Source organism: Magnolia sinica, chromosome 5, assembly GCF_029962835.1.
Source record: "Magnolia sinica isolate HGM2019 chromosome 5, MsV1, whole genome shotgun sequence".
Taxonomy (NCBI): Eukaryota; Viridiplantae; Streptophyta; class Magnoliopsida; order Magnoliales; family Magnoliaceae; genus Magnolia; species Magnolia sinica.
In genome coordinates this window covers 20,809,130-20,881,218 of record NC_080577.1, presented here as the reverse complement: position 1 = coordinate 20,881,218, position 72,089 = coordinate 20,809,130, and the positions used below count along the sequence as shown (strand labels likewise).

Sequence of the window (72,089 nt, the reverse complement as noted above, 5' to 3'; positions counted from 1 at the left end):
ATGATTGAAAATGCATTTCTCTTCTCTAAATCCCTGCCTGACCCTGTATGATTATTGCATTCTGTAACTAGCCATGCTTCTCTTTCCTTTAATGGTGGTAACTCTATGGAGAGTTTAGTGTTTCTCTCTACTTTATGCGAGCTCAAACTTGTTGTGGAGGCAATGGGAAAACTTTTCGAGCAAGTCCAAACCTTCCCATGGCGCCAAGTTCACTGCAGGCCTTGTTGCTAACCTCTAGCACCCCTTTTGTCCGTAATATGTGCCGAGATGCATAAACAAGGATTCTGTTACTGAGCTATTTTTTCCACCAGTTAGTAACAAATTATTGAATTACTGACGAAAGAATCACTTCAGTGATATGTGACTTGGGCACAGACACATGCTGCTGGCTTTGGCAGGCATGAACCATGACACGTGAGGCATAGACATGGGGACTCTAGAACACTTGGGGCATTGACACAACCATACACTCGTTCAAATTCGACCTTGTTCAGCACCCCACACTGTGTGCTGCCTCATATCCAAGCACAACAATGCCCCAATCTACACCGTTAGCTGCAAGGGTGTCAAAGAGTGCTCCGCAGAATCATGATGGCCTGCAATTACTATCTAGTGTATTCAGTAGCGCTCGTAGAGTAGTGTGGCTAAAACGCTAGGTAGCATATACAGGTAGCATACCTCCCTGGTAGCGTAAGCTACAGGGCATGTAGCGTACGCTAAATGCAGCATAGCATGTACCACAGGTAGTGTGTGCTACCTGCAATCTCCTTTTTTTAAGTGTTTCTTATGGTGGCAACTCATCCCCATCACATGTGGCACTACATTAGATCAAACCGGACCATTCAAATTGTGGTCCATATCATGGATAGAGAGCACTTAGAAGTTATATCTATCCGGACCATCCAAATTGTGGTCCATATCATGAATGTGTGATGTTTCAATATAAGCAAAGACGTCACACTTAGAGATGTCTGAAGGCAAAGAGACGGAGAGATTTTGCATGGAAATATGTGGTTGACGATCCAAATTCGCAGTCAAGAACTCATAAGAATTATGGATTTTGTAAAATTTATCGTATTTTTCTATTATTTTAATTAAAAAAAATATTAAGTATCTTGTCATCTCTCAAAAAAAAAAAAAGTATCATGAGAGGAACAAATGCTGCACTATGCACTACACGCTATTTAAAACACTGTTTGTACCCTACAACACCTGGACTGTCTCGAATCCAAGTTGGCCAACCCTGGTTATATACTTGAACCCATTTGCACAACTTTGGCAAGATGCACCCACCAACGCTAGAAGATTGTACTCATTGTAACCCTTGTGTGAATTACCACTTTTGCCCTTAAGCCAACAACATGCCCCAAAAGGCCTTGTCACGGCCATGCCATGTACAAAATGGCCACAATATACGTCTGAATGGTGCATGGAAACCTCTTAGGAAATAGTGTGTCCTCCTTACAGAGAATCAGTGAATGATAAGATACCAATCTGAAGATAGTCATCTGAAAAACCTGTGGAAACCTCTTCTTACCAACAGGTGTTAACAACATAATCTAAGAAGAGGGAGAATCTGTTATTGATTACATGATCCTAGAACCTAGAAGGCTAGAACAATAAGTACACAAGGTCATGCAGTTCATCATAATCCATGCTATGCACTCTTGCATAGGTATGGGACCTTTTCTTTTGTTGCTTTTTCACTGTCTTTTCTTCTGGTCTTGCCATATAAGCATACTGAAATCATCAATTTCTCACCTGGCTCTGAAAGCCTTGCAGTTATACCTATCAACCACCATCAACTGCAAATTAACATAGTATGTTACATGCCAGACTAGTAGCAATCAGGTCAACAGCCATGAACTCACATTAGATACAACATTACAACTTTGCCAATGAAACCAATACCTTCGCTTCCAGCATAATTGAAATAGATGGATTGCAGTCATGAGTAAGGATAAGCCAACATTGTGGCCCTTTGATTTTTAGGTCATTTGAGCCTTGCACATACTTACCTCCTCTCAGGGACTTTTTAATTCTTCACAGTTGCTGATCTTGAGCTTTCCTAAGTAGTAATGTAGTAGCAAGCTTCGTCACTCGACCAATAGGTTGAGGGATCGAGGTCGGCACCTACGAGTCGGTTGGTTAAATCAATTTTCTCTTCTTTACTCTTCTCAGTTCTTGTGGTATGCTTTTGAGAAATGATCAGTGAGTTAAAAACTTTCCATTTTCCTCTCCTCATTATTCTAAGGTCCTGTTGGAATTTGAATGGTGAAAAACGTGGAAAGGTCATTGAAAAGATAATGATTATTTTCATTGGCATTATTGAAATTGGATTCCATTTTTAAGTGGTCATGTTTGTTTAGCAAGGGAAATCCCAAATTCATTAGACAACGGTCACTTGGTATCTTGTGCCAAAGTGATGACAATGTGGATGAGGCTATGGTTACTTTGAGGAATCCTTGGAATTTTGGCTATCCAATCAGCGGAAAGCATCCCATCAGGGGAACGTCTTTGCTTTTCCTCGTGGATTCTAGCAATTCAAATAGGCCTTAACATCTTCATTCTCTTGCAGTGTGACAAATATCACTGAGGTTTTGAAAATCTCGTGATAATACCGTGAGAAATACACCAAACAATAATAAACCTCGGAAGATTTTTAATTAACACGTTTTAATCACGATAAGATAGTGATATTAACTTCACAAATAGTAAAAATTCAAGGAATTTGTTATCTAATATATATTTAAATTTTAAATTTATTTAAATTTAAAATAAATATTTTTATTTTTGGTGAGATTTTTTTGAGTGATGTTTTGGCAAGATTTTCCCAAGAATAACTTCAAAATTTGAAAATCTCCTGAGAAAGTTTTGTGTCAAGAAATAGACAAGAACCAGATTTGTTAGTGTTCACTAGTGATAGTTGTAGGAATCTCCTCAACCTCATCTTTTAATCTCTTCCGCATATATATATATGTATATATATATATATATATATATATATATATATATATATATATATATATATATATATATTTGAAAAGTCTTCTCTATAATCCTTCATCTATGAATCGAATGGTTCTAAATCTTCATTGCACTTTTTGGAACTTCCAGTCCCTTAGAATCAAAATCCTTAATGTAAAAGAGGTTGATCCATCAGAATTGGGTCTCATAGATAAAGACCATACTCCATTCATTAATTGTAATCAACCTATGTGATAGACTATTAGTGCTTGATTGTAATCAACCTATGTACTGGTCTATTACATTGCGATTGTGGGAGTTTTATGCTCTCATTGCCGGTCCCCAGCCCAAATGAAAGAGGGTTGCGTCAAGTTGGCAGCCGGTGTCAAACTTATGCCAAAACTTCCAACATGAATCTGAATAATATGACGTTGGATTTATAGAGAGGTGCTTTAGAATCTAAAGGATTTAAAATTAGTCGAGCTAAAACAGAGTATATGGAGTGCAATTTTAGTAAAAATAGGAGTAGGAACAAAGAATTAGTAAAAGTTGCCGACAAAGAAGTTTCCTAGAATAACCACTTTTGATATCTTGGGTCGATAATTCATGGGAGTGGAGAGATTGAGGAGGATGTTGCCCATAGAATCCAAGCGGAGTGGAAGAAATGGAGATGGAGTTTTATGTGATCGTTTTCTACCGCTCAAACTGAAAGGGAAATTTTATAGGATGGCTATAAGACCACTTTGACCAGCCATGCTTTATAGGACAAAATATGTTGGGTGGTCATGTCCATAGGATGAGTGTAGCTGAAATGAGGATGTTGAGATGGATAAGTGGCAAGACAAGGATAGAATGAGAAATGAATGCATTAGAAGGAATTTAGGAGTAACACCAATAGGTAACAAGATGAGGGAAAGTAGACTTTGATGGTTTGGTCAAGTGCAATGGAGACCAAGGACTGCGCCAGTTAGAATGAGTGAGTTCACATAAGTTTATGGCTCTAAATGGACAAGAGGATGGCCCAAAAGGACATGGGTGAGGTACTAAGAAAAGACTTGATGACCTATGGTCTAAGTCTAACAGAAGTTATCGCCCTTGATAGAGTGGAATGGCAGAAAAGGAATCATGTGGCCGACCCCAATTAGTTGATATAAAGCTTAGATGATGATGAGATAAAGAGCATCTGCAAGAACTTGACCAGCTAGTAACCACTCCAACCAACCATACTGAGATGCATTTCGCTCCTTCGTAGCATTTGCTGCATGTTCCACCAATAAGAAACAGGGGAAGTGTAAATCATATAGTAATATAAAAATCATCATTATCTAAGCCTTATCCCAATTCCCAACTATTTGGTGTCAGCAAACGGTAATACAAAAAATATGCCAGCGTAAGAGGGTCTATGAATATCTCCTCTCTCAGCAGGAGACAATCAAGAACACATGGCAATAATCATAACCACTGGTAGAGTGACTTTAGGATATCCATGATACTACTGTGTCAGTTTTTTCATACTGACGGAGACATATTCCAACACCAAGATCGCTATATACAGTTAGCCCATTGTGATACATAGAATACACAGAACAAGTGTCTATGGTAACACCGTGCAGCTATTTGTACTATGCTGCTCGCTAGCTTTGCATTTGATGAGCCCCCATATGGTAAGTTATTGATGGAAAGAAGATTGATCGTTTAGGTTGATGTTAACCATTATAAGAAAAAAAAATAAGGAGGTTCTACATGGTTAGTGTATGAAGTGTAGGTTTGTGGGCTGGAAAATGGTATCATCTATGGACTGGGCAGTGAGTCTTTGAACCGTGACATCGATATGGATATATGCATTTTTGCATTTAGCACAAAACATGGAACACTGCTTAATGAATTCCGATTTCCTAATCTTGATATATTTTTTTTGAAAGATCACTGAATATATTAAAAAGAGAAAAGAAGAAAGGGGAAACAAAGCTGGGGAGAAGAGAGAGATCGCCGAGGAGGCAATCAACAGCTAGACTCCAAGAAAAATAAAATCAACATCCTTTAGGCCCACTGCATAGACCGCCCATTCAATAAGAAGCCGCTTAGCCTTGCTGGCAACACCCGCTTCTGAATTTGAAACGTCCCTGAAGCATCTATCGTTTCTTTCTTCCCACACCGACCACCAAATGGCAATGATTGCCATACGCCACAGGCGCGTCCTTATCTTGCCCAATCTAACCCCATGCCAAGCTTTTAGAAGGAGATTAACGGAGCCAGGAAAGCACCACTTTATATTGAAACTGATGAGAAAATCTGACCAGATCCGAGATATGAAGGGGCAGAAAAGCAGCAGATGGTCTATGGTTTCTTCGTTCTTCATACAGCAGAGGCATATGTTGACGATGGGCATACCTCTCTTTCTCAGATTATCCACCTTGAGAATCCTTTTGATTCCTACCAACCAGGCGAACGCTGCGAGTTTGGGAGGAACCGTATATTTCCAGAACTTGTAGGGAGGAAGGTCCTCGGGAGGAGACGTCACGTGACTCAAACGGGAATAGAAAGATTTAACAGTGAAGGTACTGGATTTGTCAGCCTTCCATGATAATTAGTCTGAGCTGTGGAGAACTGGCATGGCCCTGTAAATGCGCTCAAGAAGGCCCACGAACTCCTCGACTTCCCAGTCCTGAAGGTTCCTCCTACAGACCACATTCCATTCTAGCTTATCGGCTGCGAACAAGAAGCAATCAGCAACGAGGACAGCAGGGTTGGGAGCAAGGTGGAAAATATTTGGGAAGTCGACTTTGAGAGGAGCATCGCCCACCCATCGGTCTTCCTAGAACTGGATCTTTGTGCCATTGCCGAGAGTGAAATCAATGCCAGAGAGCACCTCCTTCTTCAGAGATGTAATCCCCTTCCAAAGGGGCGAGGCCTTATATCGAGAGGAGTCCTTGGACCACCAGCCGCTGATAGATTTGCCATATTTGCCTTCGATAATTTTATTCCACAAACTATCATCCTCGGTCCCAGGTCTCCAAATCCATTTCCCTAGGAGGGCTTTATTCATTCTCTTGAGATCTTTAATACCTGCTCTTCCATCTAACAGAGAACATAATGTATGTGCGTTTGTCATAGTTGGACTTGTTTGATATTTAAGTTTTGTTGTTTTTTTTTCAACTTGTTCTTAAGTGTTTTGTTTTTCATTGGGATTCAGGTCCCTGATAGATGGCATTTTTTATTTTTTTTCCAAAATAGTTTTTGTATGGCAGGGCATCGGGTTATAATTGTCTCTAATTTTTCTAGTATTTGTTTTTACAAAATCTAATGCAGGCCAACTGAGGTATGTCATGGAGGCTGAAGAATTGCGCCGTGCGATGGAGCCATTGGAACTGATCAAAAGAGTATGTATTGGTTGTGGGTCAATTAAGAGAAGTAGCAAACATTTGTAAGACCTTTCTTTGAATCGGTCCACTGCCTAAATACTTAAAGATGTTCTCATTGATTTAAGTTTTTGGTTTTCTAGTTTCATATTCATATTAAACTTAAAAGTCAAAACCTATTTATTTAGGTAAAGGAAATTCAGCAAGAAGCATACACAGAACCAGAGACAATAGTGCAACAAAAATCTTCGAAACAGACCGCTGCAGTTGATCTTTCAAAGAGGCTGCAGGATTTTCGTGCTATGAATGATGCTAACAGCAAAAAAGGTGATCATTTCATTCTCTCCTTTATCATTTATTTTTTATTTTTTTATTTTATTATAGTCAGGACAGCTCTTTGCTTCCGCTTTAACAGATTATTTTAGAAGATGCTAGAACAGGCCTCTAGAATGTCACTGGTTGATCTATGTCAAGTTGTCAACCATTCTGTTGGATACATCTCATATTAAGTGAAATGGAGTTTCCATGTGGCATATTTTGGTTTCAGCTACTGCTTCATGCTATTTGAGCATAGTAGAGCTGGTTTAATTATATCAGCTCTTGTAAAATTTGTGAAAATTTTCATGCACTGGACCTTTATTTATGGACAATGGAGGCAATCATGTATTCAATTGTTAGGACCCAATGATCATCAATGCGGAAGTTAGAAAATGCTTCCACACTGAGAAGCATGTTCATCTCAGGTTAATGAAGAAACAGGTGATGCTGTGACTAATTAACTCGTATATATGTTCCAGGGTATTCAGACCGCATTATAAGCATGCTAGAAAGAAAAAACTCTTTATTGGTCTTCCACTAGATACATAAAGAACCTACTGGACGTTCATCTACAAATCACTCGTGTTCCAGAGATCCAAGTATGACGGAGAGATGAAGATGTGGCTGAAGTGCATTGAAGACGTTTTTGCATAGCTTGAAAATCAAATAACATCTTCATTAGGTTTTAAATCCACAGAGCTATGTAGGTTTATAGGGTTGTAAGTGGTTCTCCATTATCGTCATAATAATCATACTGATAATAATCAGAACATAGTCCCAGCTATTTGGGGTTGGCTTTCTTGGATTGCTCGATGACAGTTTGACGACCACTCTTTCCACCTGACATCAGCCCTCATCCTTTACCCATACTTGAGACTAGCGGTCCATTGCTCATTATCCTCACCCTGTCTCACCTATTTGACTTGGCTTTACGAATCCTTTTTTTACCAACCAATTCTGTCAATGGCCCTATCTTTAGCATGTGAACAAACCTTTATCCCTTTTCATCACCTCAATACAAGTACTTCAATGACTTCCTCTCATTCTTTTCAGGCCTCTCAATCCTAATCAATGTTCCCTTACAGGAGTTGTCTCCAATCGTTGTAGTACATGACTGCAGGTGGTGGTTAGTGGGCTCTTTTAGTGTAAGTGCATGTGCACACTTCCCTATTCTCCTGCAGTGTACTTTATGCTTTATCATAATAAAATATTATGTGTTAGGGCAAGCAAGCCTAACACATCATCTCTCCCAAACTCTCCTCCTCCTTCTTCTCTCTCAATATTCTCATCTCTTCTTCACTTTATCCTCATCAAATCATTCTCTACTTGTCTCCAATCGTTGTAGTACATGACTGCAGGTGGTGCATGGCTACCAGGTGAAATTTGAAGCGAGCATCTCGACAATTCTTCAGTGTCATTTATTGTTCTACACTAACAATTCAAATTGAGCCCTCAATAGTGGGATATAGATACAGATGTGTAGTACGGAAAGGATTGAGTATGGAGATCCTGCAAATTTCGGATTCTTAGGATACAGGATCTGTAAGGATCTGATCCATGGTGTTTAATATGAGTTAAAAGGATAATACATAGAGGGTCTAATATAGGCAAAATTATATTACATTAATAATAGGTTAAAAGAGTTGTAAAGTTTCACAATAAGGTTGGAAATAGTGGTCGTGTTTGGCTACACCAAATTTCGTGAAATTTTTCACCAAATTAAACTCATTAATCATGAAAATTTGGTGCAACCAAACACACCCTAAAAGAATAATACAATAACAATTAAGCATAACTGTGCTTGGTGCCCAATAGGTGAGAGGATTCCATGAAGTCCTCAAGGTCAAGTTTCTAATCCTAGCCTAAGAATATGGCTGACCAATATCCCATACCTGTAGCCGAATGGTATCATGTTAGGCCAGTTGGGTACACCTAGAGTATTTTGGAGGACCTGGGTCTCAGAGGTGAGCATGTTAAATGAGCTTGTTCCCCAGGACACATCCAAGCTAACTAGGTCCTCACTATAACATTAATTCGCCTGAAAGAACAATATTTACTTGGAGTTTGACACACCGTAACTTCAAATTTCCCCCCACCATATATAATTTACATTTCATGTTTTGCTGATGGATTTCATTTTAAGTCTTGCTAACACATTTTCTGCTCTCTCGGTGTGTTGCTCATGCATTATGTATAGTTGTCATTATCATTATCAAGGCCCTGTCCCAATTAATTGGGGTCTCTCTCTCATGCCTTTGCATATCTGCCGGCGTGTTATTCATGCATAACTATCATCATAATCATCAAAGCCCTATCCCATTTAATTGGGTGCAGCTACACAATTTCTGTTCTGCCTTTCTATTCTATCACAGACCATATCCTCAGTTAAACAGCAATTCATATGTTTAGTCACTTGAATAGTATGTTTCTGATTTTCAGCTCTTGAAGAATGGCGTAAACGGAAGATGGATCGAGCAAGGCAACGTGAAATTGAGAAAAATGGAACAGTCAGCACCGCCCAAACCTGATATCCGTTGCCTGTTTCAAGTTTGACCCAGTGGGTGCTTGTTATTCATCTCATTTATTATTGTATATTTCCATCCATTGTCGAACTGCGAAGACTGAAATATCTATTTAGGGCCTGTTTGGTAGAGATGCCTAAAAGTAAGTTCATCTCGTTTTAGTTAATCGCAAATACAACTTTTTTTTTCTTCTTGCAAGGATTAAAAAATAATCATGACAACCAAAATCGTGATTTTTAATGCATAATTATGATTAATTAAAATGAGATGAACTCATTTTTAAGTGTGCAAGTGTGTCTGTAAAAAAAAAAAGAAAAAAGAAGTCAGTTTTAAGTGGCACCTGAACTGGCTCTTAGAACCTTGATCCTTTTTAGGGGTTTGATGACCACCCTTTGCGCTTAGACACTGTAGTTTGAGTCCTCTATGCATTATATTAGTCTGTTGTTAATTTTGTAATTTCAACTTATAAAGAGTTTATGCATTTCAGCCTACACTGTTATTTGTTAGATAATTGTTTATTATCATTTGCTTGTGTTGCATTATGGGACTCTGATTCTGGACACAAATAGACCATCCATCTGCATATGGTTTTGGTCTAATTCAGCCAAGTCGGGCAGAGTAGCCCCTTATTTTCAATCCTAACTCAGTGGTGTCGAACCGGATCAGATCTGACAGAGTCTGAGTTAGTCAGATGAGTTGACCGGGACTCATCCCAGTCTTAAAACATTCTGTATCGTTTCCACTTCTGTATGTATTCATCCGCAAGTTTTCCGTAGGAGGGTTGTAAAAGAGGTAATATATGATATGCAGTCCATGTCAGGTTTTGAGTTTGTACAAGTGGGCCCCAGTTAGTTGTCTTCTGTCTTCCACTGTGGAAGCTCTATTTGCCAAAATTCTTTTTTTTTTTTTTTTTTTTTGGGGGGGGGGGGCGGGCTGGCTTTTTAAGCCATTTCATAATCTTAGCCCTTTGATTTGTGGCCCACACAGATGGCAAAGAAAAGAAATACAAGAGCGCACACTCAACTGAGAAAAGCTGGGATCTTACGCACGATGAGATGCCCCACTGTTCTGAATTGAGATGCACAGGCGAACCTCCCAAATTGTACATGGCTTACATGATCTTCTTCGATCTAAACCGTCCAAATTGTCGACCCCATTGTATTTGGTGCATGGCCTGAATGATGGATTTGGATGATTCTAACTGCTGAGAAAGATCCTAGTGGCGCCTCTATGACGAGGAGGGTCAATAGCATGGACCATGCCATGCTATTCACCCACGTGGCCGGCACGTGAGCTTTATAAATCCGAGGCGGCATTTTCGAAGTCAATCCGGAATAATCGCTTTGACCTTGCGATTATCACTTGTACAAGTGACGAGCACGCACTTTAATCCTGGACCGTCCAAGTCGTGAGACCCATTAGGGATCGATCCAGCATAGCTTGAAAATCGCTTGGACTGGACAACCTTAACCGTTTGATTTTTTTGCAAATTAAATTCAACCGCTGATCATATTCTTTCTGATTGCCATCCATTTGGCAGCATTGATTGGATGGCAAGGATCGTCCGACCAGTGTGATTTGCGGCTCATGTCCAGCCCCTTAGGAACCTCTCTCTTCTTTTTTTTTTAAAAAAAATTAATTTTATTTTTACACACGCACACACGCCCCCACACACTCACGCCGTAGTGGGCTTTCACCACCAATGGATACTCGAACCCCTTGACCGGGTGTGGAAACTCCCGAGAGTCTACCACCCGAGCAAGAGCAAGGATCGAGGCCCTTAGGAACCTATTTTGGAGGATCCCGAAGATAATGAATGCATTTATGCGGCGGGTATATAGTTGATGAGTTGCCGAACGTGCTGGTACAAAAGACAGAGTAAATCTCGCCCAACGTGTGAGGTCCATCGTTTAGTGATCCAGACCATTGATTTGGTGGGCCTAATCATGGATGGGATATAGCCAAGAAATATCTCCTGGATTTGCAGATCCTAGCCGTTGAAGTCACATGCAAATAGGTTGTTCCCATTTAGTGGAACAAAGAGAAACAATAGGGGTTAGGATCGTCCAGTCTGTGATATACAGAGCATCCCAGTCTACGGTGGGCCTGTCATATCAATGGTCTGGATTACCATACATTAGGCTCCACGTATGGAATTGGGGTGGCCCCACCATAATGTATGTGTTTTATCCACACCGTCCATCCATTTTTCCAAATCATTATAGGGCTTTATCCAATATAAAAAATAAAAAAATGAGGCAGATCTAAATCTCTGGCTGACCATACCAAGCAGTAGTGATTGAATGTCTACCATTAAAAACCTCGTAAGTCCCACTGTAAAATTTATTTGCCATCCAACCTGCTGACTAGGTCATACAGACCGGATGAAAGGAAAAAACAAATATCAGCTTATTCAAAACTTTTGTTGCCTTAAGAAGTTTTTAATGGGGGCCGTTCAATCAAACAATAGTTCGTATGATGTTGTCCACATGAGATTTGGATCTATTTCATTTTTAGGCTCATGCCATAAAATGTTCTGAATAAATGGATGGACGATGCGGTTGAAACACATACATCATGATGGGCCCGTAAGTAGCAAATCCGCGTCCGTGGAACTAGGCACCTATCCATACTGTAGATTTGGCCGGCCCTGGCACTTGGCAGTTAGTCGATAGCATCGTACTGTGTTGACGTTTCCAAGCTCTGTGGACTCTACCATGATTTATTTGTTATATCCACACCGTTCATCCATTTTACCAGTTCATTTTAGTCCATGAACCGAAAAATGAGACAGATCCAAAATTCACATGGACCACACCACAGGAAAAGGTGGGGATTGAAAACTTCTTGGGGGCCACTGCAATGGTTATTTTCCATCCAATCTATTCATAAAGTGACATAAACCTGATGAAGGGAAACCATAAATATCAGCTTGATCCAAAACTTCTGAGGCCCCCATGAAGTTCTTAACGGTAGGTGTTCAATCCCCATTGTTTCCTGTGGTGCGGTCCACTTGAGTTTTGTATCTAACTTTTTTATGATCATTCCCAAAAATGATCTGGAAAAATGGATGGACAGTGCGGATATACCACATACATCATCATGCAGCCTACGTACCTTTGCCACGTCAACACAGTACCTTTTGTAGTCTTTTCCACTTGGGGACTGTGGGCCTTTTTTTAAAAAAAAATTTAAAAAAAATAAAAAATAAAATAAAAAATAAAAAACAAAAAACACGCACACACTCGTGCCTTAGTGGGATTTTACCACCTATGGATACTCGAACCCTTGACCGGGTGTTGAAACTCCTGAGAGTCTACCACCGGAGCAGGAGTAAGGATCCCTTGTGGGCCTTCTCTTGTTTTCTGATTTAGGGGATCGACAGTGGATTGCAACTTGCAAATTGGGCTGCAAGTGGGCCTTACATTGGTTCTTTTGGTCCCACATCTTAAAATAATAGACTGAGATTATGATCTTGTCCGTCCCATGGCCGGCCATTTGACACCCTGATTGTGAGGGTCCCATTACCTACTACTCATCATTATGTTCATATCGTCTTGCATGATGTCCGTTGAATCTTTTTAGTGATGTCAGATTGGAAATTTTTGTTGTTACTATCATCTTAGAGAGATATGGTCCAGTGCTCTCAAGCAGTATAAGTTATAGTGCTCCTAGTTGTCTCTATTCAATTGGACAGTCCAATTGATCAATCTGAACTGTCCATTCAGTTCAGAACATCTTTCATGATCTACCATACAAATCATTCTCATCTTGATGATCCAATCTATCCTTGATTTGGCCTTATTTTCTATAGCCATCCATTTTCAATCCATTGTGGATTGCTTAGAATCATAAGCAATCCACAATGCACCTAACAAATAGATGGTTCAAATTGTTGATTGGGTCTTTTTTTTGTAAACAATCTCGACCATTCACATTAAAGGCCATTAATCAAATGGTTTACATTTTCCAAAATAGTGTGATGATTTCATATTAGCACATGAATTGTCCGTTGGACATAACGAACGGTATAGATCAATGGATTCAACTATCAAAGTGTCCCAGTGCAACTAGGAGCACACAAGTTACAGTGCTCTGAGAGCACGGGATCATTTCTGATCATTATAAAAATTAAAAAGGCAATTATCAACATAAATTGCATGTGTGGGCCACGGTTCAGTGATCAAAACCATTGATCTTGTTGGACCCATCCTAGACCGGAATGCCCCAGAAATATCCCAGATTGGAAGATCTAAACCAATGCTATATTAAATACATTTAGCATAAGTTTTTTTAAACCATTTATTTATTTTTATAAATTGTGGCCACCTAATCAATGGACCGTCTTTGGCCTTACATGTAATAAATATAAAGTAGAATAGTAGAGCTAAAAGGACTCCATACTTGGAAATTGATCTTTTGTTGGACACGGTTTGGCTAGTGACCCCAACACCATCCAACTAGTTGGTGTCAATGCTGCGTGGGCCACACCATGATGTATGTATTATCCATTTTCCCAGCTCATTTAATGGTATGAACCCAAAAATGAGGCAGATCCAAATCTCGTATGGACCACACCATAGGAAATAGTGAGGATTGAATGCTTACTGTTGAAAACTTTTTGAGGGCCATAGAAGCTTTGGATCAAGCTGATATTTGTTATCCCTTCGTCCATTTCTGTGTGACCTTATCAATGGGTTGGATGGCATATAAACATTACAGTGGGCCCTAGGAAAATTTTAATGGTGGACGTTCAATCAACATTATTTTCCTGTGGTGTGGTCCATACGTGATTTGGATGTGCCTATATTTAGGCTCATGCTCTAAAATAAGCCGGAAAAATAGATAGATGGTGTGAATGAAACACCATACATCATGGTGTAGCCCGTGAGCTTTGACACCAGCTATGTGACCGATTCATATGCCAAAGTGTATATGTTTAGATCCAAGAAGTGATAATGCTAAGCATTACTCAACTCCTTCAATGGGAAGCTAGGTGGGGGCCACCGCGATGGTTGTGAGAAATTCAATCCGTCCATCACGTGAGAACCATTATTGGAAGTGTACATAAAAAAGAAGAGCCAGTGAAGAGGAGTCTGATAGCCCACATCAATGGGAGCAGTTAAAAATGCTCATTTATAATAATAATTATTATTTTTTACACAAACACACACACACACACAACATGGGTTCAGTAGAAATTATCCCACATCACTTAAAAATGTGAAATTTTTAGGGTCTATAAACTATCCGGTAGAAATTATTGGAACACATGCTTCATGCACGCTCGCTAGTGAGGGTGTGGTTAGTATGGCTGTAGAAGTGATAGTAACGTGCTTTGCACTTTGCGTGATGGTACGAGAGATACGAAGTGTGAGAAGGCAAGCTTATATAAGTTTTTGGAAACGATCTAATTCGTTCGTTGCAGAAAACGGCGAATTCAACATTTAGATTAATAAGCCAACGTGGTATGCACATCTGAGCTACATAAGTTTTTTTTTATTTAAATATATGTGAGCATTGTATATGTGGTAAACATTTAAGGTTATTTTTTAAAATTGGAAAACATATATGTAAGGGTGTCTTGATTATTTGCATTCTAATGTATGGGGAGCCAGCACCCGTGGTTTCCGTCGAAGGGTCGCCATGCTTTATCACATTCATTAATGACTATTCCAAGAAAGTGTTAATTTATTTTAAGAAAAATAAATCCGATATTTTCATCAATTTCAACAATGGAAAACGATGTTAGAAAAACAGTCAGGGATAAATGCGAAGGTTTTAAGGACAGCTAACAACGGTGAATTTACTTCAATAGAATTTAATCAATATTGTAAATATGAATGGATCGTGAGGCACAACACAGTGCGCTACACACCAGAGCAAAACGATGTAACTGAGCGGATGAATCAGGCTCTCTTGAAGAGGGCCTGATGCATAATTACTAATGTTAGGTTAAATAAGGAATTATGAACAGAGGTCATTAACACGGTTTGTTACTTGGTGAATCAGTCTCCTTATACGATCATTGATTGTAAAATTTCAAAAGAAGTATGGAGTGGTCAGTAGGTAAACTACTCCGAATTGTATGTGTTTGGTTGTGAAGCTTACTCTTATGTACTGTCAGTTGAGAGAGATAAGCTAGACCAAAGAACCAAGAAATACATATTTATCGGTTATGATGGTGGTGTGAAGGGATACGAGCTATATGATCAGGTCACATGAAAAATCATCATTAGTTGTGATGTCAAATTCGATGAATGATCCTTATTTGATAAGGATGAGCAAGAGGAAGCAGAAAAGTTGGTGGTGAACATTCAGTTGGACAGAGATGAAACTCAAGCCGAGATAGAGACACGGACAGAGGTACAGGAGCAAGTGGAGCAATCACCTGTGAAAAGTAATCCGCCACGGGATTGCAGGTTATCAGCGAAATACATGGATAACTTAAATATTGTATATGCCCTCATTATAAATGAGGGGATTAGTCTATTCTTCAGGAGGCTCATGATGAGCCAGATGCAGAAAAGTGAAAAGTAGTGATGAACGATGAGAAGGACTCCTCATATAAGAACGAGACATGGGAGTTGATGGAGCTTCCCGTCGGTCGAAAAGCGATCTAGTGTAAGTAGATATTCAAGAATAAACATGATAGGTACAAGGCAATGCTAGTAGCAAAATGCTACACTAAGAGAGAATATGTGGATTTCACTGAAATATTCGCGCTGGTAGTAAAGGAAGTATTTATCAGATTTATGTTAGCACTGGTTGCCCAACATGATCTCGAGCTAGAGCAAATGTTTGTGAAGACTGCATTCATGCATAGAGAATTGGAAGAACAAATCTACATGAAGCAATTAGAAGACTACGAAACACAAGGGCAGAGACACAATATTTACAAGTTAAAGAGGTCGTTGTATGGCCTAAAACAGTCGCATAGGCAGTGATATAAAAAATTTGATTCTTTCATGTTAAGTCAAAAGTTTACCAATAGTGAGTACAATTACTATGTTTATTATAAAACACTTAGGGCCTGTTTGGGCAAATGGATTTGTGTGTATTAAAGGGTATTAGGTGGGATAGGATTCTCAAATCCCACCTACTCTACTCTCCTGCGTGTTTGGGCAGCGTCGTCTGCAGGAACTCGGACGTCCTTCGCTGTATTCGCTAGAGATATGGAGGGATTGCGAAATCCCTCCTTGGATTCGACGCCGGCTCTCTCACACATGTTGGTGACTGTATCCTGCGGACAACATCGATCTGCATTGTCATGCTCGACAATGGCCATCTTCTCAGGACAGTAGATCCGTCAACAGGCAGTCCCTGAGCTCGGACAACCCACTGGAAGTAGGATCCTGGATTTCATATAGTATAAAGAGATGGGGCCCAATGCCCACCTCCATATCGTTGGGTCCATCAACATCATGGACCTCCAAAGCTCCATATACTTTGGGAATTGGCGTCCCAGGTAGAATAGAACAAGTGCACCAACACAAACACCAACTACAATGAGGATGAGACCCCAAAAGGCACTCACACCGAAACTATGTATATCATCTGCGGTGGACGGTGATATCGAGCACTTGGAAGAGAATAGCAGTCCTTTCTCTAACTCCTGCATTTCTCCACTCTCTGTTACTTGTAGTATCACCTCCGATACATTGGATGCCAATGCCGACCCCTTTGGAAACACTTGTGCCATTGTATTGAAAGGAGAAATTGGTTACACAAATACAGACACTTGTGAAATGGCATTTGATTACCTCGAAGATGGGCCATTGCCCAAAAGTCACCTCCATCGAAGGATCCTGGCTGTCAATTATTAGAGTCCATCAAAGAAGGCCGTGACAATCTCACCGTTGGATAGCGCCTCAGGATAGTCATCAATGGACTCGATTCTCTTAATGTTATATGGACTGAAGCCCAGCACCTCCAAATACTTGACTATGAAGGAGTTTCCATTGCACCCAACCGCTGCTTGAGTCCTCTTGAGGAAAGCGACATCGACGACGCCCAGTCCAAGATCTGATACTGTGAGCATCGATGAGAGATTGGCGGTGTAGCTTGATATTTGGATGAGAACTACGAAGAGCCATGTCGCTGCCACCAGCCGCGATATGTTGCTTCGAAGCGGCTCCTCATGGCCTTGGAAGCAATTCCTCGTTTTCCAAACAACATTAGTTGGTGGGATTTCTCAATACCACAACACCCAAATGGAACCGTAGCTGGTCTTGGGATTGTTGTCTACACCCAAACCACCCGACCGTCCACTGACAGCATTAAATGCGTCATATTAGCTAATTCTATACACCTCAATACACCGAAATCCATTTGACCGAAATCGTCAAGCTTCGACAAACACGCAGAAGAGTAGGGTAGGTGGGATTTGAGAATCCTATCCCACCTAATACCCTTTAATACACCCAAATCCATTTGCCCAAACAGGCCCTTAGTGATGGTAAATTCATCATCCTAGTGTGTTATGTTGATGATATACTGATCATCAGTCATAGCATATCTGTGATCGATTTACTGAAGACTCGGTTATTAGGGACATTCGAGATGAAAAGATCTGGGGGCTAAAAAGAGGCTTCTTGGCATTGATATACATAGAGACAGGAAGAAGAGTAGGCTTTGGTTATCTCAGGCATAATACCTATAGAAGGTATTGATCAAGTATGAGATGAACAAGGTAAAATCAGTCAGCATTCCTCACGTGGCTCACTTCAAGTTATTTTCAGAACAATGCCCTAAAATAAATAAATAAAAAACAGGGTATATCTCATATGTCTTATTCGAATGCGGTTAGCAGTTTGATGTATATTATGGTCTGTACTAGACTAGATATTTCATAGGCGATTGGTGTTGTTAGCGGATATATGTCTAACCCCATAAAGTAATATTGGGAAGCGGTGAAATGACTACTTCAATACATTCGAGGTACACATGACTACGTCTTATCTTTTGAGAAAACAAGTGTCAAGTTAGTTGAATATGTGGATTCAGATTATGCAGGCAGTGTGGAGTCTAGAAAGTCGACTTTCGGTTACTCGTTTGTTCTAGCGAGTGGAGTAATCAATTGGTTGTCGAAGCTTCAGTCAGTGGTAACTCTTTCCACGACTGAAGTTGAGTATATGACAATGACGGAGGCATTCAAGGAAGGTGTTTGGTTAAAGGAATGATAAATCAGTTATGACTTCAGTAGGAGTCCACGCCAATTAATTGTGACAGTGAAAGTGTAATTAATTTGGTTAAAAATTATGTTTATCATTCACGTACTAAAACACATTGATATTCGTCACCATTTTATTCGACAGATGCTTGAGGAAAAATGCGTGACTCTAGAGAAGATTCACACGAGTGTGAATCCAACAGACATACTCACTAAGGTGGTTCGCACATAGAAGTTCAAGTTCTGTGCAACTTCTTTAAGCTTGGCGAAGGTATAAAGGAAGACAGGGGGTGCACGAGAAGCGATAATAGAGTTATGATGTAAAATAGAATAAGAAAAGAGAAAAAATGAGCAATGAAGATTGACGATTACATAGTGGAGATTGTTGATCGATATCTTAAATCTGTAAATCAACATGTCTATTGATGATAGTTCGATGCCATCAAGAAAATTCAAACTTTATATGTTTAGTCGTTGGACACTTTTAGTGTCATGTTTGATGTCATCGAAGGCTGCTCGATGGTATCGAAGGTCTGTTCAATGCTATCACTAAAATTCAGGATTTTCATGTTTAGTCACTGGAATGTTTTGATATTTGTTCAATGCCATCGAAGTCCCATCAAATGCACGATCGAAAGATTGCGCATATTTACGTAGAGTTTCGTATTTGCGGGATCTGTTTCTTATTTCGATTGTGATTCTCATAGATGCTATATATATGTGTGTGTGTTTTTTTTGTGTATGTGTGTGTGTAATCGGGATTATGGTGTATCAAGAGTTTTCTAATTTATTTCAAAGAGTTCAAGGGCTTGTTAGGGGAGATTCGAGGCTTGTTCGAATCAAGTATTCTCTCTATCTCTTGTAATTTCTGTTTTCATAATGATTACTGTTGCTTTGTATTGTGGTTTTTTCTCGAAATGATTTTTCCACATTAAATTCGGTTTGTTTGTGATTGGACTTAGTTCTTGCGATTAGAGTACTTTGCTTGATTAATCTCTATGTGCTTTTTTAGTCCCCCAATAAATCACGCCCGAGACCTCTAATAGAAATGTAATTACTCTCAAACTATAATCGCGCGTGATACCTCTAATAGAACTGTAATCACTCTCGGGATCTCTAATGGGACCGTAATCGCTCTTGGAACCTCTAAGCTTTAAATTGGAAAATAATTATTTTGCCTTATATATATATATATATATATAGAGAGAGAGAGAGAGAGAGAGAGAGAGAGAGAGAGAGAGAGAGAGAGAGAGAGAGAGAGAGAGATTTATTATAGCCACACATATGGACCCCGTACACATCTATTTTGTAGGCCATTTGTTGAAGCGTGGTTGGGACATCAGGCAGACGCCCATCAGATGAATGGTTCAGATCACGAAAACATGAGCCCACATGTCAACAAATACTCCCTTTCGATGATGAGGAGGATGCTGCAATAAATCCTCCAACAAAGCAGCACTGCTTCATCACTGCAGTTGATTTTTTAAGTAAATTGCAGATAGAGTTTGCTTTACTTAGCTTTCATCTGCATTTTTTACCATTCAGGCAAAACCATGGTCATCAATGTCCACATTTATGTTATTTAGGTCCAAGGAGTGCGAAGCACAAGAAATTCGGTTTTACCATTTTGGGCTGTGTTTGTCTCGGCCTCCCACCTATATTAAAAAAAATACAAAAATAAAATAAAAAGTAGAGGTCTTTTTACATATAGCACCTTTTCTTTTAGCTCAAAGACAAATAACACCCTCCTTTATCATTTTATTAAATAGCACCTTCTAATTTTATAAATATGATAAATATCATGGTACCATTGTTGTTTTAGAGAATACACGGTTAGGTTGGAAAATCTTTTTTAATGACAATATTAACCTTCTCCCAAATCTCAAAACCCCAACCCTAACTTAACCTCTCCTCCCAGACTCTAAGCCTATGTATGGATAAGGGATAGAAATGTCTTTTTCCACAGTCCAGAGTCAAATATAACGGCCATGACATTTTTAAAAATCTGGAAGGGTGTTATTAGTCCTTGGTTCAAAAGGGAGGGTGCTTTCGCAAAACCCCTAAAAAATAAATTGTGATTTTTGGGAGTTGTACTCTCTCAAAATTAAACAAAATAAAAATCATAAAGGGATAGTAATGTACATATCCAAAAAAGCACAAATGGGCCCACCTGGAAATACTACCCTATTCAGAAATTTTAAAATCACAAACAATTACAATAGTTTATGTGATCATTTCTCGAAAATGCTAAAGGTCAATCCTACAAGGAGAGGATGAATTAGTCATTGGTGGCACACGTTCTGCATGTCACACGTGAGTGAGAGCTGGGCGATTCATCAGCTGGGGCTCACCCGTCCCAATACAACAAACAAAACCGATATCCAAACCATGGGCAAACCCGTAATTTGTGGCCCATGTACAGCGTACTACTATAAGTTGAATATATCTCGTAGCGTGGTTCACCTGCCAAGTGAACGGCTTTGATCCAGGACATGTTCATGGTGGGCCCCACGTTACTGAGTGACTGGGATCTCGCACGCGTGTCGTCAAATCACGGGTTCATACGAGTCATCTCTTCTTGTGCGAATCGCCCTAGTCGGGCTGCCACACGTGTGTCTAATCACCTCTTCACTTGAATCTTTTCTCCTCGCGCGAGTCGCCAAAACCTTTCTCAGCGCAGTTTCTCCGAGGGAAATCGAATTTCATGCAAGAAGTACATGCAGCAAAATATCCGTGGGGTCCGCAGATGTGGGTGTGATATCCACTCTGTCCATCATTCGTGATAGCTCATGTTAAGATGTGAAAACAAAAATCAGGCGGATTCAATATTCGAGTGGGCCACACCATGGTGGGGATGGGGACGGTCACAAATGGAACTTTCCTCGGTAAGTTTATATGCTATCCAATCCGTTCATAAGTTGAGTTTTACGAGGATGAAGGTAAAAATAAAATATCAAACTGACCCAAAACTTCCGTTGACCGCAAGAAGGTTTAAATGGTAGGCGTCCCCTTCCCCGCGGTGTGGGACTGTATGTATGTCTAACACACATCACTGTGGCCGTACAGAGTTCCTGCTATTATATTCACACCGGTCACCCATTTTTATTAGTCATTTTAGGTTATGATGTAAAAAATAAGGCAAATCAAGCCGGCCGACTACGCTGGGGGACAATGACGCCTACTGTTGAAACCGCCCTTCTTTTTTTATTTTTTATTTTTATTTTTATTTTTAACACGCACACACCCCCACACACACTTGAAACCTTTGAAAAGCCCTTAAACAAGCGGGTCCTTACTCTTGCTCGGGTGGCAGACTCTCATAGTTTCAACATCCGGTCAAAGGTTCGAGTACTCATAGGTGGTGAAATTCCACTAGCGTGTGTGTGGGGGTGTGTGTGCGTGTCTAAAAATAAGGAAAAAAAGAGAAGCCATACAGGTTTAGATGAAGAAAATAAATAAATATCAGCCTCAAGAGGCATTCAATTCCAAGTAAATAAATAAATATCAACTATAAGAAGTTTTCAATAATAAGTGTCCAATATTATTACTTTTGTAGTGTGGTCCACTTAAGATTTGAATTTGCTTCATCTTTCGCATTCAATCCTTACTTATTTCTATGATGTGGTCCACTTGAGATTTGAATCTGCGTCATTTTTTGCCTTCAAATCTTACTGGCTTTAGTGATGTGGTCCACTTGAGATTTGAATCTGCTACATTTTTTGCCTTCAAATCTTACTGGCTTCAGTGATGTGGTCCACTTGAGATTTCATTTTTGGCGTTCAATCCTAGCTATTTTATGTAGTGTGCGGCCTACTCGAGATTTGGATCATATGCTGAAATGATACGAAGCGATGGAAAACGTCATGGATATGACACATTTGCCGCCTCAACAAAGTTAGAACCTGTGCCGTGTTCTACACCACGCAATCCGAATCTCAGTGAGTGTACCAGGAAATTCGCGTTCCGTAAAAGGTGCTAGCGACATGTGGAGCATTTATCATGTCCATATGGTTTAGGTGGATCCCCTGCCTCTAGAGGCACGAAATCTCGGTGCTCCCTATTTCGTACCACACACGTGTCACATGCTCATGATGATCTGGACCAATAATCTACCGAATCCTCCATTGATTGGCCAAAAATATAAATTACTCTGATTATAATTCTTAACCGTCCAATAAATGCATCATTCGCACTGATTGGGAGGGATTTCTCTTTATGTTTATTTTTGTATTTTATTTTCCATTTGTGTGATACCAGTGCTAGAGTCGTCCAAAAATTCGAAAATTTGGACCAAGGCACACCCACTATTGGAAATAAAAAATGAACGGTTCTGGTATCTTACATGTGTCCCACGTGGGCATAAATGGCACGGAGGCACGAAAATGCACTGCATCTGCCCCATTTTCGTATTTATTGGCAAATTCATGCCGTTTTGAGTCTCAGTCCCACTACAACTACCGAATGTATATCTCGGTGAAGGACGGAACTTTTTCGAGAGCGGATTAGCTGTTTTCAGCCCCTTAACGTGGGGGCCATCTTGATTATATGCTATATATCCACGCTGTCCATCCGTTTCTGCATCTAGTTTTATGTCAGAAAAATTAAAAGAAGATACAAATCCCAGGTGGACTACACCTCAAGAAACAGTACAGTGGTGATTGAACAGCCACCGTTAAAAAATTCCCAGGCCCACTGTAAGAAGTTCCGTAATATTTATTTTCCATCAAACCTGTTGATAAGATCTAAAAAACCTGGAAGAAGTGAAATTTTAAATATCAACTTGATCCAAAACTTTTGTGGCCTGGAAAAATTTTAATGGTCATTCTCTACTTTTTCTACTGGTGTGGTCCAAAAACTATTTGGATATTCTTAATTTTTGGAATTTAGTACTAAAATGATCTGAAATAACTGATGGACAGCGTGGATTTACAAAAAATTCATCAAGGTGGGACTTGTACGGTAAGTGTAACAACCACCAAGGTATTACCCGAGTAACACCTAATCGGCTCCCAACCTTTTCATGTGGTTACCGCGTGATACTGCAACGGTGGATCATTCACATCCGTATATCTACCGTGCACGTGGCAATCACGTAGCTCAACCCTGATAGCCATTTCTTGGGACCCACTTTAAAGGTCAGCACCAAACGATCACACGGACTGCCCAAATGTGGTCCACTTGAACCTTTGATCTGCCTCATTTTTGGGCTTATCCCCTAAAACGATATGGGAAAATGAATGGACGGCGTGGATAAAACAATACGTCATGGTGGGTCTCACATAACCCCTGCCGGGATCCATCCAAGTGCAGGACGCAAATTTACGAGTAGGAGCCATTTGTTGGGCGGGTGGTTATAAGGTACGCGGATTTCCTGCAAAGCCTTTTGCAGCAAGTTATGCACTGGAACCTAGGTGGGCCCACTGTGGTGTTTGTGAAAAATCAAATCCGTCCATTCGTTTTGTAAGTTCATTTTAGGACATCAGGCTAAAAATAAGCAGGATGAGATACTCAGGTGAGCTGAAAACGTGAGGATTGAACGTCCGCAATTGAATTATTCGTGGGGTTACCGAAGTATTGAATCATGATAATATGTGTTTTCAGTTCATCCTAGTAGGAATGACGTTATGAACGGTATGGATGGCATGTAAACATCATTTTCGACTCAGGGAGGTTTCAACGGCAGTAATTTCACTAACAACGTTTTCCTTTAAGTACGGACAACTTGAGTCTTAGATCCTGCTCAATTTCGTTCTTTAAGCTAAAATGAACTCAAAAAACGGATGGACGGTATGGATTTCTTACAAACATCATGGTGGACCCCACCTTTGTTTCGAGCAATGGAACTTTATACGAAGGCTTTGGCAGGAAATCCGCGTTGGGTCACAGTCAACATTTCAACTACCGAGGCTGGATACTCCGCACAGCTTCGTAGGCTAAACTTAACCAACAACACGTATGTGTGGGTCCAGAGTGCTGTGTGCGTAATATCCGATCCGTGGTCGGTAGTCTGTGGTCCTCACCATGATGTATGTATTTCATCCATGCCGTCCATCTATTTCTCCAGATTATTTTATGATATAAGACCAAAAGTTAGGTATATCCAAATCTCAAGTGGACTACATTGCAGGAAACAGTGTTGAATGAGCTTTGACCATTAAAAACCTTTTGGGGGCCATAAAAGTTTTGGATCAAGCTGATTTTTGTTTTTTCCATTCATCTGGGACTGTATGACCTAATCAACGGATTGGATGTCAAATAAACAGTACCAGTGGGCCTTAGGAGGATTTTAATGATGGATATCCAATCACTATTGTTTTCCTGTGGTGTGGTCCACCTGAGATTTATATCCCTCTCAATTTTGGGATCAATCCCAAAAATGACCTGTAAAAATGGACGAACGGAAACAAATACATCACGTGGGGCCCACAGAGCACCGACCACCAGCCACCGGCCACCGGCCCGGGGGCAGGGGTATAGCCAATCCGTTTCCTTATTCCACCTACAACAAAAGAATGCTCATTGATTGGATGGTCTAACCATCACTTCATGTATCTGGAATTGGATGGTCACACACGGCACCTGTGCAGTTATAGGGCATAGTTTGGTCAGAGGTAATGGATGTTGGTGGTGAGTGGTTAGGTGTTAGGGGTCAGGAGCTTTACACACGTGTGTATGTATCATATCTGAGCGATCGATGCCGTTCATCAGCTGCGTACAGTTGTAATCAAACATCATGCCACAAATTAGACTGCTTCGCTTAGAGAGTGGGCCACACTTGTACAAGAAAATAGTTGGTTAGAAAAGGCTACAAATGGTACACATTCAGTGTACTTTTGTAGCTCACCCAATAAGTACACCACCGTAATATTCATCCCAAGGCATGCTTAATAGAAGTCTCACCTGATGAATGGGCAAGATCTCACACGTGTTCTGCATTGGTATGTGTTTGGCTATGCTGATATTCATTATTTAACTCGTGCATGTGAGAGGTTTTGCTTTTGTACATCTGTATTGAAATGTGATACGTTGAATTTTTTCTCATTGGAATTGTTTTCATAGTGAATGAAACGACTACATGATAAGCATTATGTTGGAGAGTGATGTGCAAAAATTTGATAGGGTTGAAATAATGCAGGATTTTATTTGTGTTCACGTAGCATACAATTAAGTTGATATTTATCTTATAAATAATTTAGATTATTCAAAAATAATTCAAATTTAAAAGGATAAATTCTCAACATATCACATTGCAATATATAAAAAATGTATTAGAACGGTTGTGGTTATTATTATAATAATAATAATAATTATTATTATTATTATTATTATTCTATTTTATACGCTGTGGGGCCAACATGATTTATGTGTTTTATATCTACTCCGTCTATGGCATTAGGCCAAGAACTTGGCAGATCCAAAACTTAAGTATGCCATACCACATAAAACAATGGGGATTGAACGGTCACAATTAATATTTGTGTTTTTACTTCAATTAAGTCCGGTTGGACTTAAATAAACATTAAGGTAGGCTGTGGTGTGGTCCACTTGAGCATTTGATTTGCTTATTTTTGGATGAGCTGGAAAAACGGGTAGACAGCATGGATATTAAAGATATGGATGACGTTGGCAAACGGATTGGATACTCCCCTGCCATCAGCCCGTGGCTGGTTCTTGATGCTCTATGGGCCACAATATGATGTATGTGTTTCATTCATTCCGTTCATCCATTTTTACGGATTATTGTAGGGCATTATTCCAAAAATGAGACGAATATAAATCTCAGTTGTACCACATCACAGGAAAACAATAGCGATTAGGTATCCACCATTAAAATCCTCCTAGGGCCTGTGTAACTGTTTATTTGACATCCAATCTATTGATTAGGTTATATGGACCCAAATGAAGGGAAAAAACAAAGATCAACTTAATCCAAAACTTTTATTGCCACCAAAAAGTTTTTAATGGTCGATGTCCATTCAACATTATTTCTTGTAATGTGGTATACTTGAGATTGTGATATACCTCATTTTTGGTCTCATACCATAAAATGATCTAAAAAAATAGATGGACGGCATAGATGAAATACACACATCAGGGTGGGTCCATAAAGCACCGACCACCGGCCATTGGCGGATGCTAGTCCAGCCCGGTTGGTGGTCGGTGATCTGTGGGCCCACCATAATGTATGTGCTTCATCCATTCCGTTCATCCATTTTTTAAGATCATTTTAGTTTATGATAAAAAATTGATAGAGATATAATTATCAGGTGGACCACACCATAGGAAAATAATAATGATTGAATATCCACCATTAATATCATCCTAAGGCCCACTGTATTCTTTATTTGACATCCAATCTGTTGATTAGGTCATACAAATCCAGATGAAGAGAAAAAACAAAAATCAGCTTGATCCAAAACTTTTATGGCCCCCAAAAAGGTTTTAACGGCCGCCATTAATTCATTCAATATCGCTTCCTGTAATGTTTTCCACTTGAGATTGGGATATACCTCGTTTTTTTGTCTCATACTATAAAATAATTTTGAAAAATAGATGGATGTCAAGGATGAAACACATACATCATGGTGGGGCCCACAGACCACCAGCCATTGGCTGGTGGGTGGTGGCAGGGGGAGTAGCCGATCCGTTTCTATATGACGTTGGGCCCCACGGTGCCAAACACGTCGACACACATTGGCAACACCGCCTGATCCGCAGCCAGAGTATCATGCCATAAAAGTTCTTCTAATATATAATTCCTCTCCCTCTTTTTATTATTTTTTTTTTCTCCCTCCTTTTCCGTACTATAATATCGACTCGTTTTCCCTCTGTCGCGAAACAGGACCCAATATGTATCTCCGGCCACTGGGCCCCACATGCTGGGGTGATCCGAAGATGGGAACCGTGGACTGCAATGCACGGGACACTGCACGAAACTTACACCGAAAGGAGATGAATTTAGAACAACGAAGATAAAATTTTCAATGCTGTTCAACTCTAAAAGTCACCACTAATGCGTAGTTTTGAAATAATCCCTTTTTCTACTAAAGAAAGAGAATATGGACGGTTCAAATCGTCAGTCCATCTCATCACGTGTCCCCGTTGGAAAGCGACGCACGCTCGATTCTGAGTCGCGACAGAAGCAAAACGAACTCTTTAATATATATCCGAATCACCGTTAATGCCCGGAACTCGACGAATCTTCCGGTAGAGGTATAACTACAAAATATATATAACATAAAAACCTTTGAAAAGCACGACCACTCTCACTCTCTCCTCTTTTTCCTACTCCATCGACCCTCCAAAGGCAAGATAGGTACTTTTTCTAAGTATTCTCTTTTACTTTCTCATCCCAAAAACTGCAAATTCGACTACTTTTTTTTTATTTTTTTATTTTAAATTTTTTTATTTGTAAATTTCATGAATTACTTGATAAATGATTACGGTTGAAAATCACTGTTTCCGTTGAATTCTTGTAATCCTCATAAAGAAATTTCTTGTTTCAGTATGTTCTTATTCTTCTTCCTATTCTGATTGTTTGTCAGTTTGCTTTTGGAAATTTCGAGGTTGAGATGTTCTGAAATCCTCTTGAATTGTATTTCTCAGCGTCCATGGAACTCATGTGAATCTTAAAGACCCTGTATGTTGGTAACGGTCTGAAATCCTTTCGTGAAGTTAGGGTAATCTGGTAATTCGAAAGATTGCCTCAAAACTGTAATCGGTTCTCCCTGCTGTTATCCATTGCTCTCGCACGGTTTTGCAGTATTTAGTATTTTTCGTTTGTTGGGGTGTTTAGAAATGAGTTGAATTTTGGTGTGGCGGTGGGAAGGATGGAAGCTGTTGATGGTAATGGCGATCCAGCCACGTCTCCGTCTTCGGTCTTGCATCAAACTCCTGATGAGGTGGTTGGAACGCACAACCAAACAGCACCGAGCACTTTCCCGTGGGCTTCAAAGGTTGTGTCAGCAGGCCACCGGCGTAGAGGCAGTAGTTTTCAGAGATGGAAGAACCAGTTGCAGAGGGCTTGGAAGTGGGGACCCAGCACGAGAGAACAGGGTTTGAAGTCGGCTTTTAATCCTGAGGTCTTGGCGAATCAGAAGCGGCAGTGGTACCAGCTTCACTCACAAGTGGTACGTTGCGGTAGCTTCTTTAATTTTGGTTCTTTCCCTTTCTTTAGTTGACTCATATTGCTTTGTATTGTTGGTGAATTTGATGCTTGACTAGGAAGTCGAATCTAGATTACCAGTGTATTCTTTTGCTGATTTGCTGACTTCTTATGGATATTGATTTGGGATGGAAAGGCAGAAGAGTATTCAAGCGGCCGATTCCATTTCGTTGGGATAAGATTAGATGATTGTTTGATTGACTTGGAATGGAAAGGCTGAAAATGAGGTCTGCCATAATGCCAGTCCTGAATTCTGTGGCACTCTAAACACATAGAGGAACAATTGCGTCCATTTTGATGAATATCTTCCTTGTGTGTAATTTAGGGTTCATCCAAACATAGCCATAGAGAATGGTTTTATTTATCTAATCATCTTGCAATTTTGCGAGAGAACAGAACTCAGTTCTTCACTCCATCACTAGTCATTGACTTACTTGACAGCTTTTAGCTTCTCAAATAAAAGGCAGGCTCTGGAATCCTAGGAGCTAAACTCATGTAAAAATTGGCAAATACACACAGGCCTGGGTTATTGTTGTACACAGGGCCGGATTTGGAGGATTTGGTCAAGGGATTTGGGTTTATGAATTTACGTAGACACTAGAGAGGCTTTCAAATTTGGTAAGAATTTGGGAAAGAGGATGTCTCTCCCTAGAATTATAGATGATACACAAACTTATATCTAAAAAAACCTGGGTTCCGTAGATGTTTCTTGGGAGTTTGGGAAAATAATGAAAAACTGAACTACTTAATCTGATATCTCCTGGGGTTTTTCCACGTTACCCCTACTAAGAAATACAATTCACTTACATACAACTCTGTAACCTATTTATGCAAAACGTAAATTAAAAAATAAAGAATTCATACAATTTATCTGTTTAAGAGCTGTATGGTGGCATAGAGAGTGGTATAATAGATTCTTCTCATCTTTGCTTAATTGTCACATTCATGACAGGGTTGAGCAAGGCATTATCACATCATGAATTCATACTAAAGCAAGGTCACTGACTAAGTAAACCATGTTGAGTTTGCGTTCTCAAATCATGATTCTCCAGCTGATCTTGTTTCTTAATCTTATGTTGACATAAGAAATTGTTGTACTTCATATGATGATACATGAGTCGAATTTAATTTCTAAAATTGATTTTCTTTTGCAAGAAGTTGCATTAATGATCATTATGTTTTGTTTAATGATATATTCTGCTTTAGTATCACCAATTTCTTTTAAACATATTGAGGCATTTCTTAATGTTGTATAGGTCTTAATTATCCAAACTTTGCTATCACGGTAGGGGTGCAAATGGGTCGGGTCAACATGATGTGTCATTGGACCTGACCTGACAATAAGTGGATTTAGGTCCCAAATTTGGACCCATGAAGCAGGTCTGGTTCAAAAGTTTTTCCTGAAGCATTAAATGGGTTGGGTCCGGGACCTCTCAAAATCAATCCGACATGAGCTGACCTGAAACAAACCCAGTCCAATTTAGGCCGTCCTAAAATGGTGTCTTTAAGTACCTGAACTTTGTTTTTTTTTTTTTTTTTAAAGGTCATAATTTATTAGGCAAGAAGCTAAAACAAAAACAAAGGGAAAGGAGAAAACAACAAGAAACAACACCTAAAAGAAAGAACCCTCAAAGGAGCCCTAAAAAACAAACCAAAACTAGAAAACTAATCAGTACAACAACACCAGCCCCACGGCCGAGAGAAACCCAACAAACCACCCATACATCAAAAGAACTAAGGGGCCCAATCCCCGAAAAGAAGAACTCTGCTGAAGACTCTCTAGCCACTAAGATGCCCTTGCTACAGAAACATCGATTGTTCCTCTCGCCCCAAATAGCCCACAGAGCTGCAACCATGATAAGTCTCCAACGCTTTCCATCCAGATTTCCTCCTTGTTATGCATGCCAAGCGAGATGGAAGTCACCAATCGAAGATGGCATCACCTAGGAGACATTTGCTAGAGAGAAAACTCCGAACCATATAACCATTGGGAAGGAACAATGCAAAAACAGATGATCGATCATTTCTGCCTCTCACATGCACAAAAGACTTGTTCAGAAGGATCATACACCGCTTTTGTAGATTATCAATAGTGAGCACATGGCTTCTACCAACAAGCCAGGCGAAAGCCACCACTTTGGGAGGGGCCCCGTAGGACTAGACAATGCTCGAAGGACTAGAACTGTGAGAAATATTTGACTTGGAGAGAGAGCCATAGAAGGAGCGCACTGTGAACAAGCCCGATGCACTTTGCTTCCATGATAGGGAGTCATCCTCTTTTGGAGATAAGGAGATGCCATGCAAATGGGACAACAACTTTATTCTCATAGTAGGGGTGCAAATGAGTTGGGTTGACATGATGGGTCATTGGACCCGATTTGACAATAATTGGATTTGGGTCCAAAATTTGGAACCGTGGAGCATGCTTGGTTCAAAAGTTTTTCTCGAAGCACTAAATGGGTTAGATTTGGGATCTCTCAAAATCCACCCGACGTGACCCGACCTGAAACATACTCGGTCCAATTTAGGCCATCTTAAAATGGTGTGTATCTTAACTACCTAAAGTTTGCTCCCAAAATAGGGGTGCAAATGGTTTAGGTTGAGATGACTGGTCATTGGACCTGATTGGACAATAAGTGGATTTGGACTAATGGAGCAAGTTTGGTTCAAAAGTTTCACCCGAAGCACTAAATGGATCAGTATGGGACCTCTCAAAATCAACACGCCATGACCCCACTTGAAATAGACCCGGTTTTAAAAGGGTTCGATTTAGGCCATCCTAAAATGGACCCGAACCAGACCTAGACCTAGTTTAAACCTTGGAAAAGTAGTTAATTAGTATAAGTAATGCAGAGGCATTTTCACACCAGTCTCGAGTGGGGTGGCCTGTGGGATGCAAGGGCACACTTGGGGTGGGCGGCTCGTGTGAGGTAGGCCGCACCCGTGTGAGGTGGTGCCCACGAGAGGGGTTAGGCCGAAGTCTTAACCCATGTGACGTGGGGCCTGAGCTATAAGATAAAGGGGTTAATTCGCCATGCTCTATCAGTTCGAGCTTTTAGAGCAGGTGGTTAATTGTCCTGCATCAAAGTGGTATCGAAGCGGGATGTCTCGTGTTCGAGACTCATCACCGGGGGTGATTAATGCGGAGGCATTTTCACACCGGGCTCGAGTGGGGTGGCCCCTGAGATGCATGGGCACACTCGGGGTGGGCGGCCCGTGTGAGGCGGGCCCCACCTGTGTGAGGCGGTATCCATGTGATTTGGGGCCTACGAGGGGGGTTTGGCCGAGGTACTAACCCATGGGATGTGGGGCCTGGGCTATGAGATAAAGGGATTAATTCGCCATGCTTTATCAGTTCGAGCTTTTAGAGCAAGTGGTTAATTGTGCTACATCAATAAGTATAGGGAAGTCTAAATGTTTGGTTAGTTAATTAATACTACCTAGGAAAGTGGAAGATTAGGTACCCCAGCAGTCATAAATAAACCTATGCTAAGTTGGAAATTTGAATAGGCATTTTGAGTTTTGGAGGAAGTTACATTGCAAACTTCCTTTTGGAGGACCATGCCCACTTGAATCTCATTTGATTTAAACCTTGATGCAACTTGGAACATTATTTGTGTGAAAACCCACTTTTAAATTTTATGCCCAGCCCAAATCCAATCCATGAGATCAAAGGGTCAAGTCTCTATCCTCCTAGAACCAAAATCGACCCATTAAATTTATTGGGCTGGCTTTCATTTGAGTTGGACTTGACCCAATTATCAAATGGGTTAGGTCCAGGACCCATTTGACCCGATCCGATTCGACCAAGGTATTTCGTAAAGGCAACGAACGGTGGCCGTAATGGCCACCACCGTTACCTTTATGATAAGAGCTGTAACAACTGTTACGGGTTCTGTAATGGCTGTTGCAGTCTCTTTTTTATTGGGGAAAAAAATTCAAAAAACCTGTTTTTGCCCCGTAATGGATCATTATGGGGCCATTACGGCCTTACGGGGGGCGTAATGGTGGTTACGGGTCATTTTTTCCATAACGGCCGTTACAGCTGTTATGACCCTGTTGCCACCGTTACCTTTATGTAACGGCTGTTTGGCACACCATGGATCCAACCTATTTGCATCCGTATCTCACAGTCATGGGGTGTATGAGCTCAAATTTGTATTCTGTTTGTGCAGATTATTATTGCCTTTAGTCATGTTGTTTGTATAACTTCCTACTAAAGGGAATGTACTTAACAAGTGATCTTTAGATCACCCTTGTTTGTGATTGCTATGGTCTTGGTGCATTAATTTTTAATTGATATTATTGGTTGTTATTGAACTTTGTAGCTCTGTTTACATTTTTTTTTTCAGTCTATGATGCTTGTAATGTTATCTCTACAATCCACACATGAAAGGAGAATGCTCAGTGCCCTCAGATAATTCAGTTGATAGATTTTTCTGATGGTTGGAAGCTTTTCATGTTTTCATTTACTTTTATTGAAAAGTTACTCAAATGAGGTTTCTTTTGCAGGACCATAAGCAATACAAGGAGCCCACATCCTTATTTGAACAATTTTTTATTGTGGGTCTTCACTCAGATGCTAATGTAGAGGCCATCGAGGATGCATTTGCCAAAAGGAAGACCTGGGAGTCGGAGATAGCAAAATCCGAAATCTTAGATCTCAGAAAGCTTCACCATCGCAGCCCTCCACTTCCTACACTGGAACCTCAGGTCAGCCGCCTTTCTTAAATGAGATGCAATACTGATATAGGTTGAGGTTTTCTGTTTAATCAACCAGTTCTCATTTTTCGGATTAAAAAAAATAAAATTGTGTTGCTTGTGTGATTTGGGTATTAAACTTCATCTGCTTAATTTTATGCATCTGCCATCTAGATACTCAATGCTCATAACTCTAGGTTCTATGAAATTTTACTAATGTTTAACATGCCCCTTCAATCTAGTCTCCTACTCCAGCGCCATGATTTGTTCTTCGACTGCTTTCTGTAGCTGATTATGAAATTTCCAATTCAATTCTTATCATTGTTGTTGTACCTTGGCATTGATAAACTCAGTTCTGTCCACTCAAGATGATGCATTCACTGTTCTTTAATGCTTATTGGTCAAGTGTTTTAAATATCTATGCTATGTAGCGTGTAACTTATGCTACATAGTGTAGCTTAGCCTTGACGCTACATGGCTCATGAAAATAGCTTAAGTCATGTGTAGCCTACGCTTCATGATAATTTGTGTGCGCCACACGCTACATGCTATGTAGCTCACATTACAAGTTATTTTCACAACAAAAATAAATTAATTAATGCTTTTAACGATTTGTTACATTTTTTCTATTTTCAATAAAAATTAACCACTCTTTTCAATGCTTGTAGTAAAATAATATAAGTAACAACTAACAATATTAAATCAGTTTTGTTGCTCTTTCTTTACCTCTATATCAATATTATGAAATTTTGTTAAATTTCATTATTAATCAGTTTAATTTGGTGTAGAATATCATGAATTGGTGCAACCAAAAGCAACCTTGATTAAAAATCTAGAACTAGTGTGTTGCTTATGCTACGTGCTATATAGCTTACACCTCACGCTTTAGAGGGGTGAATGCTACACTACACACTATTCGCTACTTAAAACACTGATTGGTTTATTATTGTTGCGAGTTGAGACTGGCTATTTGTGGGTCTGATTTTTCACTTATATTTCTGCAAAACTATCCTTGCCACCACTGACATGTTTGTTTCTTTTGTCATTGTAGATTCTTTTCAAGTATCCTCCTAGGAAGAGCTTGGCCATTCGGTTGAAGGATTTAACAGCATTCTGTTTTCCAGGAGGAGTTAAGGTCTGGTGTAACTGATTTCTATTATGTTATGCTATAGCATGCAACATCTTTCAAGCTATGTTGTTAGAAGGGATTGAAGTAGTGCCTTAAACAATCATCATTGTTATCATCTAAGCCTTATCCCAACTAACTGAGGTTTGCTGTAGTGCCTTAAACAATGAGATTGATTATTTAATAGTATCTATTAATTCTTATACAAACTTTACGCTCATCATCATCATCCAAGCCTCATTGAAACCAAGTGTTATGCTTGCCATCAGGAGTGTTCAAATTATTTCCTTTTTTACACTCGGAGGAAGATTGCATGATTTGAGTTTATTCTAAACAAAGTTTTTGAACTCTTAACCTTAGATTTCAGTTTTATTGTTTTTGTTGTTCTTCATGGAGTAATGAGATAATTTTCATTGAAATGAAAATCAGTGGTTAGCAAGACCAACAAGGGGCAAAATGAAGGGACAAATCTAGGAATGAAGGCCAGGCTACCATTTGGATACTATGTTTGGTTATTTATCATCTAAACCATTGGCTTTGTTGCTGGGTATATATGATATCTCACCTTGAAACAGGCTAATACAGCAAATATCTCATTCTATACAGAAAAGGATTGACTATAATGGATTGAAGTCTGTTTTGGTACCAGATTAATCTAGGTAGAATATTCCTCAACCAGAATAGGCTGGTCACCTGAAGGAGTTAAAGTTCCCAATCCATATTGGATCCAGGAGGTTTAACCTATGCATCGTTCTTGTTCTTAGGGAGACATGAGAGTGTAAGATAATCTGGCACTAGATAAATCAATATGCATTCAAGAGTGAGTGATGAGTGGGTCACTCTAGATTGGGTTCCCACCAGCCCTTCCTTGGAAAGAGGAGAATGCTTGCTTAGTTTTGATGGAACCCAAACTCTTTTCCTTTGGTTATTTGTCGATGAAATGAAAATATATCAGATCTTCCTCTTGTTTTCAATGGGTTGGCGATTGATCTCCAAGCTGTGGACCAGAAATTTATATTCATTGATAGTTGATAAGAAATTAATTAACTTTTTTCCCCTAACAAAAGAGATAAAATTAGTCCATTTGGTATGCTTCTTTTTATTTACTTATGCCACCCAAGTTTTCATGATTATTTGAATATTGCCACTCTGCCACCATATATTGGGTTCTTTTTCTGTGTATTGACTATAATGCTTCTAACTCTTCATGATCAATTGAATCAGTGTTTTAAATAGTGGTAGCGTGTTGCGTAGCGTTCAACCCTCTATAGTGTGTAGCGAAATAGCGTAAGCTACAAGATATTTCTATTTTTTAATTTAAAAATAAGAAAAAAAAAATGATCCACGCAAACAATGCGCAAGCACTTACACGCTCAACACAATGGTCCCCATGTGGGCCACACCATAGAAAACAATGCACATCCACACATACGCACACCACAATAGTCCCCATGTGGGCCACACCATAGAAAACAATGCAAATCCACCCATGCTCACACCTCAGTGGGCCCCACGTGGGCCATACTATAGAAAACAATGCATAGCCACACAGATATTGAAAAAGAATTGAAAAAAAAAGAAGATAAAGAACAAGAAATGCACAGTACCTAAAAAGGAAAAAAATGAAGGAAAAAAAAAAACTCAAAATAACTAATTATTTTCATTGTACATGAAAAGAAACTCACTAAGGAGAACAAACGTACCTATTGTAGGCTTAAGAGGAGATTCAATCAATGAAAACTTTGAAAATTGAAGCTCCATAGCTGTCTGGAACCGGAATTGGGAAAATCTGATTTCTCCTTCATTTCTTCTCCAATAGATTGTGAAACTGCACCAAATGGACTTCCTTATAGGCTCCAACAATCGGCCAAAGAAGCCCCTTCGATGGGCTTTTGGATCGCAAGATTGAAGAGAGGGAGAAGAAGTTGCATTCGGCAAGGGCTTTCCAAGGGGTTTTCAAAAACCCTATTCGACGTTCTCTTTTAAGTTTAGTTAATGACTTCTTGTGGTGTGAGTTCACCACCATTTTTAACAAAGAAAAGTTAAAAAAAAGTGTAGTGTAGCGCATGCTACCTGTGCTACACACTATGCATCCGTAGCGTACGCTATAGGGGATTTACGCTATATGGCACACTACGTAGCGCTACGGCAGCGCTATGCTATGTAGCGTACGCTACTGCTACACTACAGACGCTATTTAATACATTAGTTGAATGTTTTCCATGTATAGTGGTTTCTTTTCTTGGTCAGTGTATTTCTCATCAACTATAATGCTTTTTTTTCTTAACTTTTGCCACCAAAGTCTTTGCGATCATTTGAATGTTTGACACTCGCTACTATATATTGGTTCTTTTTTGTCTGTATATTTCTTACCAGCTATGAAAACCCTTAATTCTTCAGATTGCCTATACACGCAGGCTCGCATGATGGAGAGGACGCCATCAATGAGTGATCTGAATGAAATTGTATATGGACAGGTATGTGGATCCTATTTGTACATGCCATTTATTCTTGTCCATGTTTCAAAAATATTAAATAAATCCATTTTACACATAATGTGTTGTTGTGCTATGTCCTTTCTTTTTGAACAGATAATTAAGCTCTTTCCAAAATTATCATTATTTTATATTTTTTTGCAGGAGCATCTATCCAGAGATGATTTATCTTTTATTTTTTCTCTGAAGGTATTCATGCATTCCTGTTACTTTCTTTTTTGTTCATTAGCTATATTATTGATGAGGTAGATATGTACGATTCCAATAGTGCTAAGTTTGCAATGATATTTTCATGTTTTACAATCTTTTTCGATATAGAAGCCTGAATTTGGAAAATGGTTTATCTGCGACTGAGAAGTGTTATTTATATTAATAGTAGAACAGTAGTGATAGTTTCTGAAGATTTGGATATCATTCAAAGCATTTCCCTCCTCTCTGCCATGTAATAGATAGTTGTAGAAAATTGATCGGTATTGTTTTCCTGGAATATTTAATGGTAATCTTTTATTTTTTTTCGTGGAAACTCAAATGCATTCCCATAATGATCCACCAATATCTCACACGTATATTTATTTTGTATTGGTGAATTGTGGGGCATACATTGTGACTTTAACATGGTCTTACAGCAGATAAGAGGGTTCATGGAGACATCATCACGGGCAGAAACCCCTGGTCCAAAACTGCAGTTTTGAAGAGAAATGGACTTATTTCTGGCAGTGCAATGTTTGTTTTGGTGAATTATTTAAAAGTGAATGTGGAGTTCTAGTCCTTTGTTTTCTTGTAACGGTCTCTAGCAGAGCATGTGGAAAATGTTGGAGATGTATGACGAAGTGACTGTTTGATTGGAGCTAAAATTATCGTCTTTGGCATTTATCTTATGATGCTTTCTATCTCAAACCATTTAACTCTGTTAGTTGTGTGCTAAAGTGTTACCTGTTATTCTGACCAGGTCGCAAACAATCCAACCTTATATGGTGTTTGCTTACACGTCCAGGAAATTGTTCAGAGGCCACCCAGTATTTTAGGTGTTGTTTCACCACTCTCTCAGTCTTCTGGAGGGGGCAGTCGTTTTTTGGTTTCTGCACCTCGTTGTTATTGCATACTTACGAGGGTACCTTTTTTTGAGCTACACTATGAGATGCTGAACAGGTCTGCATCATTGTTACAATGTTACGAGTGCACTATTTATAAGCAATGTTCCATCGAGAATATCATTTATAAGTTATTACAATGTCTTTTTTTTTCTATAATTTATTCTATTCATTACAATTTTCTTTCATGGACACAGTATAATTGCACAGGAGCGTCTCGAAAGGATAACTGAGTTTGTTAGTGAAATGGCTCTCTCAGATTATGTTCCATCAGTGATTAGAATGCAAGATCAAATGACTGAGAACTGTGATTCCCCTATAACGGAGGGTTCAGTAGATTGGATGACTTCTGCAATACCCGTTGACAGTGTATTAGGTCTTACTGCAGCTGCAGCAGGCCTCATATCAGATAATGAGGTCCATTTGTTTTCACTTAGGCAATTGGAGCCTCAGTCTCCTGAAAGTGTTTCTACCAGAGGGGCTTCTGATTTAAGTCAAGGAAGAGAACTGGACGAGGATACCAGAAAGAACTTGCAACATTTTGATGATTATGCATCTGGGACCCCTGGATCTCGCTCTGATAGTTTTGAAAGAATGAGTGGGATCTATGAAAATGGTCAAACTTCACCAGAGCTTGGCACATTTCACAGCATTCTCGGCAACAAGTTAGAGCGTGTTGGAAGTTCAGAGTCGTTATTCAGGTGGTAAATTTTTCCGATACTTTATTTATTTTTTAATATATGCTTATAACTTGTTTCATTTCGATGATTTTTTTGTTATATCCTGGGGCTTCATATTTTTTTTTTTTGAAGGGTAACAGAATTTATTTATTTTTTAAAAATAGAGGTGCCGAGATGGCATAACAGCTACAAACCAAAAGAGAAAAAAATTACCACCTTTCAAAGCATCTATATAGGAGGGCCACTCTACTGCATGAAACTTTGCCCTACTAGAGACCCGCTCCACCCTATTTCTTTCATTCTGAAAGCACCTACCATTCCTTTCTCACCAAATCACCCAAATGGCAGCCAGCAAACGTAGCTTGCAAAGGGACTTCACTTGCTTTCGGAGACCCACACCATTCCACGCCATAAAGAGGTCCCCGACTAAAGATGGGATAGTCGAAGAAATATTGAAATTCCTAAGGAACCCGCTCTACACATGCAAAGCAGTAGTGGATGAAAATGTGATCAACTGATTCAGTGCTTGCCATACATGAAGCAAACATTAGGAATCATCATTGATTACTTCTGGAGATTGTTGATGGTCAAAACAGTACGCCTTCCCACTAATCACCCAATTGCTGCAATCTTCATGGGGGTGCCATAGTATGACGTGATTGCCTGAACTCACAGCCCTTGGTGATTGAAGTGCATGGTTGAAAGATAGAATTGAGAATTGCCCTGACTTGTTGTTCAGATAGACCATCCTATCCTGATCACCTCTCACTGGTAAACATAGTTGGAGACGATCCAGAAGCGAAGCATGTTCATCCACATCTTCATTGCAAAGGAATTGACAATAAGGAGGGGATCACATGACTAACTCTCCACAAAAGGAGAAGGACCTAGCGACCAAAATATTGCGATCCAAAGAGAGGTGAGTCATATTCGGAAACACCATATGCAAGGATGTTTCACCAGTCCACACATCCTCTTAGAATTGGTTCTTCTCTCCATTAATAAGAGGAAATCCAATCCCCTCTTTGAATTCAACACAGGAAACCCCTTTTCAGATTGTTGATGCTTTGTAAAGTGTGGAATCCCTAGTTCTTGTCTCCCTCTACAAGGCCCCCTCTTCCATACCAAACCTCCATAACCACTTACACAAAAGCACCAGGTTTATCAGCTCCAAACCTCTCATACCAGCTCTTCCCTCTTCATAGGATTTACACCTCTCCCTAGCCCAACAAATGGAATTTCTTCTCTTTTGACCCTTACCACCCAAATTCACACCTCAACCTTTCTAATCTCAACAACACCGACTTTGGACATTTTAATAAAGACATAAAGTGGAGAGGCAAGTTTGACAAGGCAACTTTGATGAGAGTAATCCGCCCTCAATGTGACAGATACCGGCCCTTTCATCTAGTTAATTTCCTCTCGAACCTCTCCAAGACTTTGTCCTATGGGTGTTTATGTTAAAGTCCCTTGATATACATTGATACACCATCCTCTAATGGCTCAAGCTTTTATAGGAAGTGGTTATTTCACATGGTATCAGAGTGGAAGGACGAGTGTTCAAATCCCAGGGGTAGCAAATATGCCTCCGTAATACATTCTCCCACGGGGGGCCAGGAACATCAAGTCTGGCTTGGGGACCGGGAAATCAAGCCCGGCCTATTTATGGTGAGTGTCCCTCCACCCTTGCCCAGTATGTTCCCATGTGAAGCTCCACCCCGCACGTGCTAGGGAGTGTTAAAGTCCCTTGATATACATTGATACACCAACCTCTAACGGCTCGAGCTTTTAGAGCAAGTGGTTATTTCACAGTTTAGCCGGCTTCGGAGTAGAGGGTGTAGTTTTTTTTGTAAATTGAGAGAGAGAGAGAGAGAGAGAGAGAGAGAGAGAGAGAGAGAGAGAGAGAGAGAGAGTAGGTGGGCCATACACGGCCCACATTCACATTTGTTAACACTCTCTCATGCTAGAGCATAGATGTTGTCAATGACAAGCTTGGAGTATATGTGTGTGACTAAGGTGTTGTTTGATAAACTGAAAAATAAACTTTGAAAATTGAGCGCTGCAAACTTGAAAAGTGCTGAATTTTATTATTTATAAATACTGAAAATCATTTTGGTAATTATTCTGAAAAAGTTTTGATATATGAAAATAAACTCTGAAAATTGAGCGCTGCAAACTTGAAAAGTGCTGAATTTTATTATTTATAAATACTGAAAATCATTTTGGCAATTATTCTGAAAAAGTTTTGATATATGAAAATAAACATTTTTCTGTCACAAAACCTGTTTGGTAAACACAAACCACAAATGTTTGAAGATTGACAATTTGTCATATTTGCCTCTATTGTCTCAATTTCTATCTTTTTTAGAGTATGAGACGAAACCTATTATCGTCATGCTATTAGATTTGGGCTTTAAATGAAAAAAACAAAAAAAACAACAAAAACAAAATTGGGTCTTTATGGGTATATTGGCTTGTATCGGTCTATATGGGACCTGAATTGGTGCTGATACGGCCATTTTTTTTTCATGGCTAGGCCGATTCAATCCCATATCATGTATAGTATCAGGCCGATATGTATACGATATGACTATATCAGCCGATACGACATCAATATTGAAAACTATGGATGTAGTTGCATCCCTACCCTGTTATAGTCATTGTCAAATAAGCATGCTAGATTCTCTCGTCATCAATCTAATTTACAGAGGATGGAAATGGCCTCATACAGAAGTTACATAACAGTCAAAATGGGACAGGACCAAAAAATAAAAATAAAATAGAAACAATAACAACAAAAGTGAAACAAGCATAAATCAAAATTTCTCTAATTGATCATATTTCAATGTCCTTATACAGAAATTATATCACAGTCAAAATGGGGCCAGACAAAAAGAAAAAGAAAACCAAAAGAAAAAAAAAAAGAAAAAGAAAAAAGAAAGCAAGAAAACAGACGCATCAGCCAAAACAGAATCTACAAAGTCCTAGTAGTGTAGTTTTTATAAGCACTAGGAACATGAAAGGCTGCATGACTGAGATGCTTCCCTGCTGAAATAATACAGAAAAAATGTCAGGTTCAGCATCTCTTTCCAGCCCACGAAAAGTACCAAATGGCGAAAGCATTTGATAGCATGGTCAAGAAGGAATTGCAAAAGCACTCAGTAACATGGTCAAGAAGTTCTCCTTCTAGGTGTTGCATCCTCATCACATTCTCGTATACCAAATGTCTTGAACCTGGCACTCTGCTTTCCATCTCGGTCATATCTGAAATGGCATTTCTCTTCTCTGGCCCTCCTAGTTGCATTACCAAGCCTACTGTCAATGTCCCTCCCATAGTCCCTTGGAGGACTACCTCTCCCATGGAACTCCAAAACAATTTTATTTATTTATTTATTATTATTATTTTTAATTGTAGGAGTGATGTGTCCAGAAACCATCTCCTACATCATACCAGAAGCACTTCATATCCCTGTCCACATCATAATGCCTTAAAGAATGGATCATTGCATATCTTTCATCATGTTTCCTTCTATCATCATCTTCCATCATGCCTAGGGCCCCTACCAACAACAAACTCAGGAAATCTGCACTACCACGTAAATGGGCCTCACACATGCGGAGACAATAAGTCAGGAGCACACATGCCTCCGCAGAGGACATAGTCGCATGGGCCGGAGTGTACACGCCTCACAACTCTGGCTACACTTGGAGCAATCTCCACATTAAACCTGCCACATGTTGGCACCTCTGAGAGACCCCTATTGCCTAGACCTGACTTCACCATCTCACGACTGCACTCTGAACCAGAAATTGCCATCTGAGCCTCAGGCTTGAGTCCCAAAACCCCACCATCGATGTTAACTGTGATCTCGAGCCTGTGGCTTGGTCCTCCAGGCGTCCAGCCTCTCAATTCCAGCGCAGCAAATGAGATGTCTCCCCCTGCTGTCGCCTCAGATCCATCTGCTTTCCAGCCACATGTCGCTGAGGCAGCAGCTGCAGGCTTCGTTTTCATTTTCATTAGTTTAAAAATACTGGATCCGGTGATAGTTGTTGTCCTTTGTTCATGCATTTTTTCTTGAATGAGTTGATTGAATACATAATCGGCTTTGGACAGTTCAGTGATGAGCATGGGATCGGAGGATGATGATGTTGATGAAGCTAGTTCTAAACATGAAATGAGGGCAGCAGATGAACAAGTAATGGAATGGGCTAAGGTAAATTCCACCTCAACTGCATTTTTTAAATTGCAATCACTACTGGTGACATCCACATCTCTCTTTTCATCACTACGTCTGTTGTCTCTGCAACAGGAGCACAAAAATGATTTGTTACAGATAGTTTGTGGTTATCATGCTCTACCTTTGCCACCCCGGGGAGCTGAAATAGTTTTTCAGCCTTTAGATCATTTACAACCTATTACGTATAATCGACCTGGAGTGGCCACTCTAGGCTTGAGCGGAAGTTATGGTAATATAGAACAAGATGGTTCTTCTTCAGAAGTTGCTGAGGTAAGATCACTGGCTGTTGATGTTGTTGCTAAGCCTATCTCTGATTTTATTTCCTTGTTAGTTATGAGCAGTTCATTTTTTAAGATGGTATACTTTGACTAGGTTAATGCAAGGTTTGCAGCTGCCGAGGAAGCTGTTGCACTATCACTATGGACCACTGCGACAATGTGCCGTGCTCTATCTCTTGAAAGCGTAATGTCTCCTCTATAGTATTGGCGTAAATATGCCTATTCTGTTACAGCATGCTGGATGAGAAAGGGGTGTTTGTTGCCCGATACATGTCAGCTTGCAGATGGGGAAAGTGAGTCTAGATCATCCATGCAGGCCTGTCCATAGCTGTCCGTGGTTGAAAATTACAGCGAAAGGACCATCCTAGCTGTCATTTTTTTACCCCTCTCTCAATGTTGATTGTCAGCAAATTTTCATTTTTACCTCCCATTTGGAAGCCACTGTTCATATGGCTGGTGGATAGTCCTCTTGTTGTGATTTTCAACTCCAGGATATCTATAGGCAGGATGCTCTAGATGGACTGTCTGGATCCATCACCCTCACCTGTCATGTGTCAGGTTTGGTGACGACTTTCTGGATCTAACGCACCGAGGGAAACCGTCGTGTTTTTGTTGTCATTAATGCTTCATCAGATTTTTAATTATCAAGCCATGATTATATGTACATTAAATCTGGTAAATAAACCCGGTGTTCTTTACTTAAAAGTTCATTGTCAGATGCTTGCTATTGCCTTTCTTTTTATGGTTCATTACGTTCTGTTGCAGATAGTATAGTGAATAGTTTTATAATTTTGTAGTGGCCTAGTGGGCACTGCCTGTTCCATGTAAGTGTTGTTAGACTAAATCGAAGACTTTTTCAGGTTTTGGCATTATTTGCTGGAGCATTACTGGAGAAACAAGTGATCGTTGTATGCCCAAATTTGGTAAGTTGATCATGTTGTTTGGAGACCATTCATTTTACAACTATAGATGATGGACATATGACCCTCGGATCCTTCAAAGAATTAGACTACAGGCAAGGATTTGGGATACCCCTTTCTCAAGAATTGTGCTGCTGGTGTACTTTAGTTCTGGACTCTAGTTCCTGCTAGTTATTTATAACTGTGCTGCAATTGTGACTTCTGAACATTATACTTGGAGTCATAACCAAACCTTGCTGTACCATTTCCGAGGAACTTGGGATTTAGAGGACCTATTTGATCCTTGTACTTACGAGGGGTGGGTGGGTGTGTGTGTGCGTGTGTGATGGACACAAACGGAAAAAGAGAAGAAAGAGAGGGTAGAGGAGAATGAGGAACTGGGGAAAGAAAGAAGGGGAAAAGAACAAGGAAAAGAAATGTGGGATAGGAGGGACAAGCCGAGAATTAGCTTTGACACGATGTAATTAATCACATGGTGGAGAAGAAAGAGAAGAAAAGGAGTAGAAGAGAACTTTGGAGAAAGGGTTAGAGAATAATCTCCTCTCACACCTTAATGATATTTTATTAACCTAATGAACGCAAAGGAATGGTGTCCCGAGGGAGCACCAAAGCCCATATACTATAAATGAGACTTCTCAGACATAAAATCCTGAAAATTCAGATGCACATATACATGCACAAAATCTACTCTCCTATCATTTATAAATGAGATTCACATATCAATTCCAACACTCAAATGCGCGCGCGCGTGCACACTAACTAACTACTCTCCTACACGTCCATATCTATACTGTTTGTGTTCTATATGCATGTACACACACGGTTGTGTTCTATATGGTTGTGTTCATATGATATCCTAAACATTTGTGTAACAAAGTGAATTAGTGATGGACCGTTGTCTTGAGATTTGGTATCCTTTATGGTGGTGTTCATATGATAATCAGCACATGATTAATGCCTAATAACAACACTTCTTATTTGCATGGATCCTTATCATTTTTTTCTTTTTGTTTTCATTGATTCTCTTGTCCCTTTCTTAAATTATCTTAATGACTCTTTTGTGTGCAGGGTATCCTATCAGCTATCGTCCTGTCAGTTATACCCATGATTCGCCCATTTGAATGGCAGAGTTTATTGCTTCCAGTAAGTTTTATATTTTGAAGCATGTAAACACTTTGATGTTGAAATCAAGCCCAACGAAATATTTGGCATGATACTTGGGTATCTCAGAAGTCTGTAATTAGAGATACCCTAACTCAGCTCTTCTAGCTTACCTGAGACATTCATGAAATTTCAGATTGCTGTATTAGCTTGGAAAATGTTCTGCTTTGTTTTGATTGCTTGAAATATTAAAATTACGACTACATTTCTTGTTGATGTGAATGTTATATATTGGAAACATCTATGAATCCTCTGGTATATCTTGTTTCCAACTCATTTTAAGTTTCTCTTACTGATTAAAAGAAAAAGCATCAGATTTTCTTCTCAAGATAGAGTCATCAAATTGATTTTCCCGCTATTTAATCCCGAGCAGAGTTTTTACAGAAATAATAAGTACTCCTGAGTTGTTAAAAACAGAATTTTACAAAAGAAAAAGTAAATAAAAGCGACATGGTATTTTGTTTTGATTTGAAGCAAATGTGCATGGTGTTAAGAGGGACGAACAAATTAATGAATTCTGCTGAAGTGTTGCATTCAGTTATGTATTGCAACCTTGTCTGTTCATGTAGATGTGCTAGCATGTTGCCCAAGAACTTTGACATAAATTTCTCTCCTTTGCTTCACATTTCTGGTGCGATTTTACTGTTGCTTACGTTGAAAGTTTCTGTTGAGGTGTCTGCATTCTCTATAGAATTGTTCGACTAGCCTTCATAATAAACTGAGTTGCCTCAGCCATAGATATGCATCTTTTCACGTTATCCAGATCTTTAGGTTGAAGACACTTGCAGTACTTTTATAATGTGGATGTAGCATTCTTGTTATGTGGTTTCATCTGTACTGTCAAAGTGTCATGCTGTTCGATTCCTATAACTTCAGTCTGTCAACATTGGATTGTCAGCACATCATCTTTGAAGCAAATGAAAAGTTCGTGATTCTTTGACTTGATTTTCTGTTTTAATAGTCCCTTCTGCACTTTGGGTACTGCGGTAGAGCTGCTAGTTGTGTGGTTGTTATCTCTGGCTAGCTTATTTAGTAGCCTCTTACCTTGTCTTTAAGTTATCTTGAATTATTGCTGTTTTTCAGTATTTATTGATTTGTCATATTATGTGATTGGAAGTTGTTCTAAGACGATATCTTGATCTTTTCCAGGTTCTGCCAAGAAATATGCTAGATTTCCTTGATGCTCCCATTCCATATATTGTGAGTTTAGGATGGTTTTCTCCCAATGCTATCCAATTTAATGAATGTGAGAAATTTGTATGTAGTGTATTCCTAGGATTAGATCTTGTGGGTACATTCTCATTGATAATCGCCAAAACTCATAGATATTCCCATAGATGTAAACAGTGTATCCCACCTGATGGAAAGCTTGGATGTTCAACATGAGAGTCATATTGGCATGTGTGCTAGAATGTAGATGGGCAGAGCTACACACGTGTGTAGGCTCAGAAAACCTCATCTTGCTACATTGTTGTAAAATTTTCATGCCTATTTTGTTTGTAGGTAGGTGTGCAGCACAAACCAGCTGATATGAAGCTGAAAACTTCCAATCTTGTCCGCATCAATGTGTACAAGGACCAGGTAAGATATTTTAGTAGGGCTACTTGGTGACTTATCCTATTCATATTTGGCTTTTACCGACAGGAAAGGCTGTTGATGTTAGAATCAGTGGCCATGGACATCAAATGATTGTTTGCAGCATAAATGACATCTGTCCTGCAGGCACCACTGTATTCTGATATAACCAGAGTACTATAATTGTTTCTAACACTTCTATAGCATAATAAATTTCTACCGAAATTGTTGATGCGCTTCTGATTACCTGAAGACAAAGGCTTTTATTTTATTTTCTTTTTCGTTAAATATTTGAACTGTGTAGGTGAAGATGGCTTCATTGCCGCAACTTCCTCAACACAGACAACTTGCTGCAGAACTAGGGCCAATCCATGCCAGGCTTTCGTGTGAAAACTCTATTGCCAAAAAGCATCCTGTATATAAATGCAATGAAGTGCAGGTTTGCACAGATTCTCTCTTCCTATATGGCTAATGAATAAACAGTCTTTTGTTACATATTTTCTTGGTTGGGCACTCTTGCTTTAATCAAATTGTTATTGGCTTTCTGATGCATGCACAACATGTTTCTTTAAATACGAAGTTCCAGAGACGTTGTTGAGTGCTCTAATTGTTTGGACAATTAGGTCAAATATGATTGTCACATAACAATTTCCTTGGCTTCATTGGATAACATTGTCAAGAATGGTGAAATTCAAATGAAATTCTATTGCCCAGTTATCATCCTCCATTCTGTGAAACAATTGTCATGAGATGTATATCAAATCGTGTGATTCATCTGAAAAGTGATGTGTATGCACGTCACTCAGGAATCGGGATATCTTCGGCTCCTTGAGTTTGTGTTGCTGGATTTGTTTCATTCATCTTTATTTTTGAAGTCATATGAAATTGAGAATGCCTTGCATGCAAATAGTTGTAGCTGAGAAATCTTGTGACTAGTAACTAGTTGCATGTGGGGCCCACCTTGGGGCTATACCACTGTATGCACACCATGCTCGTCCCTACAACCAAAACAGTTCATCTGAAACTACTTTCTTGTGAGACATTCTCTATGAAGTTTTACGATTGCCTTTGCATCTCAATCGTTACTCTTCAAGTGATAATTATCTGTCTGGGTCGTTTTGCAGGCTGAAGCTGCTGGGCAGTTTTTGAATGTCATGAGACGCTATTTGGAGTCACTTTGTTCAAATTTGCGGTCTCATACTATCACCAGTGTGCGATCGAACAATGACAAGGTTAACACAAACTAAACCACCACTATATCCATGAATCGCTCAGTTGGCAACAAGCTCTTATTGTTGCTAAGAAATACCATTGAAACTTACCCATTTCTTTTGTGACTTACGTGAATATGTTGTACTCTATCAGGTATCTTTGCTTCTCAAGGACAGCTTTGTTGATTCATTCCCCCATAGAGACCGACCCTTTGTTAAGGTATGTTGCATTTCCACTCTTGTTCGCATGCTTCTTTGTCTTCAAATATGAAAACAACAGTGCCAGTGGATGAGTTGTTATGCCCTGGTGTGTTCTCAACATCTGTACTCCATTAGCTCCACCCCCCCCCCCCCCCCCCCCTCTTTCAATTAAAGACACCACTGAGAGGTTAAATATGCGAAAGAATTAGATATAAAAAACTGGGGAAGAGACATTGTTTGCAAGTGACCCCTTCCATCCCTCCCAAACTACCTAGGTCACACTTCCGTGCATTTCTTAGGGCAAGGTTTCTAAATGATAGTAAATTGGTGACTGAAGCAGAAATTATTGAAATTTTGGTTAAAGTTGAAATGTTTGCAGTTCATTTTCCCTTTTTTTTGGGAAATTTGATTTGAATATACACAAATCAGTTAAATATTTCAGTCAAATTTCCTTTTTCAGTACATCTGTCGTTGAAAAAGAATATCAGTTGAAAACATCAAAATTCCTTGTTTTGCCAATTATAGTTTACAAGTAACATTTTTCCTAATCCACAGACGTTACCCTTTTTGCAGCTTTTTGTAGATACACAGCTATTCTCTGTACTATCTGATTCTAGGCTCTCAAGCTACGAGAATGAATAGTTCCAACTGACAAGACAATTCCAAGTTCCATATGTTAAGCTCCAACATGCAAACCATGAGAAGATATTTGGGATACAGCAACAAAGAAATATGATATGATTACACACTATTTATCAGTCGATAAAGCATGCACTGATCTTACAATGGATTGTCTTTACCTCCTCCAATTATTTTGCATTGGAGCTTTGGGGATAGAGATAATTACATGCTGGAATCTAGTTGATTTGTAGCAAAATAATCAAAGGTTGTTGTCATTGAGGAGCAGCCTGCCAGCAGAAGACTTGGGCTGATGAAAGATCAGCATCTCAAATTTAAACGAAAGGAATATACATTGCACTTGCCAGAATTTGCTTCCATATAACTGTAAATCTGTACTGTAACTGATAAACAAGTCTTCAACAGGGATAGGTTGTGACTGTTAAAGAATAAATCCATGTTCATTTTCATCCAAGATTCCGTTATTGTGAAAGAGAACTGGCTGGTCACATACAGGCAATGTACCATATCTTATGGTGTTGTACCATCTTTCCCACCAAAATGCCACTTATGTTGGATATCAGTACCATGAAAACAGTAAGCCTCACGATCACCTGGGACAAAAATCCATGCATCAGGTGGGCCACAATATTGTAATCAATGGACAACCATGGAGTGACTCAACATGCTGTTGTGGCCCACTTAGTCTGCCGATCAGCCTGATTTTCGAGAAGGGTGATCCTCATGGTAGGGCCTACCGCTTTCATGGTACCGACGTCCTAAACAAGTGGCATGTTGGCGGGAAAGATGGTAGGGTAGCACAAGTGGTGATGTTGCTCATATGTGATCAGTTTTCGTTGTGGAATTTGCATATAAGATTAAATTTACATCTAGATGTCCTTTTCTGATTTGAGATTAAGATGATGAGGATTCATCAGAGAAGCTTGCACATTTGAACTTTTGATGTATCTCACTTTTAGGAATTTGTTACATTTGACTTGTGGCATGATGTTGACTCTACCCATAGAGGAAAGGACAATATTTATATGTTCTTCAAAAGATGGGAAGGAGATTGTCTTTGCCTCTACGAGGGGAGAACTGACCCAAAGCTGCCTGAGTGGAGAGGTAGTCCCTCCTACTTGTGGATGATTTTGGAACAGGAGATGACGTGGAGCTTACAGCGAGTTTGAAAAAATTACCATCTATGAAGAGGGAGTTTGTGCCCGCTCTAGTAGCAGACGGTGTGTTTCACATTGAGGTATCAGGTTTGAGCCCATACCTAACCAAAAGAGAGGGAGTTGGAGAAAATTATACCAAATGATCCCCCAGATGAATTGTCACTTGATAACTGTAGGCCTTTCAAAGTGTTTCAAAAAAGTGACCTTGTTGTCATGTCAATGGAGGAAAGAGTCGTAATGCATGTGTTTTGATTTTCCCGAGAACATGGAAATATTGTGAATGTTCTTTGTTACAAACTTATTATAATATTCGCACCATTGGAGCAGGTGCAAATACACCTGTTTGGTTTTCCAATTACAACAGTAAATGATGGTAAATGGATAAGATTAGGTGCAAATACACCTGTTTGGTTTTCCAATTACAACAGTAAATAATGGTAAATGGATAAGATTATTTACTCTTGTAATTGTGTGATGATATCACTTACATCAATAATAATTTTGATACATTATTTGTTTCACCCAAAAATCATAATAAAAATGGTAGTTTTATAATGTGAAAATTGTAATGATTACAATTTACTTTACCTTTTCTTTTGCAAATGTATTCTGACTCTCGATTTATAAGACATATTTCATGTTTAAAAAACACCTATAAATGATAATGATTACTCAATTACTTTGGATTTTATAGGAAATTAAAAAACCAAACAAGCCCTAAGTGAAATGATAAATGTAAGATGGGTTGTGAATGAATTCATAAATGGCAAGTATCAAATGAGATCAGGCCACTGGGGTGGATGGGGACAAAAATGACCTAGCCCACACTGCAGCTTCCAATAGCCGTAACTATATGATATGCCATTGGTATCGTAAAGTCAAAATTAGGTTCTTTAAAGGGGATTGAATTTCAATTCACAGTCAAAATTTACTACTTTAGTAAGTTGTAATTCTAAATTGCTATTTTTAGTTGTGTTTAGGTTCAAGAACTCAGTTATAACTGGAAGTCAATGTTTGAGTCATGTAAGAGATTTTCAATCAGTTAGTCATCTTTTCCAATTTTAGCCAGTTTATTATTTCAGGTGAGTTTTCAAGTCTTGGGTCATATAAATACAACTTTATAAAACGGTCCAGCCAGCCCTTCTGGTTCAAGTTCTAAAACATTGTTGAAACACTAGGAAGGATTAGACGAGATCGTGAGGGTCCCTTGGCCCATCTACACACGGTGACTAGAATTGAGGAAGAATCGTGGCCTGATCTAACAGTTGGATGGTCTGATGACGGTGACTTCAGCCAAGAGGAACATCCAAGGCAGGGCCCACCTGATGAACGGTCCTGATCTATTTGCAATGTACACAAGCTTCGTGTATGGTGGAGATTGTAGTGAAGCCCCAATTCAAAGGTCTGGTATTCTCCACAAAACTGGCCCACCTGGAGTGCAGTTTCCTGGGCCCCACCCTGTATGTTCCCCGGCCCTAAAACAAAGGCCATCAGGTGACTGAAAACTGGATGGTTATAAATAATCCACCATCATTCCACAATCTACATGCATGTGTGGCCTGATGGGGGCTGGACCTTCATGATTTCCGAGCCACAGCACATACACAGTGGGGCCCGAAGCTCTTCATGATTAGAAATGTTTTTTTTTTTTTTTTTTGTTTTTTGTTTTTTGTTTTTTTTAAAAAAATCTATTAGATTATTTAACGGTGGTTGGCTAAGCTCACACAAGTCCAAGGCAACCCATCACATGCCATAACACGTGCGAACACTTACCAAAGTCCATCAGATGGGATCCATGTTGGAAATATACAGATTAAAGTATTTCTGTATAATGTGGAAACCGAAAAGTGCAAAATAATCAGAAATTAGGACAGGCTGAAACATGTCTGAAACGCTGTCCTTAAAGCGTTATTTGCCTCTACTCAAGTGAATTGACTATGCTGGTAAGTTACAGGCAAATAGCTTCTAGGATACGACGAGCCTGGTGTGAGTCTGCGTTCAGCAAACACGAAAGCCTACCAAACGGAACTCAATTACACGCTTTCTGACAGTATTACAGTATAAAGGAAAAAATCCCAAAAGAAGAAGAAAAGAAGAGAAAAAGAGTTTTGACTTCTGCACAGGTCAGTTCAAATCTTCAGCCACTGGTTCAGTTGAAATCGTTCTAGACCACATCGCTGGTCTGTTCTTCAAGCTAAGGTTTAAGCCTTGCTATGTTACTGGAAACACTAGAATATATGAGTAGAGAGGAGCTGGCTGTCTCAGTTCGTATGAGTTTGCTGGAGTGAGTTGAGATGGTTTGGAAACCCATCCAGGTCCTCCTTTTATAGGATATGGTGGCTAGGGGGTTATGGTCCAGAGACTTAAATTCCATTAAGCCATTTCTAGCTGTTGGAAAACTAGTCGTTTTATGGCCGTTTTCTAACTATCGTGCATGGACCATTAAGCTGCTGCATGCTGATTGTTGTGAGACAACAGCTAGCCGTTTTCTAACTGTTGGGCTAGCTATGCAGCAGTTACAACTGGACCCTGCACTAATGGCTCAGCTGTAACAGTTTCTGCTGCAACAGCTCTTTTCAGTCTCTCGATTTATACTGAGAGATTTCTTTCTCAGTCCTTTAGTCTCTCTGCTAACCAGCCACCCAAAGTGCAAAGTACGCCACTAGCGCCTCTACAGCCACACTGCCTCACATGGCCACGCCCTCGCACCTAGCCCGAGCCCGTGCCAGTGACCGAGTCCGAGCCCAAGCGCGAGCGCGCGCGCACGCAAGGTCCATAGTCCACGGACTAGGTAGGTAAATATTATAATACTCCACATCCTTCATATAAACCACAGGTTTTTCTCTTCTCTTTTCCATGTGGGACTATTCCCAAAAAACCCGCAGAAAAGTATTTTTTCAAAACAACTTTTTATATCATATATTATTTTATTATTAAAATATTTTTTATTAAAATCAATATTTTTTACAACAATCCACCATGTAGATACTTGGCCTAAAAGAATAGGCCGATTCACTCGTCATGTAGGACCATGGATTGATTACTCAGACTCAGTCAAGTCATATACGAGTCGGTAGTTAAAATATGTTTGACTCAGACCGACTCGGATGAGTCACCGACTGGCTCGGGTGAGTCACAACTCGACTTAGGAAGAATCCGAGCCACAATGGGTTCGGCTCAGATTAACTTGGTCAAGTTTCTTTAGTCATGATCCATTTGTTTGATTAAGTTGTAGCCCACCTTCTCAGTGGACCAACCTCATTTTCGGGACAGGGCATCCACATGTTGTGACCCACCTGTTGGACGGCTTAGATATTGCACGTGTATAGATGTTGGCACATGCAGTTGTGTCTAGATGGGGCTCTAAGGGGTTATCAAACCCATTAATTAATTGTAATTATAGTGCCTTAGTTAGATTATTTAAAACAAAAAAAAATAAAAAAATCTCTAGTGCATGGAAACCTTCCCATGCACCTAGTTGCATTTGGGCTCATCAGCATCCACATCACCTATCTGGACCATCGATCAGGTTAAATCCACTTTTCATCCAATGTTGTACAACATCCACAGCAATATGATGGTCATAAACATCAGCAACTGGACTTTGTCTTCTTCAACTTATCTTTTCCATCCATTTTTACATGCCACTTCCTCATTTGGATCATCCAATCAGCATTATTATTCTTTCAAATAGAAAGAGTGGAATGGACCTTAAGGACTACTAATATATATGACATGGATGCCAAGCAGCCCAAATGCATCTTGGTTGCACTCTAACATAATCGAAGAATCTCTAACATAATTAAAGAATTAAAGATGATTGATAGCAAGATCAGCCGATTATTTGTTGGTGCACATGTTAGATTACATTCCTTAAAACAAATCCTTTTTTTTCTCTATTATGGTCTTATTAGAGTCCTCTTAATCTTCTCTTTTAAGTATGCCACATACATTTTAAAAATGCCATTCCATGTGGTCTCATGTGTTTGTTAGTTTGGTCAAGGTGGTCTTCAAGACATAAATATAGTGAGAGAATCTATGCTTCCTTGCTTAGCCATGTTCTCTAGATGTGGTCTTTTATTCCCTTGAAAGAGAAAATTCCTTCTTTCTAATCATACCTCAAGTTCTCATCCGACCTCACATAAAATACCAACTGCATTTCATGTACATGGTCATTTTTTGTAATCCAAACCATTCATCTTATGAAATATAGGGCGGATGGTGGTTACACCAAAACAATATATAGTTAAGGAGATTCTCCACATTCTCAGTAAAAATGATAAATGATCAACGGGTTTAAATATATTCTAATATAAGAGGTTTTTTCCTTTTTCCTTTCGTTCTCCATCCATTTTGAGGCCCATCATATGGATGGCCTAAATCATTGAATATGACCCTTGGTCTCAGAACTATAGTCCCAACGTAAATTATTTATTTATTTTTAAAAAAAGGGCTCTTTACAAACATTATTTGATGAACTAACATTCTCGAGCTATCGACCTCTACTTTATCTTTTTCAAGTTGGCCAACTTCCCTATTTTGAAGTGCTCAAAACAGTAAGTGCAGGAACCCACGTCAAGAAACGATCACATACAGCCCATGTACATGAACCTTCACATTAATCCCTTTCTTTCACACAAGCATGCCACATTTATTGGAAATCCGTGCCATGCAAAAGGTGGGAACAAACCCATGAAGATCACTTGCAATGAAAGTCAGGTTAATCCACTCATTGGGTGTGATGATCTCCATTAATTTTGAGGTTGTGACCCACCTGATTTGTGGACTTGATTTTCATCATGGTGGTCCCTACATTTTTGAATGGTGGGATATCTTACATACATGAACATATTCATGGAGAAGAGAGGATTGCATGTGACCATTTATCATATTAATTCAGGGAAACAATATTCTCTATTTCTCTGGTAAGACAGGTGCAATTCTATACCAAAAATAGAAAGTGTGGGTATATCTATCAAAAAGAGGGGTGCAAATAGTGGGTTCCTTGTTTTATGTGCATGTAAGGAAAGAGATATGCATAAATCCATGCACCCATGTCTTGAATTCCTAGCCAAATGCATCTAGAGGCTAAGATCATGTGTTTGGACGGTGTGGAGTGTCATACAAGAAAGAGAATCTATGCAACATAAAAAAAATATATGGATGTATGAGGGTATGTACAAGTGTGGCCCATGTTTAAGTGATCCGAATCGTTGATCGGATGATCTCTAAGTGTGGATGGACCATGGACTGTGGGCCCCTATAGATCAATGGACTGGATTCACTAGAAACCGAGATCCACTAGTAAAATCTAAGGACAATGGATACTATACTATATAACTCGGTCAAAGATCCTGTAATTCATCTGGGTAGAGCTATTTAATGTTGAGGAATTATGTTATGGGGGATAGGCGCTTCTGCGTGACATAAATAAGTCTCTCAATTCTGACAACTGGGGCCCATGGTTCGGTGATCCAGACCATTGATTCGTCAACTGATGGACTAAATCCCAAAAACCTCCACTATGGGACCATCTTGACCTTTTGATTCTGACCCACAGCATGATGGCTATGAAGAGAAACACAACAACAGTCCACATTCATTTTCTTTTAAAACGCCATATTCATGGCATTTAGGACCTTGAAATCTGATATAACTTCAGTTCAAGGTACATCCAGTGGGAGATCCAACAGGCCAACAGTCCAGATCACTGAAGAATGGCCCTACTTATAAGAAATGAATGCAGACTTACACTGAGCAAAGATACTCCTTAGGCATCATATAATCCCTCTCCGTCTCTCATTTAATAGGTTTACAAGGAGGGGTTTTATTCCCATGTGAGGAGTGTAGGACTTTAGAAAATGGGCCACATAACTAGAGGGTGGGCACCTCCCATCAGTAGACCACCACATGTCATCCCAAATCCTTTATTTATTTTTTTAATTTTTTATTTATATTGCAGATCTCACTCATGGGTAGAGCCAGGTCTAGCTTGAAAACTAAAGTCTATGGAAATGGCACTCACTCAAATGCCTCTTGAAGTAGTTCAAGGAAAAGAACATAACATGGTATGAGCCACATGCAAGTCCATGGTTGTGGCAGGTGCAAGCCCCTGACATGGAATCTAGATGAGTCATGTCACCTTCTTCAACGTTCAAACCGTTTTCTACCGACCCCATCAACCGAATCTAGTCGTTGGGAACTGTAACGTGTGGGGGAGAGAGAGAAGTCACCCACGTTAAAATATAATGGTTTAATCACTCCTTCCATGTTAGTTTTGCACCATTTAAAAAGTCCTGGTGATTGTTGAAAATTACACGTGGTTTTAGGGGTTGCAATGATCGGGTTCAACCAAGTTGGGCCGGTCAGCAAAAGCGCAGACCATTTACTAAATGGGCTAAGAATTCCACAACCCAACCCAACCTAACCGGCTTAAAAATTTGTGAAACACCGGCTGACCCGGCTCATGAAGTGCTGGGTGTTCATGTGTTGATAAAAGATAAGGGATGGCCGTTATCTTCTCGAAAAACAGCTTTTACAATGAGAGAGAAATCCCAAAAAATGATAGAAGTTGATGATATTCATGAAAAGTGCTGCTTATAACATATCTAATGGACTAATATAAATGAAAGAAACTTGAAACCTTAATTTTACTTGAAATGATATATTTTTATAAAATAAAGAAAATTAATAAAAATATTAAAAGGAATATTAATCCTATCAAAACTTATAAACAACCTGTTAAGAACGGTTGACCAAAATGAGACTTTTAGGGGGCTTTTGGATTGTAGGTTACTTTAGATAAGCAACTAATACCATAAGTAGCTTATCTTGGTTTTTTACTTAATTAGTGGATAAGTATGTTTGGTAAACAACATACTTATCATCCAAAAGGTAGAAAATAATGTTTGTTTTCAACATCAAAAGTAATTATCTCAAAAGTCTATTTGGTCTCCTCACATCTATTATTCATCATATAGGGTCAACCATTGATGCGAATCATTTATTGTATAAGCCCCACCTTTGATGTGGACTGTCCATTATACAAGGCTCACCTTTATTGTAGGTCATTCATCATTAGGGGCTGACTTTTAATACACACAATTCATTAGGTGCACCCACCTCCAATGTTAGTCGTCATCATGTGGGCCCACCTTAATATGAGCCACCATCATATAAGGCTCGTAGATCATCTACCCATTCATTGGATGATTTTTCATTCTCATGAACTTAAAAAGAGTTCATGGCTATAGAGAGCATATTTCCTTAAATAAGTTTTTAAGTTGCTATATCACCACTAAAAATGAAAGAAATAAGTTATTTTTAGGAGTAGAAAAGCAATATAAAAAAAAAATTAACTTTTAAAAATAAGTTACTTCTTTTAAGCTACTTATTTAAGTTAAATAATCAAGCAAACTTATTTAAGAATAGTTACCTATTAACTTAGTAGGTTAAAAAAACTACTTATTTGGTAGTCTCCAAACAAGCCCTAAAAACCTTAGTCCTACATTATTGATATTGACTGACCTAACCCACACTGCCACAATCCAACTTAGGTTCAAGAATGGAATATGACACTAATGCTATGAACATTAATTGCAGCCAAGACAGCGGATTGTTGATGCATTAAAAAAATAAATAAATAAATCATCCATACATTTCCTCTTTATTTGTTTTGGATCTTGAATCGAGGTTGGGTTGGATTGCCTGGCCCCACCCATTGGTAACCCAGATGAGCAGGAGGGGTCAGGAAGGGTTCAACCTAAGCTCGTCCATTTATTTAGATAAGTCATGTCTCTAGCCCAAGCCCCATCTCAAGCCCAAGCCCAAGCCCAAGCCCAGCCCCTAACTATTTAACTTTTAACCGTCCATTCAGTAGATATTAATTGGATGGTTAGGATTGATTGTCAATATGATCTTAAAGACATGTTCCATCCATAATGGGATCCACCGTTTGGATGGTTTAGATAGCTGGACACCAATGCCACATGTGTTAAAGATGAATCACCACCGTTTCCAAAACAGTGCGAAACTAACGTAGGAGTCTACCCCCTCATGGGTTACAAATCATAAATGTGGTCACCTACATTCAGATGTTATAATTTAATTACATATTTTTAATTGGATGTTAACCATAGATTATCTTATTATAGGGGATGTTTCTTGATTATGTGATCTACATGCTTAAACGTGTAGTTTTGAGTTGAATATTTTGAGAAATTTTTTCATTGCATGCATTGGGAGCTTCTTGACTGATAAAGATGGGTTATTTGATACTCTGGAAGAGTGATCGTCCATATGCATGCACTCTGATATTACAAACATTGTGTACGTGTAGCCCAAGTTAAACCGTCCCAATCATGGGACCCATTGATCATAGACATAAGATTAGATAGATCAATCATAACTTTTACTTACTGAGCATCTGCTTGTTAAATTTGGTCCATTGGTTTTTTTTTTCTTTTTTCTTTTTTTACAACCAGCCAGTAGATTCAGCTAGATAGGGCATCAGTTAGTTAAATTACAGGGATCCAAACCGTTTATGTGATGGGTCTCACATTGGATGTTTGGATGTGGAGTAGACATAAAATAAAATATTCTCACCATTTGATAATTTAACTCTTTTTCTTTGAATATGGAGTCTCCAAACTCTTGATTAATGAAAGGGTTTAATCATTTCAATCTGTGGTCGTTTTTTATACTAAACTATCCTACAAGGGTTTAAATCATTGAAAAATGTCCTAATCCAATGTCTAAAATCCCAACTCATCTTTATAAACTTAGGAATCTTTATAAACTTAGGGCCTGTTTGGCCGGACCGATCCCACGGTATTAGGAGGGATGGAATCACGATACCCTGGGATATGCATGACAAGCCAAACAGACCCGGTGAACTTGTCCCGGGAAATAAGCAATCCCATGGATTTTAAAACAATCCACTGACATCACCATCATTACCTTAAAATTGATCCCATCCCTTGGTTGGATGGATTGGAAGGTAAAATCCCCGGATATGCTGGGTGTGCCAAACAGACCCAGTAAACTTGTCCCGGAATGTAGCAATCCCATGGATCTTAAACCAATCTACTGACACCACTATCATTGCCTTAAAATCCATCCCATCCCTCCTAGTTTGGTGGGATTCATCCCACCAAACAGGCCCTTTTAGCATTTATTATGGAATGTAGGAATCTTTTAACTGTTTGAGATGGTGCATTATTTCTAATCTACCCAAGATAAGTATTTTATACTTTGATTGTGGTGTGACCCATAAAAAATAAGATAAATCCCAGTGAGAAAGCATTAATGAGTTTGGTGAGACAAGTAGAGAACGCGAAGCTTTGGAAATCTATCGAAGATTTTCTAAGTGAGATTTTCAACGAGATGTATTGTCTTGTAACAGTTGGATCTAAGGCCATGTTTGAATGATCCAAACCGCTTGTATGATAGGCCTCACTATGGATGGGAATACCCAAGAAACACTCTCATGTTGGAGCATCCAAACCCTTCAATCATTTTTTTATTTTCCTTTGAACAGGGACAGTCTAAGTTGAATGTTATCTTTTGTATGTCATTGATAGGATGTTTTAACTTTATTTGATTTTAATTTTTCGTTGTCACCCATCCGTGGTTAGGCCCATCATAGGAATGGCTTGGATCATTGAAACATGATCCTAAAACCAAAAGCTACAGTCCCGATATAAAGAAAAGAATACATCCCGATGTATCATAGCAGAAGTCGATTATTAGCTACTGTGGAAGAAAATCATGTGGTTTTTCTCTCTCCACAAGTTGTAGAGGGAGCCATGTGACTAACCTTTTAGAAGGCCAATGCGGTAGAACGAGATTGCTACAGTGCACGTGGTAGTGTTATCTTTCAATTGGGTCGTTGTCCATCTAGTGGGGCCCATTAAAGATGGACATTGATTTAAGATTTGTATAGGTTAGATGATCCTAGCCATCTAAACAGTGCCATTTTTAACGGACACCAATAAGTGCTGGTAAAGATAAGTGGCTTTCTTAATGGTTTTCTTATTAATATGGTTTTTGAAACATCCACCGTCTATAATGTGGACCACCAGTTGGACAGGTCAGATTGATGGATAAGTATGCCACGTGTCATGTAGATAGCTCTACTATATTCTGGCTATATCAGCTCTACTGTATTGGGTTCTACTGTATTGGGTCCTGAAGGGGATTCTTTTGGGGTGAAATGACAGGAATGCGCTTGTATTTTATTTTTTCTAAAATGCAGTGTATAGTAGAATTGTGGGGCCCATTTGGTATTTATGTGATCCAACCCGTTGAACAGGTGCATCTCACCATGATGATTGGAAGAACCAAAAATCTAGATGATACGATTATCAGGTGGGCTACACTATAAAATCAATGCACAATATCTAAATTCAAGTGTATCTCATTTGATGATTGGATGGGCCTGATTTTTTATGAGTCCATTCATCACGGTGGATTGTATTTGTTAGATTAGTTGAACGTCGTTATCACTCTACATGGCCCCACAATTCTCAACTTCACCACATCTTGAGAAAAAAAAATGAGGGCATTTTGGTCATTTCATGTCGAAAAACACCTCTGATGTCACATTGTTTGATAAAATGACAAATTCTGACGAATAGAGGAGGGACGCGCGGATTAGGTGGTGTTGCCGACACCACCTAGGGTGGTGTGTTGATGTGTTGGACGCTGTGGGTCCCAAATTGATGTGTGTGCTTTATATCCATGCCGTCCATCCGTTTTTTCATCTTATTTAAAAATTTAAACCGAAAAATGAGGCATAAATGAAGCTCAGGTGGACCACAACACAGGAAACAGTGGAGATAATGACATGGATCATTTAAACCTTTCCAGGGCCCACCGTAATGTTTATTTGTCATCCAACCTGTTGATAAGGTCACTCAGACCTGCATGAATGGAAAACACAAATATAAGCCTGATCCAAAACTTTGGTAGGACCCAACAAGTTTTTTAAGGGCGAGCATTCGATCACCACTTTTTCCTTTTGTGTGGTCCACTTGATCTCCGGGTCTGCTTCATTTTTGGCTTCATGCACTAAAATGATTATTTAAAACGTATGGATGGAGTGGATATAAAACACATAAGCACGTTGGGCCTCAAAGCGCCCAACACATCGACACACCACCTGATCCGAGTCCAAAGAAGAGATGGTGTGGGAGCCGTGTGCACTGAGACTTGGGTACGCACTTCTTCCCAACCATCCAATAATGGTGGCGGGAATCTCGCGCATTTCAAAATGGGACTCCATAATTCGAATTTTTGAAATCTTTGCTAGATTCCTGTCAACCATCTTCAATGGTGGTAGATAATGTGCGCACCGATTCTTGCAGCGCACCGTGGTAACGTAGTCCTGCTTTCTCGTGACCTGCTGTGTTAGTGTGGTACATTTGTAAAAATGGTGGTGACTCTTTGAACACCCATATGGCATAGTCTTGGGACAATGTAGACCGTCCAATTTTCTGATCCAACTGTGGATGGAGCATAAATTACACTGAGAACACAATAACGACCGTTCAATTATGTACCTGGAATTTGGACCACTCACTATTTGAATATTAACCATCCTTTTGATAGAAATCTATTAGATGGTTACCATTGTTTGATCAACGTGAGTGATTGACAATCTGGATAGTGTGGAGCTATACATGAATGTCACACATGTGACGAGGATGAGTCGGTAACATTTCCAAAAGGATGGTGAACCATCATAGGAGCCTTGCGCTTCAATGAGAGGTGAGGGCGGGAGCGAATTAGGTGCGGCCCCGGCCACACCCAAGACGATGCGGCCCTTACTGTGGATCTCACCTTGATGTATCTATTAAATATCCACACCGTTCATCCGTTTTTCCAGATGATTTTATGGCAAGAGCCCAAAAATTAAGTAGATCCAAATCTCAAGTGGACCATACCATAAGAAATAGGTGTGATTTGCCATTAGAAACTTCTTGTGGGACAAAAAAGTTTTGGATCAATCCGATATTTAGTTTTTACATTCATCCTGCTTTGTGTGACCTTATCAAACAGGTTGGATGGAAAATAAACATTATCGAAACACTGTGGTTATCCCTATGATGTTTTTAATGGTGGCCGTTCAATCATCATTGTTTCCTATAGTATGGTCAACCCGAGATTTGGATCGGCTACATTAGAGTACATGCATCAAGGTGGGCCAGACAGTAAGGGCCGCACCTAATCCACACCCGTGAGGGGGGTGGAACACGTGTCACAGATCCAGGCCATTCGTCAGGTACCGTGCACTGTGACCATCCAATGGACCAAAAATAATGTCGATCTGCTGATCCGGCAGATCAAACTTGTATAAGAAAGATGAACTATACACCTTTTTTTCTGGACCACTGATCTAAATTTTTCTTGATGGTCGAAGAAATGGGAGTGGGTTCGATAGTTATACACTTCCAACCATGTCAGATGATGGGCTACGGCACATCCAAGAGGTGGTCCACTAATTGAGCGGTGTAGATCCGTTGCCAAAGTCCACCAATTTTAAGAGATTATAGGATATATTTGCTACTGGACACATGCTAGATTCTAAAACTGAGAGTAGGATCTCATTCCTTCAGGTATTTAAGTATTTTATTATGGAAGCGGATTGCGTACTGAGTAAACTCTGTCGGCCCACCATTGATGTATATATCTTATCCACGCCGTCCATCCATTTTTCCGCATCATTTTAGGACATGAGACCAAAATCTAACAATATCCAAAACGTAAGTATGCCACACCATAGGAAAAGTGGGAATAATGACGTCCACCGTTAAAACATTCCCAGGTCCCACATTGATGTTTATTTGTCATCCACCCTCTTCACAAGATCATACATATATGGATGAAGGGAAAACACAAATATTAGCTTGATTCAAAATTTCCCTGCCCCTAATAAGTTTTCAACGGTAGGTGTTTAATTCACACTGTTTCCTGTGGTGTGGTCCACTCCAGCTCTGTATATGCTTAAATTTAATTTTATGCACTAAAATTATCTGGTAAAACGGATGGACAGCGTGGATAAGACACATACATCATGGTGGGCCCCAAAGATTTTACTCAATACGCTATAGCTGATTTACTCAGTAGGCAATCGACTTCCTTTTATTACAGGCAATTTCTTGATACTCTGGCTGTGTGTGACACTTGATACACAGGCACCTAGAAATAGTACAGACAGCATATATTAACCCAAATTAAATTGACTAAATTGTGGAACATATAACGTTTACTAAGCTACCATCTAAATGTAAGATTAGCTGAAATCCTAACCTCAGATTCGTGACACTTGTTTTTCCAATAAATGTCTATAAATCTAATAGCCAGATTACTATCTAAGAGAAATAAAAATTATTTCGTAATACATCTATCTGGTACAATACTTTGGACGGTTTGGTTTAAATTAATTGTATGCCACATATGCAATTTCTCAGTAATTTCTCACTGCTTGTGTATCATCATCACACTTAGCCAGAGTATCAAAGTATTTTTCTCATATTAAGTTTTCTTGGAATGTTTAAGGAGTAAACCCTTGTCTCGAGTTCCAAAATTTTGTTATTTTCTAGTATGAGGTGGTACTCATGAGGATGCCCATTAGCAGAATATTTGGACGGTGGAGATGACTCGTTGAACGTTGAACGTGTAATAAAAATTTTCCCTCAATCATATAAGCCATCCACTAATCCCTTCACATGCCCCCCATGAAACGTCTAGCATATCTTTAAGAAATCGTGTGCTCGAAAGCCCACGTATCTAATCTTTGTTTTCAGACTTTTACGTAAATGTACCCACAGTTTCGCAGGAGTACGAAAATAAGATTATTTTCAAATCATTATTTTTCAACATTTAAAATATCTTTTTTAATTTCTTTTTTACGAAAATGCACGTAAATACTATTTTCAATTTTTATATCTGTGCCTTCTTTTATTACTACAACTAACTTTTTGGTTATCATTGTACTTTAACGATTTTTTATGCTATATGACAACTCTTTTTGGTAGAAACTTTTACTTTGTAAAATTAGGTTCTTCTTCTCCCTTAAATAATTTAAAAAATAATTTTAAAAAAGTATTAAAAAAAAAACTTTTATATTGAAATGGGTTTATTTGAGAAGAAATGAAATTATGAAAATATATTATAAATATTATACTTTTAAGAGATAGATTCTTCTTATTTCTTTTAAAAATTCAGTTTAGATAAGTCTTTTGTCAAGAAATAAATAAAATAAAATAAAATAAAAGAGATAATAAGAACTCCATAAGGTGGGTTCTTCTTTTTTCTTTTTTCTTTTTATTTTTTGTAAAAATTCTACGCAAATAAGTCTACTTAGGAAGAAATGGATATAAGGCAATGAGAGATTTCAAAAACTTTACTTTTAGAAGATGTTTTCTTCTTTCTTTAAAAAAAATTACTCTTAGATGTGTCTTTTGCAACTATTATATAGACTTTGGACTAATTTGAAAAGTTCAAATGGTGTTTAAATGAAATGATTTTATTTTCATTTGAAATCTAATTGAATTATCTTTTCAACGAGCTTAAGATTGTGCTGATTCAACCTCAACATGTAATAAGAGAAATTGACCGTTTTTGTGGGATTGTGCGATGTTGGAAACAAACATGAATGATTTCATGGACTTCGCACCCAATTTTAAAGGTTAAATGATGTCCAAATCAGATTATTCCAGTCATATTTTAAAACTTGTCGAATTATCTTTCTAACAAGGCTAAGATCACCCCAATCCAACCTGCAACGAGAGAGTTATGATGGTTTTTTAGAGTCGCAAGATACTAGAAATGAACTGCGATTCATGCAGTGTTACAACCATGATCTATGTAGTATTAGAACTGCAATCCATACAATGTTACAACTGTTATTTATGTAGTGTTACAACCAACATCCATGCAATGTTATGACCACGAGCCATGCATGATGGACAACCTACATCGAAAGTGGGTCTACATGATGAATAGTCCACATCAAAGGTGGGCATCACATGATGGTAGTCAATATTGAAGGTGGGCCCTACATGATGGACAATAAAAATGATGATGGGCCCCACATGATGGATGGCCCACATTAAGGTGGGGCCCATATAATGGATGGTTCACATCAAAGGTCAGCTCCTAATGATTAATGACCCACCTCTAAGGTAGGCCCCACATGATGGATGTCCCACATTGAAGGTGCGGCCCACAAAACGGGCGGTCCACATGATGAGTGATGTATAATGAAGATGGGCCCCACATGATGGATGTCCCACATTGAAGGTACGGCCCACACAATGGGCGGTCCACATGATGAGTGATGTATAATGAAGATGGGCCCCACATGATAGATTACTTATGCTAAGGTGGGCCCCACATGAGGATAGTTGATAGCATAGGTGTTAGGCAGTCCCAAGTGTAGGACTGCGAAGTAATATATTTTCGATGAGACGAAGGTTGAACCAAATGGATTATGAAAACACAATTAGAACTACTCTAAAAGTCTAAACAAGTTATTTGGGTTTTAATCTAGTGAATAATTTAAGGGTAAAGACAATAAAAATAAATAACTAAAGATCCAGGGATACACTTCTAATAATCACAATGCACTCTGCTTAAGCCTCCTCTCTCTTCCCAAACCCTAATTTAAAACAACTTAATTTATAGTTTCGGAGATCCAACTTTCCCGTCACCTCATAAATTTTACGAACTTAAACAGTCACCACTTCTGTCGATGGGAGCTCAATCTAATCGATATATCATCGATGGGATTGAAGGTGTGATCGATTAAATTGATTTAAACTTGAAAATTCATGAATTTCTTGATCAGATCGAAGCTATCTTCGATTGGATTGAAATTGTCCTTAATTGGATCGAAGAATTGTTTTTCTGAATTTTTGGACTTTATCTTTTTGACCTTGCAATTTCAAAACTTTATTTTCCTGTCTCTGAATTTTCAGGATTTCTTTTTCTTCATTTCTTCACTTGATCTTTCATTCTCCATTTTTTTACGCTTGAATTTTTTGATCCTTTAGCACTTCAAATCTATGTTCATGACTTTGGAATCTTCAATTCTTTATTGTGTCCTCTTTTGAGCTTTAATTCATCATTTTAAGCACATTTTCATCCTTGAGTTCCATATTACCACACATGCACAAAACATCCATTAGTATATCAATCTAGCACATAAATGCATAAGAAACTAGTGCAATTAAGAGGATAAATATGTAATATTTGAATCTCAATAATAGGTCATCTATTATGTGGGGCCTACCTTCAATATATAATACCCATCATGTGGAGCCGCCTTTGAGATGGTCTATCCATCATGTGGGCCCCACTTTCGATGTGGGTCGCCCATCATATAGGGCTTACCTTGGATGTAGTCCATTGATCATTAGGCGCCGACCTTTGATGTGGACCATCCATTATGTGGGGCCCACCTTGATATGGGTCATCGATCATGTGGGGTCCACCATCAATGTTGTTATCCATCATGTAGGGCCCACCTTTAATATCTACTGTCATCATGTGGAGCCCAACTTTGAAGTGGATTGCCCATCACGAGGACCCCACTTTTGATGTTGGTCGTCCATCATGCATGGATCTTAGTTTTAACACTACATGGATCATGGTGTTATTGGTGCTAGTTTTTGACAGTTAGAATGCGGATGTGCCAGAATTGAATTTGCTGCTCGATCCAAACCGAACAACTATGACCTCAAGCATCAAGATAGGCAAACACGTAGTGTATGACCAATATCTGATGAGATCAGCTGCCTATTCAGCCACTCGCTCAATGTGTAAACAGGATCAAGCAAGATTCAGATAGTAAGGTTTGTCCTTTGATGATGAGTTTACACATTTACCTTCCGTATGAAATGACTTTTAAATACAAATACAAGATAAATGAGAAAGAATTTCTTACAATCGGCTATGAATGACAGCTATAAAACACCTCTCCTGATGTAGAACTGAATCTAGCATACAAGAGTAGATTCAAATTACACCTAAGATTGTCAGCTACTTGATTAACACTACGATTTACAGTACGGAATATAAATGGCAAGCTGAAAGTAAAGGATTACACTAAGAAATGTAATTTACTTGGTAAGAAGTAAAGGACTACACTATGTAATGTAATTGGCTGGTAATTAAAAAGATAATTGAAAGATAATGTTTAGTTTTGATTAGGTTGGTTTGAGACCTTTTTTTTTTTTTGGCTGAATTCCTTTATTATTTATAACTTTAATCTTACCATCTAGATCCTTCTCATATTCTGACGGTTGCTATAACTACTCAACACTTCATGGCTTTCTCTGTTTCTTCTTCTATCATCTGTCATGTAACTAATTCTTCATGATTGATACTTCATCGACCACTTAAACAATGATGTGGCATTGCTTGATGCATTCCGATTGTATTTCCATAAAATCTTATTTGTATATCTCTATAAATCTTCAAATACACCACACAGATTCATCTAAATTACCCGTAACTTGCTCTAATTGGTTCTCATGAGAAATGACGACAATAGGGATAAATAGTTGTAACGCTACATGGATCATGGTTGTAATACTGCATGGATCGAAGTTCATTTTTAACATCACGCAATTCTACGAAAATGGTCATAACTCCCTTTTAAAGGTCAAATTGGAGTGATCTTGAGCTCGTTGGAAAGATAATTCAATGAGTTTTCAATGGGATTAGAATCATCTCATTTGGATATTGTTTGACATTTCAAAATTAGGCTCAAAGTATATGATAACATTTATCTTTATTTCCAACATCACGTGATCCTACAAAAATGATCATACTCCCTTATTACAAGTCAAATTAGATGATCTTAGGCTTGTTAAAAAAAATTAATTCAAAAAGCGTTCAAATAGAACTAAACTAATCTCATTTGGATACAATTGAGACTTTCAAAACTGGGCTCAAAGTTTATGAAGGTGTTTGCGTTCGTTTACCACATTACACAATCCTATGAAAATCGTCAAAATTCATTCGTTACAAGTCGGATCGATGTGATCTTAAGCTCGTTAGAAAGATAAATCAATAAACTTTCAAATTAGATTGAAATCATCTTATTCGGGCACTGTTTAACCTTTCAAAACTGTCTCAAAGTCTAGCTTATAATTGTAAAAGACCTATCTAAGCCTCATCTTTTGAAGAAAAAAGAACCCATATTCGAAAAGTGAAATTTTTAATATCTATCATCTCTTTATATAAGTTTCTTTACAAATAGATTCATCTTAGCAGAATCTTATATAAAGAAGAATTCATCTTCTAAAAGTAGAGTTCTTGATATCTTTTTTTTTTCTTTTTTAATTCATTTTTTAACAAAAAAAAAAAATCATTTAAGCATAATCTTATAAAGAAAGAAAAATGCATCTTTTAAAAGTAAAATATTTGTAATATATTTTTATCTCATTTCCTTCTCAAACAAGCTCATTGCAAGCCTATTTCAATATAACAAATAAAAAGGAAAAAAAAAAACTATTTTTACGAGATAAGAATTTATGTCAAAGATAGTAGATAGAAAGCATAGAAGACCATCAAAGAGTAGTCAAAAAGCACAAATGATTGAAGTGCAGTGCTAGAAAAAGAGTTAACCGGAGATTATTAATAAAAGAAAGTACAGGTATGAAAAATTGAAAAGGCATTTAAAAGCTTTTTGTTTCAAGAAAATTGAAAAGGTGTTTCAAGCGGAAAATAAATATTTAAAAAGTGGTACTATTTCGTGCTCCCATCAAACTAAATATTTAAAAAGTGATACTATTTCGGTGCTCCCATGAAACTTTTGGTGTATTTAAATAAAAAGCCCTTGTTTTTCAAGTGAAGAGAAAGGGAGAGATGATTCGATGGAGCCATCAATGCACAATACACGTGACTGGGGATACATCAATTAGGACCTTCCATCTCACGGGATCTTCCGGTGTATATGAATTTCGAACCCTTTCCTATCCACATCATGGGAAGATGGATGGACGGTCCTGATTGATGTATCACCTTGCCACGTGTAATGTGAAGGTGAATAGCTGCTTTTTATTCTTTTTTAATTCTGACTCAATTATGAAGGTGGTTAAACATTTGAGCTAACAAAAGAGCGCCGCCCGAGCATCCTTGTGGAAGTAATGAGTAATGTATACGGTACGCTACTTTGTATGGTTTTCCAATTTTCTTTAATGGTGGTGAGTCGTCCATCATAAATGTGGCTTACATACACTTCAATCCAGACCGTTAAAATCTGATCCCCACGCAACTGTGGATGAAGCACAAAACTTCGTATTTAAAGGATAACTCCAACCATCTGATTGGCAACCATCTAGTGGACAATTAAAAGAAAGCATCAGCATTCCAATCCGACTGCAATATAAAATGATTAACACATCCCATCATAGAGATAATTACCATATGTTCCATTCAAATCAGGGCCCACGAATCAACTGTCTAGATTGACTAACATGTACACCACTTCTATAAGGCAAACCATCACCACCATTTAAGCAAGTGTGCAAAATGCACATGGCAATCTGACCATTAAACTAGTAGGAGAATAAATGAAAAGAGATTAGTCAATTGGGTAGTCGAACTCCTTAGAGCCCAAATTAGGCCATTGAAATCTAAGTAGTGGCCCACTTCTAATCATGAAGAGAAATGCTCACATACAACTTTGTACGGGCACTTTAACATACACCATCTTTTTCTTTTTCTTTTGCTAGTGACTTATGCGAAACATCTGAGCCATTGAAATAGTGACCAAATACAATAAGGACCACCTGGGGCGAAAAAATTGAAATAATACACTCATTAAGCAGTCCACACATAAATTGATCTGAACTGTTGGTTGTCAATCGATTTCGTCCATCCAATTAGTGGACCATGCTCCTTCTTTTGTTCCTTTGCCCCGGCGATTTTTACAATGTATACCACCTTTTGCATTGATAAGATATTAGCAACTGGCAAAAGGTTGGTAGGAAAGGAAGTGTTGTATGATAGAGTTGCGATGCATCGATAGTATGTGAATATTTGTTAATCATGAAATGAGCCCAAAGTGATAATATTATAAGCTTCTCAACCCCAATTAAAGATTATATCCCTTTTCTCGTGGAGATTGGCCTAAATAAAGCTTCAATTAAACTAAGTACAAAAGATTGAGAAAGTGGGAGTTGTTTGATACACTGCCATGGTATGATGCTTGATACGGAAGCATTTGGAAATTGTACACGTGGCATGCATTTTCTTAAACTGAACTGAGTGAATTAAGGAACCCATTGCAGATAAATTACAGCTTGTGTATTGAAATTAGATTCTTAAATTTTATTTTATTTTTTTAACGGTCTAATAAATGTCTACCAATGCAATTGTCAGATAATCAAATAAATATTGAGTTTGGTTCATGATATATATAAATTGAGATCCATAATTTGGACAGTTTAATTTGAATTAATTATTTGATATTTAGACAAATTGTACGTAATTTTTAAGTGGGTGTGTATCATTTATCACACTCAGCCAGAGTATCAAAGTTTTTATCTTGTAAAAAGTGGTCAATGGAAGTGGGGTCCACCTATACTGTATCTCTTGATGAATACACGGGTGGGTGTGATCAAGCCCCTAGAAAGGAAGTGGGGGCCGGTGGGCCGCATTATGATTTCATGTCATTCTCATGGAAATTGCTTGCGCGTGATCTAACCTTTGATTAGTCTAGTACTGAAAATGCTACTGTTGTGAAAACCTGGCGCCAGCAGACTCGTTTCGAAGTGTAGAAACCTGGCGCCAGCGAACTCGTTTCGAAGTACTGGTCACCACAGAAAGGTGTGGTGAAGTCTCCCAAGAACATGCTAAGAGAATAGTTGTTTTTGTTGTGGAGTACATATGCAATTGTTATCCAATGATCGGAACCGTCCAGTCATCTATCACTATCTTGGATGGACTCACTATCTTGGATGGACCATAACATAATAATCAGAGTAAAATGGTTTCACCGTACCGTTGATTTGTGGAGTACCTTTGTAAATGATTTTAATCCGTCCACATTCAATGGCACTTATCAATGGTCAGAATTGTCTTTTCAGTATGAGATTTTCGATGATGGCGTGTCCATAATAGTATCCCAGAAGATGCACGGTTCGGATCCACCACCCAGCTTTCCATGTTGGCCCACGAAGGTACGCGCATGGGATGATCCTGAGCTGGGGGCGTGAAAATGGACACTTGAAACGATGGAGGCGGTTTAGCTAGTGACACCAACAACCGCCAGCTAGCTAGTGTAAAAGCCCTTGTGGCCCCACCATGATGTATGTGTTTTATCCCCACCGTCCATCCATTTTTTCAGCTCATTATATCGTATGAGACCAAAAATAAGGTAGACTCAAATCTCAGATGGACCACACCACAGGAAACAGTGGGAATTGAACATTTACCATTGAAAAATTTTTGGGGACCACAGAAGTTTGGGATCATTTTGATTTTCCCCTTCATCCAGGTCCATGTGACCTTATCAACATGTCGGATGATAAATAAAAATTACAGTGTGCTTAGGAAGGTTTTAATGGCGGAAGTTCAATCAACAACGTTTTCCTGCGGTGTGGTTCACCTGATATTTGGATCTCCCTCATTTTTGGGCTCATGCCCTAAAATGAGCTGGAAAAATGAATGGACGGCGTGAATAAAACACATACATCATGGTGGGGCCCATAGAGCTTTGACACCAGCTAGCTAGCTGGTGTTAGGGTCCCTGCCAAACCGCGTCAGAGAGAGAGAGAGAGAGAGAGAGAGTCTGATCTGATCTGATCCTAAAAGTAGCAAGGGATGGGAGCATGGCCCAGTTGGCTGGCTATGGGGAAGTGGGGTCCAGCTAATTTGCAAGGCTGGCTGTGTAAGAGGTAGGGGGATGATAATTCAGAGATCCCCACCATCAACTCGTGCATGGGGATACTATTATTTTTGGTAAAACCTTTTGTAAGTTTGCATTTGGAGTTATTTTAAAAAATGGATAGAGTGTGGACACTAGAGAGTTGGCAAAGATGGTACTACTCATTCCAAAGTCCATAAAATAACCTTAGAGAAACGCCAAACACCTTC

At 39.0% G+C, this 72,089-nt stretch overlaps 2 protein-coding genes and 1 long non-coding RNA gene across 6 annotated transcripts in view; all 3 read left to right on the top strand.

Annotated features, from left to right (window-relative positions):
* The window catches only part of LOC131245703 (uncharacterized), a 13,230-nt gene extending 3,567 nt beyond the window's left edge, over positions 1–9,663 (top strand). The window contains exons 2-4 of the mRNA XM_058245328.1: positions 6,277–6,347; positions 6,515–6,653; positions 9,084–9,663. Of these exons, the coding sequence (XP_058101311.1) occupies positions 6,277–6,347; positions 6,515–6,653; positions 9,084–9,172 (299 nt within the window). The 3' untranslated portion in view covers positions 9,173–9,663. The remainder of the gene's footprint in view (positions 1–6,276; positions 6,348–6,514; positions 6,654–9,083) is intronic.
* On the top strand, positions 6,666–8,297 carry LOC131245704 (uncharacterized). The gene is made up of 2 exons (XR_009170956.1): positions 6,666–7,764; positions 8,003–8,297. It is a non-coding gene; the product is annotated as an uncharacterized LOC131245704 (long non-coding RNA).
* Positions 9,664–27,242: 17,579 nt separating the features above from the next.
* Positions 27,243–50,232, top strand: LOC131245702 (uncharacterized). Of its 4 annotated transcripts, none has more exons than XM_058245326.1 (19): positions 27,243–27,654; positions 28,168–28,468; positions 33,016–33,216; positions 34,256–34,339; positions 36,748–36,807; positions 36,970–37,014; positions 37,775–37,974; positions 38,114–38,617; positions 42,711–42,810; positions 42,907–43,104; positions 43,207–43,296; positions 43,973–44,035; positions 45,101–45,175; positions 46,343–46,393; positions 46,697–46,774; positions 47,073–47,207; positions 47,893–48,000; positions 48,134–48,199; positions 49,828–50,232. In XM_058245326.1, the coding sequence occupies exons 2-19, from the start codon at positions 28,169–28,171 to the stop codon at positions 49,945–49,947; spliced, it is 2,478 nt and encodes an 825-aa protein (XP_058101309.1). In that variant the 5' UTR covers positions 27,243–27,654; position 28,168; the 3' UTR covers positions 49,948–50,232. The 4 variants fall into 4 exon arrangements, with proteins under 4 accessions (XP_058101309.1, XP_058101307.1, XP_058101310.1 ...); XM_058245324.1 differs by having other exon boundaries at positions 27,247–27,654; positions 27,945–28,468; positions 49,828–50,231; XM_058245327.1 differs by lacking the exon at positions 49,828–50,232 and adding an exon at positions 48,754–49,268 and having other exon boundaries at positions 27,261–27,654; positions 27,945–28,468.
* Positions 50,233–72,089: the final 21,857 nt, after the last annotated feature.

Bases quoted from the DNA above. Each gene is read 5' to 3' on its own strand.
- LOC131245702 (XM_058245326.1), top strand. From the start codon at position 28,169: ATGGAAGCTGTTGATGGTAATGGCGATCCAGCCACGTCTCCGTCTTCG. The intron at 28,469-33,015 runs GTACGTTGCGGT...TTTCTTTTGCAG, and splicing joins ACCAGCTTCACTCACAAGTG to GACCATAAGCAATACAAGGA. The intron at 34,340-36,747 runs GTCTGGTGTAAC...CTATACACGCAG, and splicing joins GTTTTCCAGGAGGAGTTAAG to GCTCGCATGATGGAGAGGAC.